The sequence below is a fragment of the Microcaecilia unicolor genome, chromosome 1 (genome assembly GCF_901765095.1).
Source record: "Microcaecilia unicolor chromosome 1, aMicUni1.1, whole genome shotgun sequence".
NCBI lineage: Eukaryota > Metazoa > Chordata > Amphibia > Gymnophiona > Siphonopidae > Microcaecilia > Microcaecilia unicolor.
Window position 1 is genome coordinate 23,232,109 of NC_044031.1, and position 72,089 is coordinate 23,304,197.

General features: G+C 44.1%; 2 protein-coding genes and 1 pseudogene across 2 annotated transcripts; all 3 read left to right on the forward strand.

Annotated features, from left to right (window-relative positions):
- Window positions 1–23,948: 23,948 nt before the first annotated feature.
- LOC115461033 (oocyte zinc finger protein XlCOF6-like) lies at window positions 23,949–24,786 on the forward strand. Its single transcript, XM_030190595.1, has 2 exons — window positions 23,949–24,681; window positions 24,767–24,786. Exons 1-2 carry the CDS (start codon window positions 23,949–23,951, stop codon window positions 24,784–24,786), a joined length of 753 nt encoding a protein of 250 aa, XP_030046455.1.
- Window positions 24,675–27,532, forward strand: LOC115463336 (annotated as a pseudogene).
- Window positions 24,885–39,498, forward strand: LOC115463730 (gastrula zinc finger protein XlCGF26.1-like). Its single transcript, XM_030194466.1, has 2 exons — window positions 24,885–24,912; window positions 37,815–39,498. The coding sequence occupies exon 2, from the start codon at window positions 37,991–37,993 to the stop codon at window positions 39,434–39,436; it is 1,446 nt and encodes a 481-aa protein (XP_030050326.1). The 5' UTR covers window positions 24,885–24,912; window positions 37,815–37,990; the 3' UTR covers window positions 39,437–39,498.
- The last annotated feature ends 32,591 nt before the right edge of the window (window positions 39,499–72,089 follow it).

Consider the following 72,089-nt stretch of genomic DNA (forward strand, 5'->3'; position numbering starts at 1 on the left):
TTTAACTGACATTTTGGAAAATTCAGAAGTTATAGATAGAGTTATTATTAGTGACTTTCGTCTTTGATTTAGATAGGAACAATGTTTTGAAATTGTATTTCCGATACATGGTTGATAGTTTTTTGGGTTCAAAGATGCATATATTTCCTGACACATCAAGGGAATCGCAGACTGAGAGGTGTGAAGTCTTGGCTTTTAAGCCAGGAATCATTGCCCTAGGTGGGACCTTCCTAGCGCGATTGCCTTGTAAGTGTTTTATTTCCTTATTACTTATTTGTTTGAACCTAAGAAATTATAAGAGTTTGTGGAAACAGATGAAGAATCCTCTGCAGCAACTTCCTTCAGTTACCACTGTACCGGCTGCAATAACCGATTAACCTTCCTCCCTCAGAAATGTGAAGTGTAAGATTAACCATTCTGAGTTTTTCTTATTTTCTTTAAGATTGTTTTCCTGATCTTGGATCTTCCAATTGTGGACAACAAATATGTAAATATATATTGTTGACAGAAAATGTTTTCCTTTTTATATTAATTTCTGTATTTCCTTACATTTATGTGATAAATGTGAATGTAATTAAGTAAAATGATAAATAAGGTGAGGTGTCAGGTAATAATAATAATAATAACATTCTTATATTCTGCATATACCAAAAACAATTAGTCCACCACGGATAGCATGTTAAAGAAAAACTGGCACAGTCCGGAATTACAATAGGAATCTATGGGTGTCTCTAACATTTTAGTAAACAGGGCCCTATATCTTCTTGTTGGGCAGACTGGATGGATCGTTTAGGTCTTTATCTGCCGTCATTTACTATGTTACTACGTAATTTCAGTCGGTGTTGTATCACCCAGTCATGGATTAATTGCATTCCATTTTTTATAATCTCTTTAGTTTCATCAAATGATCTCTGATCAGGGACCAATACCGCGATGTCATCAGCATATATAAAAGTTAAAACCCCCACTTTCTCTAAAATAAATCCCAGGGAGACAATAAGCACATGAAAAAGGATAGGGGAAGGTGGTGTCACCTGATGGAATATTCCAACCCTCAGATGTCGCATTGCGCATTTTAACTTTATATCTTCTAGATAGAAAACCATGGAACCAGTTCAAAACTTTGCCTGAAATACCTGTTTCATCCAATAAACTCAATAAAATCCCATGATCCACTAGGTCAAATGCATTATTTATTTATTTATGACATTTTTATCCCACACTAGTAAAAAAGGCCCATTTCTGTATGAAATGAAACGGGCGCTAGCAAGGTTATCCCCCCCCCCCCCCCCCCGCTCTCTCCTTCTGTCCCCTCCAAGTCCCACGGCCCCCTCCCTTCCCTCTCTCACTCTCCTTCTTTCTGTCCGTCCGAGTTCCAGACCCCCTCCCTCTCTCCCTCCATTCCCCCTCCGAGCTCCAGACCCCTCTTTCAGTCTCACACACGTCCTTGCGATGCCTCCACCCACGCCCCTCCCCGGCCCCGCCCATCCCCCTATGTTGCACGTTTCCCCCCCTCCAAAATCACCAACCCCCCTCTGCTACCCTACCCTCCCCCCCCTCTTACCGGGGTCCTGGCGGCAGCAGCAGTGAAGAGCGAAGGCTTGCCGAGTGTGTTGCCTTCCTTTCTCTTCGCTGTCAGCTCTGACTCTGGTCCCGCCCTCATTTCCTGTTTCCGCAAGGGCGGGACCAGAGTCAGAGCTGACAGCGAAGAGAAGGGAAGGCAGCACACTCGGCGAGCCTGCTGGCCCTTAACTGGTGCTGCCAGGACCCCGGTAAGAGGAGGAGGAGTGGGGGTAGGGAGGTTTACGATTTTGGGAGGGCAGCAGTCGGGGGGGGGGGGGGATTGGCGATTTTGGGAGGGCGGCAGTCTGAGGGGGGGGGGGGAGGTTGGCAATTTCTTTTTCTTTTCCGTGAACGTTCCATGACGCTGCCTGGGCCCACACTGCTGTTGCTTGGGCTCTCTGGATTACGTCATCCGAGGCTTCAGTCCCAGGCACAGCCAATCAGAAGCGAGGCACGGACCCAGGCAGCTTCATGGAACGTTCATGGTGCAAATTATTATATAGGATTAGCCCAAGAAAAACTCAGGTTCAGTGTGGCTTACATTACAAACATCAGTAGAACGGTAACACATTTTGAAAAGTATCAGTTCTTATAATACATTATATAATAGTAGGTTGAAAGCTATTTCAACGTGAGTAACAATAATCCTGAAATACACAATTGTGTATTGAGAATTGATAATATAATAAGCAACTAAGTTGAGAACTTCAATACAGAATTGGTAAATAAGGAGACTCAATTAGAATGATACTGAATAAAACTATACTATTAGATAGGGAATCAAACATATAAACGGCGAGTGACCGAACTCACTCGCAAATGCGCAGTAGAGACTTCCCTCTCTGTCCCGCCCCCGCGTCAATACGTGATGATGGGGGCGGGACAGAGAGGGAAACTGTGCTCCCCGCTGAGGTCGCCGCCACCGATAACCCCCCCCCCCCCCCGAGTCGCCGCCGCCACCCCTCCACCCGGCCCGGGCCCTCTGATCACAATGAATTCAACTTACATCACCGCAGCACGCAGATCAGCTGAGCTCCGGTCGGCCTTCCTTGCCTGCCTGTGTCCTGCCCTCGCCGACGGTACGTCACATGAGGGCGGGACACAGGCAGAGAAGGAAGGCCAGGCCGATGGGAGCTCAGCTGATCTGCGTGCTGCGGCGATGTAAGTTGAATTAATAGCGAACAGAGGGCCCGGTGGACGGGTGGCGGCGGCGACTCCGGGGTGGGGAGGGGGGCTTGGAAAACCCCAATTCCAATAGTAGCCCGTTTAAATGGGCTCAACGGCTAGTCTTTAATTATAGAGGGCTCATTTTAAACCCAATGTAGGCTTACCGTTCGCTATACAGGAAGTACAACTGGGTTACTTCCCACACCTAGCGTGCCATGCTTTCCGGCGCTACAAAAATGTATTTATTTTTGTAGCACTGGAGTGTACCCAGCGGTAACGGTTACCGCGGGGTTAACGCAGGAGCCCTTACCGCCACCTCAATGGATGGCGATAAGGGCCCCCCCCCCCCCGAAATGGCCACACGGCAAATGCTTTACTTGCCCCTCGGCCATTTCTTGTAGGAAAGCGAGACTTCCCTTTTATCACTTGCGGTAAAAGGGGGCCTTGGCGCATGTAGAACACGCAGCAACGCCAGCTTGGTAAAAGGGGCCCAGAGTAATCCAGTAAGCATTCGATTATCCAAGAGACAGGAAGTAATTAAGAGACATAGAATGTAATATGGAAGGATCAAATATTGTTCAGTTCAAAACGAGGGGTCCTTTACCGAAAAATGGGCTGCGCTAGTGTAGGCGCGTGTTTTGGGCGCACACAGATCCATTTTATTTATTTATTACTTTTGTATCCCACATTTTCCCGCATAGCAGTAGGGCTCAATGTGGCTTACAGGTTCCGGAGAGGAGAGTACCAACTCCGGGAATATATACAGAGTGGAAAATAGAGTTACAGTAGGTGCAAGGAAGCTGATAAGGTTCCGGAAAAGAGAATACAACTCGTAGCATATAGAGAGAAGTAATCCCAATGAGGCTGATAAGTCTCCGGGGATGGGACTACAGCTTCTAGTGAGCAATACAGAGTAGGATAAGGCTAGAAGTACACTTAATTATAACTGGAGTGGTAAAATTCGTACAGTCTGAAGTAATAGGATTATTTTATTTATTTGTTACGTTCGTATCCCACATTTTCCCACCTTTTTGCAGGCTGAATGTGGCTTACCTATTACCGTAATGGCGTTCACCAGTTCCGGTAAGAACAAATACAAGGTGTTATCGTGGTAGAATAAGGTTCATGAATGGTAGGTATATGGGGGAAATTAGGGAGGAAGCGGGAAGTTGGGGTGTGTCCTTTGCGATCTTTGGTTTGATTGTGTTGCAGGTATTTAGGCTTTTATGTTGGGTCAGTGGGATATGCCTTCCTGAACAGGTTTGTTTTTAGTTCTTTTCAGAAGTTTAGGTGGTTGTACATTGTTTTTACTGTTTTTGGCAGTACGTTCCATAGTTGTGTACTTATATAGGAGAAGCTGGTTGTGTACGTTACATACATAGTAACATAGTAACATAGTAGATGACGGCAGAAAAAGACCTGCACGGTCCATCCAGTCTGCCCAAGAAGATAAATTCATATGTGCTACTTTTTTTATTTGTACTGTCCTCTTCAGGGCACAGACGTATAAGTCTGGCCAGCCCTATCCCCGCCTCCCACCACCAACCCCGCCTCCCACCACCAGCTCTGGCACAGACCGTATAAGTCTGCCCAGCACTATCCCTGCCTCCCACCACCGGCTCTGGCACAGACCGTATAAGTCTGCCCAGCACTAGCCCCGCCTCCCAACCACCAGCTCTGCCACCCATTCTAGGCTAAGCTCCTGAGGATCCCTTCCTTCTGCACAGGATTCCTTTATGTTTATCCCACGCATGTTTGAATTCTGTTACCGTTTTCATCTCCACCACCTCCCGCGGGAGGGCATTCCAAGCATCCACCACCCTCTCCGTGAAAAAATACTTCCTGACATTCTTCTTGAGTCTGCCCCCCTTCAATCTCATTTCATGCCCTCTCGTTCTACCGCCTTCCCATCTCCGGAAAAGGTTCGTTTGCGGATTAATACCTTTCAAATATTTGAACGTCTGTATCATATCACCCCTGTTCCTCCTTTCCTCCAGGGTATACATGTTCAGGTCCGCAAGTCTCTTCTCATACGTCTTGTAACGCAAATCCCATACCATCCTCGTAGCTTTTCTTTGCACTTTGATTTGTATTTGAGTCCTTTGCTGCTTGGGTAGTGAAGATTTAAGTATGTTCATGCTGATCTTATTGTGTTTCTGGTTGGCAGGTCTATTAGGTCTGTCATGTATCCCGGGGCTTCACTGTAGATGATTTTGTGAACCAGGGTGCAGATTTTGAAAGCAATACGTTCTTTGATAGGGAGCCAGTGCAGTTTTTCTCGGAGGGGTTTGGTGCTTTCAAACCGCATTTTTCCAAATATAAGCCTGGCTGCTGTGTTCTGAGCGGTCTGAAGTTTCTTTATAATTTGTTCTTTACAACCCGCATAGATTCCGTTGCAGTAGTCTGCATGGCTTAGTACCATTGATTGGATCAAGTTGCGGAATGTTTCCCTCGGGAAGAATGGTTTCACACGTTTAAGTTTCCACATTGAATATACCCCAGAAACTTTACCTCCAGTCAACAAAATTTACTATATAATGAATAAGATCTCCTTGGAAGCAGGATCCTTAACTGATAAACCTGTAAACTTAATGGAACAAACAAATTTAAATGTATCTGAACTGTTGGAAGCTACTATATCGGATCAATCAGAAAGAATGACTTTAATGGTTCAATTTGTTTTCTTGCAAGATGTTGAAGCTATAAAAAGACTATACTTTCGTCGAATAAATGACTTGTTTTATGGTAAAACAGTTCGTATATTTCAGGATGTAACGAAACAAACGCAGGATATTAGGAAATCTTTTTTGAGCATGAGGAAAGAGACCCAGGAATTGGGAGCCTCTTTCTTCTTGAACTACCCAAGTAAATGTGTGGTGAAACATCAAGGTTTAAAATATATATTCTTCCAGCCAGAGCAGTTAAGAGTATTCATTGACTCTAGGAAGTTATGATTTTTCCACATTCTAACTAATGTTTAAAGCTGCAAGAAATAGGAAGAGTGTCACGTGCAAAGTCTGTTCTTTGTTATATTTACTTATAATTTTTCCCCATTTATTCTTAGTAACGCCTTGCTCTTATTTTGTGATATAAAAAGGGCATTAATGTATCTTCGTAAGATGAATGTGATAATTTTATAATATTATGTCTGATTTACTTAGCAAGTTTGTCTTGTATTGTAAAGTTTGAAAAGTATAAATAAAAAAAAAAAAAAAAGTTTCCACATTGAGTGAAACATTTTGTTTATGGTAGATTTTGCTTGGGTCTCTAGTGAGAGATTCTGGTCGATTTGCTACTCCGAGAATTTTCAGGCTGTCTTCGATAGGAAGGGTATAACCTGAGGTGTTTATATTTATGGGTTTATATGTGTTGTATTGAGATGAGATAATGAGGTAGTTTGTTTTTTCTGTGTTGAGTTTTAATTGGAATGCGTTGCCCATGAGCCCATGATGTTCAAACTGAGCTTGATTTTATTGGTGATTTCTGTCAGATCATGTTTGTAAGGGATATATATTGTGACGTCATCAGCATATATGAATGGGTTAAGGCCTTGGTTGGATAGGGACTTGGCCAGTGGGGTAATCATGAAGTTGAAAAGGATCGGTGATAGTGGTGATCCTTGCGGTAGTCCGCAATCTGGTTTCCAGGCTGATGATAGATATGTTTGTATTGGCTTTCACTTTATATGTTCTTGTGGTTAAGAAACACTTGATCCATTCGAGTGTATTTCCGCTGATTCTGAAGTAGTCTAGGAGTCTTAGTAATATATTATGGTTGACCATGTCGAATGCGCTGGATATGTCAAATTGTAGGAGAAGTATACTTTTACCTATTGCTATTTCCTGCTTGAATTTTGTTAGGAGAGTAAGTAATACTGTTTTGGTGCTGTGTAGGAGGTGGAATCCTGATTGTGATTCGTGTAGTATTGTGAATTTGTCTATGTAATCATTAAGTTGCTTGGTTACGAGGCCTTCCATTAATTTGACTGTCAATGGGATAGATGCTACAGGATGATAATGTCCTTTGTTTTTTTCTTAGTGTCTTTTGGCATTGGGGTGAGTAGGATGTTGCCTTTTTCTTTTGAGAAGGTACCTTGTTGAAGCATGAAGTTTAAATGGGATGTGAGGTCTGTTATGAAGCAGTGGGGGGCGGATTTTATTAGGTAGCTGGGGCAGGTGTCCAATTGGCAGTGACTATTGGAGTACCTCTTAATTGCCTGGGTGACTATCGGTGGTGAGGAGAGCGAAATTTGCCCAGATTCGGTCCGCTGGTGTATTCCCCTGGGGGTGGATCCAGGACATTGATGAAGTTATCGATGTCCGTTTTGTCCTGAGGCTTGCAATTTTTTCATTGGAAGTGTTTAGCAAGGTTGTCTGCAGATGGGATGTCAGGATTTGTTGTGGTGATCGGCGTTATGTCTAGTAATTTGTTTACGATATGATATGGTTTCTTCGTGTCTTTGTAATCCGGCCCTATTTTAGTTTTGTAGTATGATCTTTTGGTCAAATTCTTTATTTGTGATTTTAACATTCATAATATTAACTTACGAGTGATAATACACAAATCAGAAACTTAATATACAGATACAAAAAAAAAAAAGAAGTTGTACAATCACAAAGATATTTCAAACTAACGCCCACTAATTTAGGTAATCGATCCAAGAAATATAAAGAATCAAATCTTAAACATTAAGTTCACAAAATAATTATATCAAAAGAACAGCTTAGTTCCCGAGCGGCCGACTCTGCTCTGCCTTACAGTACTGCATATGTGACTAAACTTGTACATTAACCCCTTCTCTGCTTAATACAAAATCCTCCAACTGTTTTGGGTCAAAAAATTGATATTGCTTAGACTGAAATTTTATTCTACACACACAAGGAAATCTCAAAAGAAAATCTGCACCTATAGCTGTTACTCTTGGACGTAAGGATAAAAACATCTTACATCTTTGTTGAGTTTCTTTAGCCACATCAGGAAAAACTCTAATCTTTGAACCCAAAAACAAGGAATCTAAGTGTCTCAAAGAAAGTTTAAGGATAGCGTCCATATCCATCTCCATCGCAAAAGATACCAATAATGTGGTTCTTTGAGTAATAACCTCAGGAGAAGACTCTAGGAATGCCGTAAGATTCATTGCGCCTTGTTGTACATTTTCCGATGGTTTCCCATCAGTTTGAATATAATAAGCCTGAGTTATAGGCGGCAGCGAATTCTCCGGCATTCCCAGAATTTCCATTAAATATTTCCTAACCATTTGGATTGGGACAACCAAAGGAGACCTGGGAAAATTTATAAACTGCAAAGTCAGTCTTTTGGATTGGTTTTCCAGATACTCCAGGCATTGTAAAGTATAGTTTTTGTCTTTAATTAAAGTTTGTCCCACAAGTTCAAGTTTTTCAGTTTTTTCCGACAACCTCTTAACCTCAGAAGCCTGGAGTGTACTAGTTTGAATCTGATTAAGTGCAGTCTCTGAAAGAACTTTAATGGTCTCCATGTTTTTCTGAATAAAGTTTTGCAAAGCAGAATGGGTGGACGAAGTTAAGTCCCACAGTGACTCCAGTGTCACTACAGCAGGTTTTTCTATCTGTCCCACTAAACAATCCGGAAGGGGGGCCTTAGAAGCTCGATCCAGGATACTCACAGTTTTTTCCAAAACCTGAGCAGCAGTTACCTCCGGACCAGCTTGGGCTCCCATTGTCAGCTCATGCAGGCTCCCTCCCTGTCGACCTGGTTCTCGTCCAGAGGCCATGGCATCAGGGCTCGCATCGAAAGCTTCTCTTCCGGGTTGTGGGGGTGCTGCACGCTCAACGGGGCTCAGGGAAGCCCCGTCTGTACTGCCGTCTAGTGCCGCAGCGCCAGCTCCGACAGAAAGAGTCGACGCCAATTCGGGACTGGAAGAAACTCGGAAATGTTCCAGCGTTGTCTGGCGTGATTGGGTGTTCCGCCCGAGACAAGGGGAGCCTCTCGGACTCTGCCTCTCCTCTTACCCATCTGCACTCGGGTAAGGTTCACGCTAGATTCACCCAGGAGCAAGTCAGAGCACGTCCGTTTGAGCTGTTCAGACTGTCGCCATCTTGGATCCTTTTGGTCTGTCTTATTGCGTGTTTGTATTTCCTTTGTAATTGTTTCCATGCTTTGAGTGTATATTCATCTTTTATTTTTTTCCATGTGCGTTCCAATTTCATGGATTGTGTTTTTAATTTTTTCAATTCTTGGTTGAACCACGGTATCGAGTTGTGTCTGTGTGAGGTTCTTGTTCATAGGGGTGCTATTTCATCTAATATGTGTTTACATCTTTTGTCCCATTTTGAGAGGTAGTATATGGAGTCCATTTGTGTTGTCCAATCATTATTGTATATCTGCTTCCAGAATGTTTCTGGGTCTATTTGGCCTCTCGTGGTGTAGGATGTGTGTGCTCGTATGTGGAGAGAACCTTTTTTCCGCCATTGTAGGGATAGGTTTAGTTTGTAATGATCTGTCCATTCTGTTTCTGTCCATTCAGTTTCTGTTATTGTTAGGTTCTGGTCCATGGACAGTTTATATGAGATAAGGTCAAGTGTGTGCCCTTTCGTATGGGTTGATTGCATGTGTGGCCATTTGAGATCACGTAGATGAAGGAAGTCCTTGCATTCTCGTGCGTTGGTAGTGTTTGGGTCTTCTAGGTGAAGGTTAATGTCCCCTAGTACTAATACATTGGAGTTGGGTATGCAGGTGTTTGAGATGAAGTCCATGAAGTTTGACTGGCTTTCCTTCCAATTGCAAGGTGGTCTGTAAAACAGGACACAGTTTAGGACAAGTGGTCAAGCAGGGTTTTGTGTTGGATTCTGATCGAGACTATTTCGAGTTGGGTTGTTATGGATTCGCCTGTGGTTTCGATGGTGAAATGGGATCTGTATATAAGCGCTATGCCTCCACCTCTCTTTTCCTTTCTGGTCCAGTGAGCAATTTTATATCCTGGAGGGCATAGATTTAGGATGATTGGGTCCTCTTGATTATGGATCCAGGTTTCAGTGATGAAGAGTAGATCAAGTTGTGCTGACATGATCCAGTCTGTTATTATTGTTGTTTTGTTTACTACGGATCTGGCGTTAGCGTAGACTACTTGAATAGTTTGGTATGGGTCTTCTGTGTTCGGTGTTATGTGGACTTTTGTCAATTGTCGATTCATAGTTTGTAAGGGTTTTTTATGATCTTTTTTTCCCCTTCTGTTGGGGGTGTCCGTTTGTTTGTGTTCTTCCTTCATTTGGGTTGTTGTCGTCGTTGTGAGGTTTGGTATATCTGCTTAGTCTTTGGTAGTTGTGCAGTATGGGTATTGTGTTAATGTCTGCGAGTGGGGTGGTATTAGGTAGATTAGCGATAAGGAGTATATAACTAGGAGTGCTTTGACGGTGTTCATTGTGATTTCGATTCGTTTGGAGTAGAGCGTTAGAAAGTTTAGCGTTTTCTGAGTCTTGCTTCAGGTGTCCCTTCAATGTAATTCTGTTCATTGTGGATAGTAATGGGGCTGTTTCTAATGCCTGGGTGTGTGGGAGTGATTTGTTATAGTTGGATCTATCATTTATACCTGGTTACATCCATAGGCTAGTAACTCGGGCCGAGCTGTGTGTGGGGTGATGTGTAATCTTCTACAATCCCTATGTGCTCAAGTTCTCAATTTATTCCTGTATTTTCTCAGTTTTCTTTGCTTTTAGATTCAGTGTCAGCTCAGTTTCCTTAACTCTTAGTTTCAGTTCTTACAAGTGGTTGTTCATTTGATAATACAAATAATTAATCAAGTGTTCTTAATTTTTTGCTTCAGTCTTTTCTCAGTTAATTAGTTATTAGTTTCAGTTCTTACAGTAATTATTCAATCAGTAGAATAAGTACACCTCTATTCAGGAAATCTAGACTGCCAAATTTGACATTTTGTCCTTTAGATTGTAAGCTCCTTTGAGCAGGGACTGTCCTTCTTTGTTAAACTGTACAGCGCTGCGTAACCCTAGTAGCGCTCTAGAAATGTTAAGTAGTAGTAGTAGTACCTCAGTTAAAGTCGGTACGGGAGGCAATTCATCATCAATATTATTCACGGTTTGAATGTTGTTGTCCAAGGTCGGTTTCAGATTCTTTTACCAGCGGTCGTAGGCTGTTCTCGCCCGGCAGCTGATGCGGGCGATGCAGACCAACCACACGTTGCTCCAGGCCCTGCGCCGCTCCCCTTGCGCTCCGACAATCGCCGCCGATATCTGTTCTCTCTCCTGCTCCTCTTAGCCGCTCTCCTCCGTTTCCGTGGTACCAGGTGTGCGGTGCTCCGCTTCCTTCCTCTAGCCGGCGTCTGTCTTGCTCCCGGCACTTATCATTCCCTTCCTCACCCTGCTGAACCCGGATAGTCCCACGCAGCCCGCCCAGGGGTCACCGCCGAGGCTCCCATACTTGCTGACTCCGTGGTTTCTTGCGTGGCACTCACTGTTCTATTCCTTGCCCTGTCGCTCTTGGTGGGTGCTCGGCTGGCCGGCGCTCCGCTCGATGTGCAGCGGGTTCGGGGGCGCCGCTGTCCTGTCGGTGATTTCGGAGGTAGGGACTGGTGCCAAGGTCCAGCAGGGTTGTGCTGTGCTGCTGAGTCTGGGAGGAGACTGCGGTCAGATCATGGCGGCCCTGGATCCAAGCCCTGCTTGGCTTTGTTCCTGCATGCTTTGATTCCAGCCTGGCTTTGTTCCTGTGAGTCTTGTCCTTGAAGGTCTGTTCTGTGTTTCTATGAGTCTTGTACTTGAATGCTTTATTTCTGTGTGTCTTGCTTTTGAATCTTATTCCTGAAAGCCTGGCTCTACAGCCACACCCTGCTCTTGGTGTCTGTAACAGTTTGACTCCTTGCTTCCTGCTTTCAGTCTAGCCCTGCTCGTGACTCTTGCTACAGTTAAACCCTGTTTCTGCTTTCTGCTAAGTTAAGCTGTGTTCCTGCTTTCTGCTAAAGCCAGCCTCTGTTTCTTCTTTCTGTTAAAATCAAGCTCTGTTCCTGCCTTCTGCTAAAGCCAAGCTCTGTTCCTGCCTTCTGCTAAAGCCAAGCTCTGTTCCTGAATCCTGTTCCAGTTGCCAAGCCAAGTCCGTTCCTGAATCCTGTTCCAGCTGCCAATCTAAGTCCTCTCCTGAATTGTGTTACAGCTGCCAAGCCAAATCCGTTCCTGAATCCTGTTCCTGCCTTGTTTATAGTCTTAATCTAGTTCTGTGTCTTGCCTTGTATTGCCTGGCTCCCAGTCCCAGTTTTAATCCAGTTCCAAGTCTGCCTGTCCTGTCTGGGTTCCAGTTCTGCCCCTTTGCCTTTTTCTCCTTGTCTCGCGTGGATCCAGTCGTTGTCCATTGTGCCTTGTTACCTCTGTCCTGCCTTGTTGAGTCTCCTGGTTTATTCTAGTCCTGTCTTGTCTAGTCCAGTCTTGCCTGTTCTTGATTTTGTCTTCAGCCCAGTCTGTTTTGAATCCTGCCTGTGCCAGCCCAGGTGGCTTGACTTTCAAAGCTCCAGTTTTGGTCCAAGGGCTCACCTTACCTGAATCCATGACATCAAGACTCCGATGGCTATTATACCAATGTGGAAAGACCAACAACATAAGTACATAAGTAATGCCATACTGGGAAAAGACCAAGGGTCCATCGAGCCCAGCATCCTGTCCACGACAGCGGCCAATCCAGGCCAAGGGCACCTGGCAAGCTTCCCAAACGTACAAACATTCTATACATGTTATTCCTGGAATTTTGGATTTTTCCAAGTCCGTTTAGTAGCGGTTTATGGACTTGTCGTTTAGGAAACCGTCCAACCCCTTTTTAAACTCTGCTAAGCTAACCGCCTTCACCACTTTCTCCGGCAACGAATTCCAGAGTTTAATTACACGTTGGGTGAAGAAAAATTTTCTCCGATTTGTTTTAAATTTACTACACTGTAGTTTCATCGCATGCCCCCTCGTCCTAGTATTTTTGGAAAGCGTGAACAGACGCTTCACATCCACCTGTTCCACTCCACTCATTATTTTATATACCTCTATCATGTCTCCCCTCAGCCGTCTCTTCTCCAAGCTATATAGCCCTAGCCTCCTTAGTCTTTCTTCATAGGGAAGTCGTCCCATCCCCGCTATCATTTTAGTCGCCCTTCGCTGCACCTTTTCCAATTCTACTATATCTTTCTTGAGATGCGGCGACCAGAATTGAACACAATACTCAAGGTGCGGTCGCACCATGGAGCGATACAACGGCATTATAACATCCTCACACCTGTTTTCCATACCTTTCCTAATAATACCCAACATTCTATTCGCTTTCTTAGCCGCAGCAGCACACTGAGCAGAAGGTTTCAGTGTGTTATCGACGACGACACCTAGATCCCTTTCTTGGTCCGTAACTCCTAACGTGGAACCTTGCATGACGTAGCTATAATTCGGGTTCTTTTTTCCCACATGCATCACCTTGCACTTGCTCACATTAAACATCATCTGCCATTTAGCCGCCCAGTCTCCCAGTCTCGTAATTTTTCACAATCCTGTCGCGATTTAACGACTTTGAATAACTTTGTGTCATCAGCAAATTTAATTACCTCGCTAGTTACTCCCATCTCTAAATCATTTATAAATATATTAAAAAGCAGCGGTCCTAGCACGGACCCCTGAGGAACCCCACTAACTACCCTTCTCCATTGTGAATACTGCCCATTTAACCCCACTCTCTGTTTCCTATCCTTCAACCAGTTTTTAATCCACAATAGGACATTTCCTCCTATCCCATGACCCTCCAATTTCCTCTGTAGCCTTTCATGAGGTACCTTGTCAAACGCCTTTTGAAAATCCAGATACACAATATCAACCGACTCCCCTTTGTCCACATGTTTGTTCACTCCGTCAAAGAATTGAAGTAAATTGGTCAGGCAAGATTTCCCCACACAAAAGCCATGCTGACTTGGTCTCAGTAATCCATGTCCTCGGATGTGCTCTGTAATTTTGTTTTTAATAATAGCCTCTACCATTTTCCCAGGCACCGACGTCAGACTCACCGGTCTATAATTTCTCGGATCTCCCCTGGAGCCTTTTTTAAAAATGGGCGTTACATTGGCCACCCTCCAATCTTCCGGTACCACGCTCGATTTTAAGGATAAGTTGCATATCACTAGCAGTAGCTCCGCAAGCTCGTTTTTCAGTTCTATCAGTACTCTAGGATGAATACCATCCGGTCCAGGAGATTTGCTACTCTTCAGTTTGCCGAACTGCCCCATTACGTCCTCCAGGTTTACCGTGAAGTCAGTAAGTTTCTCCGACTCGTCCGCTTGAAATACCATTTCCGACACCGGTATCCCACCCAAATCTTCCTCGGTGAAGACCAAAGCAAAGAATTCATTCAGTCTCTCCGCTACGTCTTTGTCTTCCTTGATCACCCCTTTTACCCCTCGGTCATCCAGCGGCCCAACCGATTCTTTTGCCGGCTTCCTGCATTTAATATACCGAAAAAATTTTTTACTATGTTTTTTTGCCTCTAATGCTATCTTTTTTTCATACTTCATACAACGAGCTTTTAAATATCAGCTTGAGGGAGATCATGTATTTTATTTGCATCTCTGGTAATCATCAGCGTGGATATGTTGTATTTTCTGCAGCAAGGGGAATGTAAAGGGGTCTGTGTATTACTAAGGGGGCATTTTACAAATGTGAGTGGCGTTCAGTAGTGTGGGCGTGTGGAATTGCCTATTTTTTATTGTTTGAAATCTATTTTATTGACGATCATAATAATACAGCCAATACAAAGGCACATATACATTGTCATCATAATACCATAACAATCTTTAACTCATTCCATAACGTCAAAACCTTTTAATTTCCTCCCCCCCCCTCTCCGAGTATTAACAATTCCTTTTCTTTGGCCCACTGAAAATAACACTCATATATAGTTAACACGTATACATCAACACTTCAATATAAGGCTGGTCTCACCCATACAATTAGCCACCTTACACAAATCGTGCCAACTTGGAGCTCTCTTCCCCCCTCCCCCCCTCCCATTCTTTATACTCCCCCCAAATAATGATCTTATACCCCCTTCCCCCCCTTCCCAAATCCCCAGACTACAACGTGAGAGTATTCATCAGTAAGCTACGAGCTCTGCTAGACAGGGCCTGCACATATGATTCCCATACCTCCCAGAATCGTTGCCTACTTCTAGGACCACGACTCGCTCTATATGCCTCCATCATCACCAACGAGCGAAGCATATTCCTCCACAGCCAATAAGATGGCCCTGTTTCCTGAGTCCAATATTGCAATATACATTGTTTCCCAATGATTAAAGCCTTATATATTAAGAGTCGCTCCCCCTGCCGAATAACTAGCCCACTCTCATCCAGTCCCAACACCATATTCTTGGGTGGCAGACGTATCTTCTTTTTTAGCAATATTTCACAATATTCCATGATTTTACCCCAGAACTACCTAATTACTGGGCATTCCCATAGCATGTGAAATACAGAAGCTCTCTGAAAGTTGCATTTACTACAGTTTGGCTCCTGAATTCTTCCAGCATAATAGGCCTGCACTGGGGAAAAATATGCTCTCAATATGATTCTAAATTGTATCTCCCAATGCCGAGCACTGGTTACTTTATGTGTTATCTCCTTCAGGTATTTAACTATGTCCCCACTTCTTATCTCCACTCGCATGTCAGTAGACCATTTCTGAGCCACTACCTCATAACTTCGGGGTGGAGCAATCATTCTTAACTGTTTATAAAGTATGGAAACCGAAGTCTGTTCCCTACCTTGTGGTAAAAATAAGTTCACCAATAAGTCATAAATTCCTCTATCACACTTGCTTCTAATTAATTGCATAATGTAGCTATGTAGCTGATGATATTCATACCATGTCACATTCTTTGCACCCACCATACCCTCCAGAGTCTCTCTTGATATAACCTTCCCCGGGTCCTGCACAACATCCGCCACCAAGATCACCCCCTCCTGTGCCCAGTTAGCTACCCTCTTTTGCATGTTCCCCGGGCCAAAATCTGCATTCCCCACTATTGGGAGCTGGTCGGTACAATGTGGATTCTTATTCAGTTGCTTTAATATATATTGCCATATACTACGCATCGGGTGTAATAAAATATGTTGCCTCCAACTCTTAGGCAGATTTTTACCCTTAAGATGTAACAAATAATATGGATGGTAGGGCCTGAATATTTCATACTCAGTCTTCCAATCCGTATACTCTTCTGTTTCCAATATCCAGTCTGCTAGGTGTCTCGTCAAACATGCCCAATTATATTGTCTTATATCAGGCATCCCTAAGCCTCCCTCCTCCCCTCTTCCATACATAAATTCCAGTTTGAGTTTTGCCTTCTTCCCACCCCAGCAAAACCTGGACAACATTCCATTAAGTTTCTTAAGATCTTTCGACTGTACAAGAATCGGCAACTGTCTTAGCACATAAAGCCATCTTGGGAAAAGTACCATTGCGAAGAGACCTACTCTCCCGCTCACCGTCAAGGGCAATCCCTCCCATCTGGCCAACTGATATCTCGTATGGTGAAGGAGCTCATCTACATTTCGTCTATATAATCTACTCAAGTCCCCAGTTAACACAATGCCTAGATATCTAAACTCCCTTGCCGACCATCGCAATGGAAATTCACCCTTCCACTGCTCTCTTACTTTATCAGTCATAGGCAATCCCTCAGATTTTTGCATATTCAATTTAAATCCCGAGAATGTACCGTATTCTGCAAATACCTCCATCAGTACTGGTAACGACCTCTCTGGTCTATCCAGATGAACCAGGATATCATCCGCAAAGCCTGAGATTTTAAATTCTCGGGTTCCCAGTTTTATCCCTTCAATCTCAGGATTCCCCAATATGTCACGCACTAAAGGGTCCAATGTCATGGCGAAAAGCAGTGGAGACAAAGGGCACCCCTGCCTAGTACCCCTATTTACCGGGAAGCTTTCAGAGTACGAGCCATTAACCAGCACTCTGGCCGCTGGGTTTTTGTATAATATAGATATTGCTTGTGTAAAGTACCCCTCAAACCCATAAGCCCGCAGCGTTGCAAAAAGAAATTCCCACTCAACCCTATCGAACGCCTTCTGGGCGTCGAAACTGATCAATAGCGAGTCTCCTCCTTCCCTACGCACTCGCTCCATTGTAGCTAATATCATCCTAATATTCTTCACACTCTGTCTCCCTTGAATAAATCCCACTTGAGGAGAGGCCACAATCCCAGGCAGCACCCCAGCCAATCTCACAGCTAAGATCTTAGCCATCAGCTTTGCCTCGTAACTGATGAGTGATATCGGTCTGTAAGAATCTGGTAAAGTCGGATCCTTCTCAGGTTTCAGAAAGACCATTATATCTGCCAATCTCAAGGGTGACGGGAGTTCCCCCAATGCCACAGAATCATTAAATGCATTGACTAATGTGTCCCCAATGTCCTGTACTAAGATTTTATATAGCTCAGCCCGGAATCCATCCGGACCCGCTGCTTTATGCAGTGCACTATCTCTGATTCCTCTATGGACCTCTTCTATTTCTATCGGTTTGTTGAGCTCCTGCCGCTGTTGCTCTGATATCTTAGGCAGTGCTACATTCTCAAGATACATATCTGGATCTAAATCATCTGCGTCATTCTTGGCATACAACCTAGCATAAGGAATTGCCTATTTTTTAAATGGAGGCGTAAATAGCCATCTGCTAAAACAGAAATCTGCGTGCAGCCATTTAATGCCTGAGCAGGTTCACATTTAACACAGTGGTAATTACATAGTAACATAGTAACATAGTAGATGACGGCAGAAAAAGACCTGCATGGTCCATCCAGTCTGCCCAAGACAAACTCATATGTGTATACCTTACCTTGAATTTGTACCTGTCCTTTTCAGGGCACAGACCATATAAGTCTGCCCAGCAGTATTTCCCGCCTCCCAACCACCAGTCCCGCCTCCCATCACCGGCTCTGGTACAGACCGTATAAGTCTGCCCTCCCCTATCCTCGCCTCCCAACCACCACCCCCTCATCCCCCCACCTGCTCCGCCACCCAATTTCAGCTAAGCTTCTGAGGATCCATTCCTTCTGCACAGGATTCCTCTATGCATATCCCACGCATGTTTGAACTCCGTTACCGTTTTCATCTCCACCACCTCCCGCGGGAGGGCATTCCAAGCGTCTACCACCCTCTCCGTGAAAAAATACTTCCTGACATCTTTCCTGAGTCTACCCCCTTCAATCTCATTTCATGTCCTCTCGTTCTACCGCCTTCCCATCTCCGGAAAAGATTCGTTTGCGGATTAATACCTTTCAAATATTTGAACGTCTGTATCATATCACCCCTGTTCCTCCTTTCCTCCAGGGTGTACATGTTCAGGTCAGCAAGCCTCTCTTCATACGTCTTGGAATGTAAATCCCATACCATCCTCGTAGCTTTTCTTTGCACCGCTTCCATTTTTTTAACATCCTTCGCAAGATACGGCCTCCAAAACTGAACACAATACTCCAGGTGGGGCCTCACCAACGTCTTATACAGGGGCATTAAAACCTCCTTTCTTCTGCTGGTCACTCCTCTCTGTATACAGCCTAGCAATCTTCTAGCTATGGCCACCGCCTTGTCGCACTGTTTCGTCGCCTTCAGGTCCTCAGATACTATCACCCCAAGATCCCTCTCCCCGTCCGTGCCTATCAGACTCTCCCCGCCTAACACATACGTCTCCCTTGGATTTCTACTCCCTAAGTGCATCACTTTGCATTTCTTTGCATTGAATTTTAATTGCCAAACGTTAGACCATTCTTCTAGCTTCTTCAGATCTTTTTTCATGTTTTCCACTCCCTCCGGGGTGTCCACTCTGTTGGAAATCTTGGTGTCATCCGCAAAAAGGCAAACTTTACTTTGTAACCCTTCGGCAATGTCACTCACAAATATATTGAACAGAATCGGCCCCAGCACCGATCCCTGAGGCACTCCACTACTCACCTTTCCCTCCTCCGAGCGAACTCCATTCACCACCACCCTCTGGCGTCTGTCCGTCAACCAGTTCCTAATCCAGTTCACCACTTCGGGTCCTATCTTCAGGCCGTGTAGTTTATTTAAGAGCCTCCTGTGGGGAACCGTGTCAAAAGCCTTGCTGAAATCTAAGTAGATGACGTCCATAGCACGTCCTTGATTTAATTCTCCTGTCACCCAGTCAAAGAATTCAATGATATTCGTTTGGCACGATTTCCCTTTGGTGAAACCATGTTGTCTCGGATCTTGCAACTTATTGGCTTCCAGGAAATTCACTATCCTTTCCTTCAGCATGGCTTCCATTACTTTTCCAATAACCGAAGTGAGGCTTACCGGCCTGTAGTTTCCAGCTTCTTCCCTATCCCCACTTTTGTGAAGAGGGACCACCTCCGCCGTTCTCCAATCCCTCGGAACCTCTCCCGTCTCCAAGGATTTATTAAACAAGTCTTTAAGAGGACCCGCCGGATGCGCCTACACCACGGGCCCACGTTACAAAATAGAAAAATGTTTCTGACGTGGAAAATGGCACACGGCAAACTCAGAACTACTCCTGGGTATGCCAGGTGGTAGTTCTGATTTCCCACATGGCAACCCTACTGCCCTTATACTTGTTAAATTGTTCTTATCCTACAATAGCAAAGTGGAGTGGAAAGTGTGGACTTGAAACGTCTGTTTACTCTTTCCAAAAATACTAGGACTAGGGGGCATGCAATGAAGGTGCAAAATAGTAAATTTAAAACAAATCAGATAATGATAGGAGTCCGCCTGGCCAGGATGAACAGACAGATGCAGAAATGTTAAAGGAAATTAGGGACGCAAACAAACTGGGCAATACAATAATAATGGGTGATTTCAATTACCCCGATATTGACTGGGTAAATGTAACATCGGGACACGCTAGGGAGGTAAAATTCTTTGATGAAATCAAGGACAGCTTTATGGAGCAGCTGGTACAGGAACCGACGAGAGAAGGAACAATTCTAGATCTAGTCCTTAGTGGAGCGCATGATCTGGTGCGGGAGGTAATGGTGCTGGGGCCGCTTGATAACAGTGATCATAATATGATCGGATTTGATATTAGCTTTGAAGTAAGTATAAATAGAAAATCAAATACGTTAGCGTTTAACTTTATAAAAGGAGACTATGATAAAATGAGAAGAACGGTGAAAAGAAAACTTAGAGGAGCGACTGTGAGGGTCAAAAATTTACATCAGGCGTGGATGCTGTTCAAAAACACCATCCTGGAAGCCCAGGCCAAATATATTCCGCGTATTAAAAAAGGAGGACGGAAGACCAAACTACAGCCGGCGTGGTTAAAAAGTGAGGTGAAGGAAGCTATTAGAGCTAAAAGAAAATCCTTCAGAAAATGGAAGAAGGACCCGACTGAAAATAATAAGAAACAGCATAAGGAATGTCAAGTCAAATGCAAAGCGCTTGTAAGGAAAGCTAAGAGGGACTTCGAAATAAAGATTGCGTTGGAGGCAAAAACATATAGTAAAAACTTTTTTTAGGTATATTAAAAGCAGGAAGCCGGCAAAAGAATCAGTTGGACCACTAGATGACCGAGGAGTAAAAGGGGCGATCAGGGAAGACAAAGCCGTAGCGGAGAGATTAAATGAATTCTTTGCTTCGGTCTTCACCGAGGAAGATTTGGGTGGGATACCAGTGCCGGAAATGGTATTTGAAGTTGACGAGTCGGAGAAGCTTAATAAATTCTCTGTAAACCTGGAGGATGTAATGGGGCAGTTCTACAAACTGAAGAGTACCAAATCTCCTGGACCGGATGGTAGCAAATCTCCTGGACCGGATGGTATTCATCCCAGAGTACTGATAGAACTGAAAGATGAGCTTGTGGAGCTATTGTTAGAAATATATAATTTATCTTTAAAATCGAGCGTGGTACCGGAAGATTGGAGGGTGGCCAATGTAGCGCCGATTTTTAAAAAAGGTTCCAGAGGAGATCTGGGAAATTATAGACCGGTGAGTCTGGCGTCTGTGCCAGACAAAATGGTAGAGACTATTATTAAGAAGAAAATTACAGAGCATATTCAAAAGCATGGATTAATGAGACAAAGTCAACATGGATTTAGTGAAGGGAAGTCTTGCCTCACCAATCTACTACATTTCTTTGAAGGGGTGAACAAACATGTGGATAAAGGTGAGCCGGTTGATATTGTGTATCTGGATTTTCAGAAGGTGTTTGACAAAGTACCTCATGAAAGACTCCAGAGGAAATTGGAGAGTCATGGGATAGGAGGTAGTGTTCTATTGTGGATTAAAAACTGGTTAAAAGATAGAAAACAGAGAGTAAGGTTAAACGGTCAGTATTCTCAATGGAGAAGGGTAGTTAGTGGGGTTCCCCAGGGCTCTGTGCTGGGACTGCTGCTTTTTAACATATTTATAAATGACCTAGAGATGGGAGTAACTAGTGAGGTAATTAAATTTGCTGATGACAAGTGGAGTGGAGGAGTGGCTTAGTGGTTAGAGTGGTGGACTTTGGTCCTGGGGAACTGGGTTCAATTCCCACTGCAGGCACAGGCAAGTCCTTGTGACTCTGGGCAAGTCACTTAACCCTCCATTGCCCCAGGTACAAATAAGTACCTGTATATCATATGTAAGCCGCATTGAGCCTGCCATGAGTGGGAAAGTGCAGGGTACAAATGTAATTTAAAAAAAAAGTTATTTAAAGTCATTAAATCGCGGGAGGATTGTGAAACATTTCAAGAGGACCTTTCAAGATTGGGAGACTGGGCGTCTAAATGGCAGATGACGTTTAATGTGAGCAAGTGCAAAGTGATGTATGTGGGAGAGAGGAACCCGAATTACAGCTACGTCATGCAAGGTTCCACGTTAGGAGTCGCGGACCAAGAAAAGGATCTAGGTGTAGTCGTTTATGGTACGATGAAACCTTTTGCTCAGTGTGCTGCTGCAGCTAAGAAAGCAAATAGAATGTTAGGTATTATTAGGAAAGGAATGGAAAACAAAAATGAGGATGTTATAATGCCTTTGTATCGCTCCATGGTGCGACCGCACCTCGAATATTATGTTCAATTCTGGTCGCAGCATCTGAAAAAAGATATAGTGGAATTAGAAAAGGTGCAGAGAAGGGCGACGAAAATGATAAAGGGGATGGGACGACTTCCCTATGAGGAAAGGCTAAAGTGGCTAGGGTTCTTCAGCCTGGAGAAAAGGCGGCTGAGGGGAGATATTATAGAGGTCTATAAAATAATGAGTGGAGTTGAACTGGTAGATGTGAAGCTTCTGTTCACGCTTTCCAAAAATACTAGGACTAGGGGGCATGTGATGAAGCTACAATGTAGTAAATTTAAACGAATCGGAGAAAAGTTTTCTTCACTCAACGTGTAATTAAACTCTGGAATTCGTTGCCAGAAAATGTGGTAAAGGCAGTTAGCTTAGCGGAGTTAAAAGGTTTGGACAGCTTCCTAAAGGAAAAGTCCATAGACCGTTATTAAATGGACTTGGGGAAAATCCCCTATTTCTGGGATAAGCAGTATAAAATGTTTGGTACATTTTTGGGATCTTACCAGGTATTTTTGACCTGGATTGGCCACTGTTGGAAACTGGATGCTGGGCTCGATGGACCTTTGGCCTTTTCCAGTATGGCAGTACTTATGTATTCGTTGCCAGAGAATGTGGTAATGGCGGTTAGCTTAGCGGGGATTTAAAAAAGGTTTGGACAGCTTGCTAAAGGAAAAATCCATAGACCATTATTAAAATGGACTTGGGGAAAATCCACTGCTTATTTCTATGATAAGCAGCATAAAATGTATTATAGTTTTTTTGGATCTTGCCAGGTGACCTGGATTAGCCACTGTTGGGAACAGGATGCTGGACTTGATGGACCTTTGGTCTGTCCCAGTATGGCAATACTTATGTACTTATAATACCTTTCAAGTATGATGAGCCAGTAATTGTTTCTTAAAATCCTTTAAGGAATCAAAACAGCCTTATAAGTAGTGGAAACTCTCTAAGTCCAAAGTACTTTTTATATTAGTTCGTCAGCCCAACGTGTTTCGGCTTTCAGGGGTAGAATTGTGAAATGAACAAGGAATCCCCCTAAAGATAACCATAAATAAAGAGATATAAGAATCTTCTTACAAAACCAAAAAACACATAGCACCCCACAGACCCTCCCTTAAAATATATATAAAACTAGACTTTGAGCCCGTAAAAACGGGCTATTATAGGAAGGGGGGTTGAAAGGCCCGCCCCCACCGCTGAGTTCGCCGCTGCCCCTCCCCCTCCGAGTTCGCGTCCCCCCACTGAGCCGTCACCACCCACCTTCCACCCGGCCGGGCCCTCACTCCGCTATTGAAACAGCGAGGGTCCGGGAACGCAGCACTGAGCTCTGCTGAGCTGCCGACGTCAGCCTTCGTTCTTCTTCTCTGCCTGTCCCGCCCTCGTGTGACGTAACGTCGTCGAGGGCGGGACAGAGGCAGAGAAGAAGAACGAAGGCCGACGTCGGCAGAGCTCAGTGCAGCGTTCCCGGACCCTCGCTGTTTCAATAGTGGAGCGAGGGCCTGACCGGGTAGAAGGTGGGTGGCGGTGGTGACTCGGGTGGGGGAAGCGTTAGACGGCAGTGTCCCTCCCTCAGCAATGCGCAGTACAGACCCTCTGTGTTCCGCCCCCCCCCCCCCCCCGTCATCACGTATTGACGGGGCGGGGCAGAGAGGGTCTCTACTGCGCATTTGCGAGTGAGTACGGTCACTTCTCGTTTATATGTTTGATGTATCACAAGCAAAAAGCAGCAATGATAAGCCAGTAATTATTAAATGGTAAAATGGACAAACAGGTTTATCTAGGCGGCTTTAGGTGGATTGTTTGTCCATTTTACCATTTAATAATTACTGGCTTATCATTGCTGCTTTTTGCTTGTGATACATTTTGATGGCAGCATTTTTGACCTCGTGTTTATACTCAATTCTCTTTCTTTTATTTAGAACAAGAGGATCCTAAAAACAGTAATACAGAGACACATCACTGGAAGCTCAGTGAGAAGCCTGAGGAAGAAAAGACGTTATCAGAAAGAGAGAAAGAGCAGATTTATTCCTGTTCTGACCGGGGAGAAAAGGAAAAGAATCAAAATAAACAAAAATCTTCACCAGGAGACTCAGCTCAGTGTGAAAACAGGACCAGTAATATACAGACAGGGGAAGTGGAGAGAAACCAGACGAGAGATCAAAGCTGTTCCTGTGATATTTGTGAGATGTTCCTCGGTGATCAAGTAGTTCTAAAATCACATGACAGATCGGATACTGAAGAGAGACCATCTACGTGTACGGACAGTGGGAAAAATGTCAGTCAAAAGAGAGAACTACAGGGACAACAGAAAACAGACATAAAAGAGAAACATTTTACAAGTTCTGAATGTGGGAAAGGTTTCAGTAGGAAGAAAGAGCTAATGCAACCCAAGAAAACTAATAAAGAAACTAGAATGTGTACAAGTACAGAACATGGGAAAAGCTTTATGAACAAAGCAGACATTTTAAAACATAAGAAAAACATCACTGATGAGAGAATATCTTCATCTCCTGGATGTGAGAAAAGCTCCAACAAGGAAGAAAATTTTACAAAAAATGCAAAATTCCACAAAGGACAGAGATCAGTTTCAAGTGCTGAATGTCAGAAAAGCTTTAGTCAAGAGGAAGCAGTCATAGATCATCAAAAAGCTCAAACTGGTGGGGAATCAGACACTTCTACTAAATCTGAAAAAATATTTTGCAAGAAGGCAACACTCTTAAAATACGAGGAAATTAAGAAAAATGAGAGATTATATACTTCTGCTGACAGTGGTATAAGTGCTTGTTGGAAAGGAAACCTCACAAAGCGCAAGAGACTTCATTCAGTATTGAAACCATTTACATCTACTGAGCTTGGTAAAAGCTTCACTACAGACAGTCTCAGAGACCACCCGAAAACTGGAATGAAACCATTTACCTGTACTGACTGTAATAAAAGCTTCAGTCAGAAAGAACACCTCACAAAACACAAGAGAATCCACACCATTGAGGGATTTCCATGTAGTGAGTGTGGTAAAAGCTTAACTACGAAGGGAAAACTGATGAAACACCAGAAAATCCATACAGGAGAGAAGCCATTTACATGTAGTGAGTGTGGTAAAAGCTTTACTGGGAAGAATACACTGACCAGACACCAGAGAATCCACACAGGTGAGAAGCCATTTACATGTACTGAGTGTGGTAAAAGCTTTAGTAAAAAGGAAACACTGACCATACACCAGAGAATCCACACAGGTGAGAAGCCGTTTACATGTACTGAGTGTGGTAAAAGCTTTAATAAAAAGGAAACACTGACCATACACCAGAGAATCCACACAGGTGAGAAGCCGTTTACATGTACTGAGTGTGGTAAAAGCTTTACTGAGAAGAAAAAACTGACCATACATCATAGAATTCACACAGGAGAAAAGCCATTTAAATGTAATCAGTGTGGTAAAAGCTTTAGCATAATGGGAAGTCTGATCATACACCACAGAATCCACACAGGGGAGAAGCCATTTACATGTAGTGAGTGTGGTAAAAGCTTTACTCAGAAGAATACACTGACCATACATCAGAGAATCCACACAGGAGAGAAGCCATTTATATGTACTGAGTGTGGTAAAAGCTTTAGTAAAAAGGAAACACTGACCATACACCAGAGAATCCACACAGGTGAGAAGCCATTTACATGTAGTCATTGTGGTAAAAGCTTTAGTGTAAAGAGAACAGTGATCACACACCAGAAAGTCCATACAGGAGAGAAGCCATTTATATGTAATCAGTGTGGTAAACGCTTTAGCATAATGGGAAGTCTGATCATACACCAGAGAAGGCACACAGGGGAGAAGCCATTTACATGTACTGAGTGTGGTAAAAGGTTTAGTAAAAAGGGAACACTGATCAAACACCAGAAAATCCATAGAGGGAAGCCATTTATATGTAATCAGTGTGGTAAAAGCTTTAGCGTAATGGGAATTCTGATCATACACCAGAGAAGACACACAGGTGAGAAGCCATTTACATGTACTGAGTGTGGTAAAAGCTTTAGTAAAAAGGAAACATTGACCATACACCAGAGAAGACATACAGGAGAGAAGCCGTTCACATGTAGTGAGTGTTGTAAAAGCTTTACTGAGAAGAAAACACTGACCATACATCAGAGAATCCACACAGGTGAGAAGCCATTTACATGTACTGAGTGTGGTAAAAGCTTTAGTAAAAAGGAAACACTGACCGTACACCAGAGAATCCACACAGGTGAGAAGCCATTTACATGTACTGAGTGTGGTAAAAGCTTTAGTAAAAAGGAAACACTGACCCTACACCTGAGAATTCACACAGGTGAGAAGCCATTTACATGTACTGAGTGTGGTAAAAGCTTTAGTAAAAAGGAAACACTGACCATACACCAGAGAATCCACACAGGTGAGAAGCCGTTTACATGTACTGAGTGTGGTAGAAGCTTTAGTAAAAAGGAAACACTGACCATACACCAGAGAATCCACACAGGTGAGAAGCCGTTTACATGTACTGAATGTGGTAGAAGCTTTACTGAGAAGAAAAAACTGACCAGGCATCAGAAAATCCATACAGGAGACAAGCTATTTATATGTAATTAGTGTGGTAAAAGCTTTAGCATAATGGGAACTCTGATCATACACCTGAGAATTCACACAGGTGAGAAGCCATTTACATGTACTGAGTGTGGTAAAAGCTTTAGTAAAAAGGAAACACTGACCATACACCAGAGAATCCACACAGGTGAGAAGCCATTTACATGTAGTGAGTGTGGTATAGCTTTACTCAGAAGAAAACACTGACCAAACATCAGAGAATCCACACAGGTGAGAAGCCATTTACATGTAGTGAGTGTGGTATAGCTTTACTCAGAAGAAAACACTGACCAAACATCAGAGAATCCACACAGGAGAGAAGCCATTTATATGTACTGAGTGTGGTAAAAGCTTTAGTGTAAAGAGAACACTGATCACACACCAGCAAGTCCATACAGGAGAGAAGCCATTTATATGTAATCAGTGTGGTAAAAGCTTTAGCGTAATGGGAAGTCTGATCATACGCCAGAGAATCCACACAGGGGAGAATCTGTTTACATGTAATGAGTGTGGTAAAAGCTTTAGTGAGAAGAGAACACTGATGATACACCAGAGAAGAAACACAGGAGAGAAGCCATTCACATGTACTGAGTGTGGTAAAAGCTTTAGCTTAAAGGGAACACTGACCATACAGATAATCCACACAGGTGAGAAGCCATTTACATGTACTGAATGTGGTAAAAGCTTTACTGCAAGGAAAATACTGACCATACATCAGAGAATTCACAAAGGAGAAAAGCCATTTATATACAGTAAGTGTGGTAAAAGCTGCATTCTTACAGGAAAACTTAGAAGACACCAAAACAGCCATTTAGGAGTGAAACCATTTTCATGCACTGAGTATGGTAAACGTTTTAATGAGAAGGGAGTACTGTCCGTACACCAGAGAATCCACACAGGCAAAAAGCCATTTCCAAGTATTAAGTGTGGTAAAAGTTTTAATGAGAAGGGAACACTGACCCAACACCAGAGAATCCACATAGGATAGAGGCCATTTTCATGTCCTGAGTGTGGTAAAAGCTTTATTGCGAAGGGAGCACTGACCCAACACCAGAGAATCCACATAGGAGTGAAGTGATTTCTATTTTGTGAGTTGCAAAAGCTTTAGTAGGAATCAAACACTGACCACACACCAGAAAACGGTCCATCCATTGTGCCCAACAAGATAAACTCATATGTGCTACTTTATATGTATACCTGACCATGATTTGTACTTGCCATTTTCAGGGCACAGACCGTAGAAGTCTGCCCAGCAATAGCTCCTCCTCCCAACCAATGGCCCTGCCTCCCACCACCGGTGCTGCCACCCAATCTCCACTAAGCTTCTGAAGATCCATTCCTTCCGAACAGGATTCCTTTATGTTTATCCCACGCTTTTTTGAATTCTGTTACCGTTTTCATCTCCACCTTCTCCCTCAGGAGGGCATTCCAAGTATCCACCACTCTCTCCATGAAAAAATACTTCCTGACATTTTTCTTGACTCTGCCCCCCTTCAACTTCATTTTATGTCCTCTAGTTTTACTGCCTTCCCGTCTCCGGAAAAGGTTTGTTTGCGGATTAATACCTTTCAAATATTTGAACGTCTGTATCATGTCATGCCTGTTTCTCCTTTCCTCCAAGGTATACATGTTTAGGTCAACAAGTCTCTCCTCATACGTCTTGCAACGCAAATCCCAACTACTTTTGTAGCTTTTCTTTGCACCGCTTCAATTCATTTTAGATCCTTAGCTAGATACGGCCTCCAAAACTAAACACAATACTCCAGGTGGGGCCTCACCAATGACTTGTACAGGGGCATCAACACCAGCTTTCTCTATACAGCCTAGCATCCTTCTGGCTACGGCCACCGCTTTGTCACACTGTTTCGTTGCCTTCAGATCCTCAGATACTATCACCCCAAGATCCCTTTCCCCGTCTGTACATATCAGACTCTCACTGCCTAACACATACATCTCCCGTGGATTTCTACTCCGTAAGTGCATCACTTTCATTGAATTTTAATTGCCAAACATTAGACCATTCTTCTAACCTCTGCAGATCCTTTTTCATGTTTTTCACTCCCTCCCGCTCCGTTACAAATCTTGGTATCATCTGCAAAAAGGCAAACTTTACCTTCTAACCCTTCGGCAATGTCACTCACAAATATATTGAACACCAACTCTTTAGCCTTTATTTTCTCAGCCACTTGCTTTAATTTACTCTCTACATAAAGGTTTGTGGCCATATTTATAGCTTCTTTCAGCCTGGACCACTGCCCTTCCACTTCTAGTATGTCCTCCCAGCCATGGATGTGGTTTGTTTCATTGGGGGGGGGGGGGGGCGCAAAGGATGGGGCGGGGCATATTAGCATATTCATTTGTGTGTGTATATATATATATATATATATATATATATATATATATATGCAAATGAATATGCTAATATGGAGGAAGGAAGGAAGAAAGAGCTAGTGTCCCGGGAACAACCACAATGAACATGCATGAGATATCTCATACATATTCATTATGGTTACTCCCAAAAAAGCCAGCTCTCTCTCCCTTCTTTCCTCCTTACCCAGCACTCCTTCTTCCTCTCCAATAGTATTTCCCCACCCCCTTTCCCATACTATACCAGTGTTGACCTTAGAAATGCATAAGCTCTATATGTAGATCCTTCAAGAGGTAGTGTGTCATGATTTAGGCTCTAAAACCCTTTCTGATGTTTTGGTGCCACCTCAGTAAGACCAACACACAATCTCTCCACTGCAAAACACTATACACAAACTTGTGCAAAAACACATTTTAACCTTACCAAACCATAACAAGCACTAATTCCAAGGTCAGGACGAGCTACAACCTTATGCGTGGAAAGGCAGCACTGTAATTACACTGAGCTCAAAAACACCAATACACTACCTAGTGAAAAAACAAACAAACAAAAAGGGCTGCAAATACTACACGCTAGCAGAATACTGCACTTTGATCATGCATGAAAAACACATGACACAACAGACATGACACAAGGAACTAGAAATCAAAACATATGAAGGTGAAATACTGAACTGGAAAGTTACCTCAAGAAGTCAGACTCTGCATGCAGCAATACTAGAGAAATTGAAACTTACATGGAAAACATCACAGATGCACATTTCCAAAAGCTGACATATTCCAGTTAATAAATTCTGAATAAAATACTTTTTTCTACCTTTGTTGTCTGAACATTTAGTTTTTCTATTCGCTTTGGTCCCAGTGTCTTCTGTTTTATGCAGTGTCTTCTTTCCATTTGATATTTTTTCACTCACCATGTCCAACATCCTCCTGTGTCCTTGTGCGTCCTGTCTATCATCTGTAGCCCTGTCCCTATCCTTCCTTGAGTTTCAGTATCTGCCCTGAAAGTGTTCCGATCCAGCCCTTAAATTCAGCAGTTTCCCCTCCATCCATATCCAGCATTTCTCCTTACTCCCCTCCCCTCCACCCAAGTGCATGTACTTCCTCTGTCTTCCCTCCCCTCCATCCATGTCCAGCATTTCTCCACTCTCCCTTCCCCTCCAGCCGTGTGCATCTCCTTCGTCTTTCCTTCCCTCCATCCTTATCCAACATTTCTCCTCTCTTCCCTGCCCTCCACTCATCCATGTTCAGCATCTCCACTCTCCCTTCCCTTCCATCCGTGTGCATCTCCTTCCTGTTTTCCCTCCCCTCCATCCATCCATATCCAGCAATTCTCCATTCTCTCCTGCCCTCTCCTCCATCCTTCCATCCATATCCAGCAAATTTCCTCTCTCCCCTGGCCCCTGCATCCACCATGTCCAGCAATTCTCTCTCCCCTCCCTCTCCAACGATTCTCTGCCCCTCCCATCCATGTCCAGTGATCTCTCTCTCCCATACCCTCCCCTCCATGTCCAGCGATTCTCCTCTTCTCCTCCCCTCCATGTCCAGTGATTGTTTTAAAAATATTTTTATTGTTGAACTTTTACAACAAAACCCGTATTGTTTAATTTTAATATGCAATCCATGTTCAATATGTGATACCATTTGTATATTTTCTCTTTTTTTATCCAACTGTTCATTTAGCATTCATGTTCTATATATATTACCAATTGTATATGTATTCTGAAATGACATAAGTCATGATGGAAAATTGTAAGCCACATTGAGCCTGCAAATAGGTGGGATACAAATGCAATAAATAAATAACAAAATATCCAGCTGGATATTTTCTCCAATACAAATATTAAATTGCGAAATGGTGTTACAGTTATTTTGTCACCCCCTTTCCTTCCCCCCCCCCCCCTCCCACAGTTGAGCAGTACCCTTTATTATCTCAGCTACTTTAACAACACAGAAGGGCCGGGACCAGAAGACCATTGTACATAAGGGTCCCAAACACGATGATAGGGCATTAAGTGTCCAGTGCGTAAGGCTGTTAGTTTAGACATTAAATTAATATAGTCCATCTTATGCAAAATCTGTTGGAGGCCTGGCAGAGTTGGTTGCTTCCAAGCAGCAGCAAGCGTCAATTTACTAGCAACAAACACATAAGCAACCACTGGTGCGTAGAGGATTTCACATCTTGAGGTCTGACATGTAAAAGGCAATACTCCAACTTCAAAGGATACTGGGCTCCTGTTAGAGTGAACACAAAGTTCAATATTGCAGTCCAGAACTTTTGGGCACGTGGGCAAACCCACCAGATATTAACCATATCACCCTCCATACCACATTGACACCAGCACAAGGCTGAACTTGCGGAGAATATTTTGGATAATTGCTTGGGCGTATAATGCCAGTTATATAGAATCTTATTATTTATTTATTTATTTATTACATTTGTATCCCACATTTTCCCACCTATTTGCAGGCTCAATGTGGCTTACAGAGTTTGGTTATGACATAATCATTCCATGATATCAGATACAATTGGTGATGTACAAAGATTGAGTAAGGGAAGAGAGAGAGAAGGTGTTAGGCAGGATAGAAGGCGGACTTTAATGATTGGGTGGATTGGTGAGGTAGTTGTGTAAGGTTATGGGTTCTCTTTGTAGGCCTTGTTGAAGAGATGTGTCTTCAAAGATTTGCGGAAGTCAGTTATTTCATCAATCGCTTTCAGGGCTGTAGGTAATACATTCCACAACTGCGTGCTCATGTAGGAAAAGGTGGTGGCATGTATCAGCTTGTATTTCAGTCCTTTACAGCTAGGGAAGTGCAAATTGAGAAATTTGCGGGATGACCTTTTGGCATTTCTGGGAGGCAAGTCCACAAGGTTTAGCATGTAGATTGGGGCGTCTGCATGAATGATTTTGTGTACAATCGTGCAGACCTTGAATGCAATGCGTTCCTTGAGTGGGAGCCAGTGAAGTTTCTCTCTAAGGGGTTTAGCACTTTCATATTTAGTTTTTCCAAATATGAGTCTGGCGACGGTATTCTGGGCTGTTTGGAGTTTTTTGATGGTCTGTTCTTTGCAGCCAGCATACAATGTGTTACAGTAGTCCAGATGACTTATTACCATTGACTGTACCAGGGTACGGAAGATATATCTCGGGAAGAAAGGTTTTACTCTTTTGAGTTTCCACACGGAGTGGAACATCTTTTTTGTTGTGTTCTTCATGTGAGCATCGAGTGTGAGGTTTCGGTCAATGGTGACTCCAAGAAGTTTTAGTTTTTGTGCGACAGGGAGAGAACAATATGGTGTGGTTATGGTGGAGTAGTTGTTTTTGTTGTGTTGTGAGGTGAGTACAAGACATAGTGTTTTTTCTGCGTTGTTTCAGCTGGAATGCATCCGCCCAGGAGTGCATGATTTGGAGGCTTTGGTTGATCTCGTTGGTTATTTCGTTTAGATCATGTTTGAATGGAATGTAAATCGTAACATCGTCTGCGTATATGTAGGGATTAAGGTTTTGATTGGCTAGAAGTTTGGCTAAAGGTATCATCATTAGGTTGATGAGAGTTGGTGATAGGGGGGATCCTTGGGGAACTCCACATTCAGGTATCCATGGGGGTGATATGTCCATATTCGTTGTTACTTGGTATGATCTTGTGGTCAGGAATCCTTTGAACCATTTGAGAACTGTACCTCCTACTCCGAAGTATTCTAATATATGTAATAGTATTCCATGATTAACCATGTCGAAGGCGCTAGACATGTTGAATTGTAGGAGGAGTATGTTATTACCAGTTGCAATAGCTTGTTTGAATGAGTTCATTGCAGATACTAGTATCGTTTCGGTGCTGTGATTTCACCGAAATCCTGATTGAGACTCATGCAGAATTGAGTGTTTGTTTAAGTATTCAGAGAGTTGTTTCATCACTATGCCCTCCATGAGTTTGGTTATGAGCGGAATAGATGCTACTGGGTGATAGTTGGTTATGTCCATTTTCCATCAAATTACTAGATACCGAAACTTTAAGCAAAGATTTGAATATACGTTCCCACTGCCAGTAATCAAAGGGAGCACCCAATGCAAGTTCCCATTTTGACAGGTAGTATGTAATTGGTTTTTGATAAGCTAAAAGGGCTCTATATATTCTGGAAATACATCCCTTGTTTGCCCCACTCACCATTGCCCACTCCAAAGGTGTCTCAGTTAGACTTAGCTCACCCTTGGCTCATCTGACCACTAGACTTAGCTCACCCTTGGCTCATCTGACCACAAAATCCTGCACCTGCTGATATTGAAATGCATGAAGAACCGGGAGCCCATATTCCGCTTGATTATCCTGAAATGATATGAGTTCACCTTCCTCCCATATTTGGCCCAGTGGACACAGACCCATCTTCTCCCAGGAACGAAAGCAGGGATCTATATTCCCCGGGGCAAATTGCGAAGCAAATCGGATATACATGTGTAAAAAATACTTTCGTCCTGGTTAGAATTTTTTCCGGATTGTAATCCAGATCAACAAGGGCCAGCAGAGAAGTGGAGGGGCTGCACGGGCAATCTTTCTCAAGAGCCGACCTGGCAACTAGGGGATAGCCCTCAGTGGATAGGGGGCAAGTTCTGCTTGTTCAAGGGATTGCCAGATTTTGTCTGACCCATGGAGCCATTCTGCCAAAATGCGGAGATGGGCGGCTTGATGATAATCTACAAAAGAAGGAACACCCATTCCCCCATGCTCACGCCTCCGGAACATCACCTCCGCTCGCTGTCTGGGTGGTCTCTTTTTCCAAATATAGGAAAAGATCTTTCACCTCAGGCCCTGAAAAAACTGATCCGGCAGAAAAATAGGAAGAGCCATAAACAGATAAATCATTTGGGGAGTACTATCATTTTAACCGCATTAATGCGGCCCATCCAAGAGATCATCAATCCCTCCCAGCGGTCCAACTCAGAGAATAGCTCTCATAGTTTTCCCGGAAAATTTGCATCATATAGATCAGTTAACTCACGTGTCAAATTAATCCCCAGATAACAAATAAACTTTTTCGCCCAACGAAAGGGGAAATTGGACTTCAGCCTTACCACCTGATCATCAGGTAAGCTAATATTCTAAGCTTCTGACTTCTCCTTATTAATTCTAAAACCCAAAACCTGCTCATAATGCTGCAGAGTAGGCAACAATGCGGGAAAAGAGACATCCGGATTGGTCAATGTTAATAAGATATCATCTGTGAACAACAGGATTCGTGATTCCAAACCACTTACACATAGCCCCATAATTTCTGGATGCTCCCGAATACAACAAGCCAGGGGCTTCACCACCAATGCAAAAAGCAGAGGCGACAAAGCACACCCCTGCCTAGTGCCCCTGCTCAGAAAAAATGAGGGGGATCTCTGGCCATTGACCTTCACTGAAGCACAGGGCGCCACATATAAGAGATGGAGCCAAGAGAGAAATTGATCACCAATACCCACTTTTTCTAAGACTGCAAACATAAATGGCCAGTGTACTCTAGTAAAAGCTTTTTCTGCATCTAAGGATAGCAAACCCATGGGGACTTTAGCCAATCTAGTATAGTATATGAGGTGAAATACCCGTCTTACATTATCAAAGATTTGTCGACCACTAATAAAGCCCGCCTGATCCTCATGGACCAAAGATGGGAGATAGCTTTGTAGACGGGTGGCTAATATCTTAGTAAAGATTTTATAATCGACCCCTAGCAATGAAATGGGACGATAAGATCCACAGCTAAGGGGGTCCTTACCTGGCTTTAGTATTACTGAGATAGTCGCCAAATTCCAAGTTTTTGGCATCGGCTGGCCTTCACTAAAAGAATTAAACAGACGCAGCAACAGCGGACCCAAGATTTTAGCAAAGGTCTTATAGAACTTATTGGAGAAACCATCTGGTCCTGGGGCTTTGCCTGGAAAAAGAGTATGGATCGCCTGAAGAACTTCGTCTAGCTCAACAGGACGAGATAATTGATGTTGAGCCCCCTTAGAAAGCACCGGCATCGTGACCCGGTCCAAAAACGCCAAGATAGCCTCCATCGAGGGGTCAATATCAAGAGTGTAAAGATTTTCATAAAACTGCTGAAATAGTCTTTGTATATGCGATTGCTCTGATGTTATTGTGCCTTCCTTAGTTTTAAAGCTAGAGACATGATTTTGTGAGGCCTGCTTTTTAAGTTTCTGAGCTAGAAGCTTACTAGATTTATTGCCGAATTCGAACTGGCACTGCCGGACTCGTTGCAGTTGTTCAGCAATGTCAGCCAACTGCAACTCATGATGCAGTTTATGTAAGTGTTCTAGCAGTGATGATGAATGCTGTGGGGCCTTCCGATGCAATGACCTCTCTAATTCTAGCAGTCTTTTCCGCAAAGCATCTTACACATCCCTACGCTCTCGCTGCATATGGGTCTTTAAGGCTATAAGGTGGCCATGTAGAACTGCCTTCAATCCATCCCACAAAACACCCAGCGAAACCTTCTCATTATCATTAAATTGAATGTACTCCTTAATGTGATTTTCTAATAGAAAGACGTATGACATCTCTGATAGGATAGAATAATCCAAACTCCATTCAGGTCGGGCTCTCTGCATCACCGGAAGATTCAGCTTTAGTACTACAGGGCTATGATTTGACCACATGCATCAGACGATTTGATGTTCCAGGATCACGTGAACAAGCTCTACATCTCCCAACCAGAGGTCAATGTGCGAAAATGACTGATGAACTTGCGAGAAGTAGGTGTATTCCCGAGCGACAGGATTAGTTTGTCGCCAAAAATCTGACACCTGCCACCGCGTCAAAAAAGCTTTACATAGCTTGCGATCTCGCTTCGCATACAGCACCGTTTTGGTGGAATTATCCAAATAAGGATTGAGAGATTAAAATCTCCCCCAATCAGCAAGAGGCCTACTTTATGTTTTAGTAATATTTGGTCTAGCTCGTGAAAAAAAATACCTATGATCGGCGTTAGGCCCATAAACATTCAGCAGAGTAGTCAAGGCGAGAGGTAATGAGAGCGTGGACGAGAGTTCGTGTGGTGTGCTCAGAGAGGAAAGGGCGAATTTTGCTGATGTTGAAGAGGAAGAAGCGACAGGTCTTGGCAGTCTGTTGGATATGCGCAGAGAAGGAGAGGGAGGAGTCGAAGATGACTCCGAGGTTGCGGGCAGATGGGACGGGGAGGATGAGGGTGTTATCAACCTACCAACACCCATTCTGTTAGAATATCAATGAAATGCTTTGATGTCCCCATGCATACCCCCACCCTCCCACTCTGTCAGACTGTCAAAGTAATGCTTTGATGTTTCTCTCATATATACTATCTGCTACCACATTTGCTTATTTCCGATCTGAGGAAGAAGGGCAACCTTCGAAAGCTAATCAAGAAATGTATTAAGTTATGTCCAATAAAAAAGGTATCATCTTATTTTCTTTTCCATGTTTTATTTTGTTTGATTTCTATTGATAACCTTTAAGAGTGGACTAACACGGCTACCACACCTCTCTATTTAAGTGTGTGTAGAAAAAACACTTGAAGAAATAGTTTTGCAAATAAGAAATGGAACCATTTTTAAGCCTGTAGGGATAAGACACATGTATAAATAAACACTAACAGAGCTGGGAACAACCTTAACATCAGTTGCTTCAAGTGAAGAAGCAATATAGCATGAACTATTCTCTGATTCTTTTCAAGGTTTTGCCTCAGCAAAAACAGGATTGTTTATGAACTGCTTGCCCAATGCAAACACCTAAGAAATATTCTTGCACCATCATGTACTCCAGGTCAGGCTAAACCAGCCATTTTGACGCCTGGACATGAAGTGAAGGCCACAGTCCTACGTCACTGGACTGGTGGGAGCCTGAGTTCCAGAAACTGCAATTTTGCTGACACATAAGTATGTTAGTATTGCCACACTGGGACAGACTGAAGGTCCATCAAGCCTAGTATCCTGTTTCCAACAGTGGCCAATCCAGGTCACAAGTACCTGGCAAGATCCCAAAACAGTACAATACATTTTCTGCTGCTTATCCCAGAAATAACCAGTGGATATTCCCCAAGTCAGTTTAATAATGGTCTATGGACTTTTCCTTTAGGAAGCCTTCCAAACCTTTTAAAACCCCGCTAAGCTAACTGCTTTTACTGTATTCTCTGGAAATGAATTCCAGAGTTTAATTACACATTGAGTGAATAAATATTTTCTTAGATTCATTTTAAATGTACTACGCTGTAGCCTCATTGCTTACCCCCTAGTCCCTGCATTCTTGGAAAGAGTAAAAGAGCAACTCAAGTCCACCCACTCATTTTTTATATAGACCTTTATCATATCTCCCTTCAGTCGTCTTTTCTCCAAGCTGAGGAGCCCTAGGGAAGCCATCCATCCCTTTTATCATTTCTGTAGCCCCTTTCTACACCTTCTCCAATTCCACTACACCCTCCCCAAGATGCAGCGACCAGAATTGAACACAACACTCAAGGTGCGGCCACACCACGGAGCAACACAAAGGCTTTAAAACGTACTCATTCCCACCAACACTCCAGTACTTTCCCAGGTCAGAGAGTCCAAAAGAAGGGTTGATGTTTATGTTAACCCCAGGACCATGTGCTACAGCCACGAATTGTGTATAGGAAGCACCTCTGCAGTCCTGAAAAGTCCGGTGACCTCACCAGCTCCGAACTAGTGTTCTCTCATGTTTTGTAGCTTGTAAGACTCCACCCACTGCTGGGACTTTTCTGAACTTTTCAGTGCTCTTGCCTGCCTCCTACTGCATCTGTTCAAAGACAAGACTTCATCATCATCATCATCATCAGGTTATATAAACCAGTTCTGTCCTGCTATTGGGTAAGAAGCAGATGGCCCTAGATTCTGGGCCTGGAGTCTGTGCTTGTGTTTCCTTGAACCCTTCTTAATAAGGGCAGGTCATTTTTCTCCACATTTCAAAAATACCATTACACTTCAGGCTGGCCCTGAAGCCACTCAGAGAAAATCCCAGTGTAAAATAACCAGTCTTTCTTATTATAGGTAGGTAATATCTTAAAGACCTCCACTCTCTTCTAACTCATGATTAATACCTTCTGTTTATATCCAACAGATCCTCAGATCACACAAGGAGGGAAGCGACAAAAGAAGCAAAAAGAACCCCTTGTAGAAATAGAAGAGATCAAAAGAAAAACAGAAAAAATCTGTGAGAATATTTCCCAGAAAACTGAGAGGATTAACACAAAGAATTGTAAGCAGAAATCAAAGGAACGGAGAGCTGCAGACTCAATGGATGGAGTCAGTAAGTGTGAGAGAAATGACAGGGAGCTCAGTAACATCCCTGAGGACCAGAGACACCTATCAGAGAGACCCTTCCAAATTAATAGTGATAAGGTGACTTCTAAATTCCACCATGGCAAGAGGAAAGGAAAAAGACACCAGAAAGAATTCACATCTATTGCATATAACAGGAGCATCAACTTTATTTATTCTAAGAGTAGTAAAAGTTCCCCGTTTTCAGAACTCCAAATGCACAAAAGGAATCAGAAAAATGAGAAATCATTTACATCTACTGAGTGTAATAGAAGCATCACTCAGCCTTCAGCTCTAAAAAATCATCAACAGACCCACACAGCAGTCAAACCATTTACATGCAGTGAGTGTAATAAAAGCTTCACTCGGCTTTCATGTTTAAAAATACACCAGAGGACCCACATGGGAGAGAAACCATATAAATGCACTGAGTGTAGTAAAAGTTTCACTCAGCTTTCAACTCTAAAAACTCACCAAAAGACTCACACAGGAGTCAAACCATTTTCATTTATATGTACTGAGTGTAATAAAAGCTACACTGAACTTTCAACTCTAAAAACTCACCAGAGGACCCACACAGGAGAAAAACCATATATATGTACTGAGTGTAATAAAAGTTTCACTTGGCTTTCAAATCTAAAAACTCACCAAATGATCCACAAGGGCCTCAAACCATTTACATGTACTGAATGTAATAAAAAGTTCACTCAACTTTCACATCTTAAAATTCACCAGAGGACCCACACAGGAGAAAAACCATATATATGTACTGAGTGTAATAAAAGCTTCACTGAACTTTCACATCTAAAAATTCACCAGGGGATCCACACGGGAGAGAAACCATATACGTGCTCTGAGTGTAATTCAAGTTTCACTCATGTTTCATATCTCAAAATGCACCAGAGGATCCATACGGGAGACAAACCGTATACATGTACTGAGTGTAATAAAAGCTTTACTCAACTTTCAAATCTGAAAACTCACCAAATGATCCACAAGGGCCACAAGCCATTTCCATGTACTGAGTGCAATAAAAGCTTCACTCAACTTTCATTTCTAAAAATGCACCAGAGGATCCACACAGGAGAGAAACCATATACATGCACTGAGTGTAATAAAAGTTTCACTCACCTTTCAAATCTAAAAACTCACCAAATGATCCACAAGGGCCACAAACCATTTATATGTACTGAGTGTAATAAAAGCTTCACTCGGCTTTCATGTTTAAAAATACACCAGAGGACCCACACGGGAGAGAAACCATATACATGCACTGAGTGTAATAAAAGTTTCACTCACCTTTCAACTCTAAAAAATCACCAAAAGACTCACACAGGAGAGAAACCATATACATGCACTGAGTGCAATAAAAGTTTCACTCAGCTTTCAACTCTAAAAACTCACCAAAAGATTCACACATGAAACAAAACATTTATATATACCGAGTGTAATAAAAGCTTCACTTTGCTTTCATGTCTAAAAATTCACCAAAACATTCACATCACATAATAAGATGTTGGTTATTAATTATCTGGCACTTCCTACACTCATATACCTTTGGAATTGTAGACTGGCTCCTGGCTGTGCTGGCTGAAATCAAACAATGGCTGCCATGACCCTCCAGTGGCAATTGCTGCCACTGAGAGTCATAACAACCATTTTGACTGGAGACATAAGCTGGGCAGGAACGGCTGGGAATTGATCCTGCCCTAATGTGCCACTAGATCACCAGAGCAGTAAGATAAGCCTAAGAGCAGCTGCAGCCTAGGGGTGGGCTTGTGGAGGGGAGCAGCACTAGCAGCCTAAGGGTGGGCTTCTTATATTTGAGGAAGGGTGAAGTGAGGTGGAGACCTATGGGCCAGAAACAAAGTTTTGGTTTCAACAGAAAATGTGATGTTTAGCTGAAACCAGAACAAGGCTGAATGTGGGTTTCGGCTTGGGTTTGGTACCGAAGCCAAAACCAAAATTTGGTCAGTCTCTATTTTGTGTGCATATGAGGCCAGAACCAAACCATCATGGATTCTGCTGCAAAGCATCCCAGACCTAACACTACTGCCAAGGTCATTCTGCCAGAGTATGAAGAATGAATCTGGACATTGTTCTTTGTTTTCTACTATTTATGTGCTGAAATCTTGGTACCAGGGACTTTCTCAGCATCAAGACCTTGAAGGTGACAGTGTTGCTATTATGTACAGTCAATCATGGTACCTCTGCATTCCTCATCTGCCTTCACATAGCAAGTTTGATTGGCTGTACCAATGTCATTGTGCTCTGACTCCTCCAATCAGAGAGGCAGTTTAAAGTGTGCAATTTGCATATTGTCTTCTTGACCAATTGATTTTTGCAGTTCAGATTGGTTGAGTGATGGTAACTAATACAAAAAATGGATCACTCGGAGGCCTGAGTTAATGCTCTTTCAGTTTGGGACTCTTTTTAACCTGCTTCCCATCTTTATTGTTGTTACTTCAGTTCATCCTACTGATCTGATATTTGCTTTATCCAGATTCTCCATATTTCTTAATTGTGCTATACAGGATCTTGAAATCAATTTCTCCAGAATGTTTCTATTTCATGTAGTTGGTGGTGTTTCCGTCATACTAATGTCCTTCCAGACTGTTTTGGTTTCTCTCTAAACAGTTTATTTTGATATTTCTGTTTTCTTCATATCTGCAGTTTTTGTGCTTTAGCTGTCATTTAGAATTAATTATTGGATCCTATGAATTTACGTTCTTCTTCTACTACTGTAGCATGTTCTAGTTTCTTCTTCGTTATCTTTGGTACCTGCTCCCAACTGTGAGCTTCATCCTACTGTGGTTTATTTGGGACTTTGATTCCCACTGTAGCTCCTCCTGACCCTGGGTGTCATTCTCTAGTCTAGGTCTCTAGCTAGAACAGGCCCTTTCAGGCACCTCTGTAAATCCAGCAGAGAGGGAGTATAGGAGAGGAGATGTTAGTGAAGGGGGAGGAGGGAGGCGAGATGGGGGGATTTGTTACATAAGTACATAACGTATTGCCATACTGGGACAGACTGAAAGTCCATCGAGCCCAGCATCCAACAATGGCCAATCCAGGTTACAAGTACCTGGCGAGATCCCAAAAAACTACAATACATTTTATGCTGCTTATCCTAGAAATAAGCAGTGGATTTTCCCCAAGTCCATTTTTAATAATGGTCTATGGACTTTTCCTTTAGGAAGCCATCCAAACCTTTTTTAAACCCCACTAAGCTAACTGCTTTTATTTCATTCTCTGGAAATGAATTACAGAGTTTAATTACACGAGTGAAGAAATGTTTTCTCCAGTTCGTTTTAAATTTACTACTTTGTAGCTTCATTGCATACCCCTAGTCCTAGTATTTTTGGAAAGAGTAAACAGACGCTTCACGTCTACCCATTCCACTCCACTCATTATTTTATAGACCTCTATCATATCTCCCCTCAGCCATCTTTTCTCCAAGCTGAAGAGCCCTAGCTGTCTCAGTCTTTCCTCCTAGGGAGGTCATCCCATCCCCTTTATCATTTTTGTTGCCCTTCTCTTTACCTTTTCTAATTCCGCTATATCTTTTTTGAGATGTGGCAACCAGAACAGAACACAATATTCAAGGTGCGAGCGCACCATGGGGCGATACAAAGGCATTATAACATCCTCATTTTTGTTTTCCATTCCTTTCCTAATAATACCTAACATTCTATTTGTTTTCTTACATAAGTATTGCCACACTGGGACAGACCAAATCAAGCCAAGCATTCTGTTTCCAACAGTGGCCAATCCAGGACACAAGTACCTGGCAAAATCCTGAAAAAGTTCAATACATTTTATGCTGCTTATCCCAGAAATAAGCAGTGGATTTTCTCCAAATCAATTTAATAATGCTCTATGGATTTTTCCTTTAGGAAGCCGTCCAGACCTTTTTTTAACCCAGCTAAGCTAACTGCCTTTACCACATTCTCTGGCAACGAATTCCAGAGTTTAATTACACGTTGAGTGAAGAAAAGTTTTCTCCAATTCATTTTAAATTTACTAGTTTGTAGCTTCATAGCATGCCCCCTAGTCCTAGTATTTTTGGAAAGCGTAATCAAGCTCTACCTATTCCAAGCCACTCATTATTTTATAGACCTCTTCATTTCTCCCCTCAGCTGTCTTTTCTCCAAGCTGAAAAGCCCGAGCTGTTCCAGCCTTTCCTCATAGGGATGTCGTCCCATCCCCTTTACCATTTTCATTGCCCTTCTCTGTACCTTTTCTAATTCCACTATAAATTTTTTGAGATACGGCTGTTGCTATTCTCTCAGGTTTTGCTCCTTTTGGGGGTGGGATAGGGTTATGGATTGACTCTGTTGGGTGGGGTACTGCTGAGAATGTTCCTTTTCTTTCTGTGGGAAGGGGAGAGCTGGAAGAATGAGAACTTTCCCTCTTCAGTTGTTATGGCCTTATTGTTGAATGTTCTGGGGAGAGGGGGTTGGGGGGAATGGTCTTCGGGGAGTGGGATTAGTGCAGCTCAATACTTACAATTGTTGATACATGTATAGCTGTTCTGCTTCGTTTGTTACTCTGTTGTTTTGGTTGTTATCAATAAAAATGATTGAAACTAAAATAAAAGTAACTTAAGTCTTTGTAAAACTGTCATCTTATCTCAGAAATATTCCAGTAACTTCTTAAATGTATTGCTGTTCGGAAGCTACACTGCCCTAACTCCTAACATCCAAGAAATGTAAATTCATAAAAACATATCTGCATTACAAGTAATATTAGGACGTCATGGAATTGGTTATGCGCATTGTCAGGATTGCGGGAGGTCAAAATTATTGCTGGACATACTTATACATAATATTAAACCAGCTTCTGACCTCTGATAAACTCTTCCCCCTCCCCTTCAGGAACCATTGAGGATGGCACCAAATGGTGCTCAGAGAGGCCTGATAGCCCTTTGGTTTCTCAATTACTCCTGATTAACATACCTTTTGTTCCATCTGGGAGCAGGGCTTCAAAGCAACCAAAGCCAGACAGTGAGGCTCCATGACTAGTAACTTCAAACAGGACAACCTGTGAAAGTTGTCACCTTTCCTGACTTCAGAAAGTATCTGGAGTTCTGTAAAGGAAATAACTGGGAAAGAGAGAAGTTTTTGATCTCTCTCTGTTCCTGTTCCCTCTCAGTTCTTATTAGGTATAAAGCAGAGCTCACTAGGGCTCTCCCGCTCTCTGTCTTTCTCTGTGCAGCAGAGCACAGAGCTCAGCTTGGGGTCTACTACCCCCTCCTCTCTCTCTGTCCCGGGCACTTCTCTGTGTCCAGGGCACTAGCCTCCCTCTTTCTTTCTCCCTGCAGCAGAGGGCATGGGACTCTGCTGGGCTGTCTTTGTTTCTTCTTCTTTCTCTGCACACCTCCATCTTTAGCCACCAGAACACCTGGCTCTGCTCCCTCCATTCTCAGACAGCCCTATTCCAAGGTCTCTTTCTCCCTCTGAACAAACACCCTATCCTTTCTTTCTCCCTCCCTCTACCACACCCCCCCAAGACAGCTTGTACCCTTTTTCCTGTACTAAGTGCTGTGAGCCAATACATATATGCAAATATAATATACTTTATATATCCAAATCCGTGTGGATTGCGTATTCTTTGGGAACCCACTGCCTCTGTGAAGTGGACCCCGGGACCAACCCTAGACAATGATAGCTGACATCTTGGGGAGCTCGTCTCGGTTTCAAAAAGAGGATCTCCAGCTGGGTAAGTAAGACATTGTTTTGCTTTCTGCATGTTTGCATATGTAATTCTAGGCTTGAAAAGGGGGGTGGAAAGTTGAAGTAATTTAATGCTGTGTTTGGGGCTGCTCAGAAAAGACTGATAGATCTTCCAACTTTATTGGAAGGTGAACCAAGTGAAACAGTCCCACATTTTTAAACACTACATATCTGTCTTTGGTAATCACTTAATTTCCTGTCACTTTGAACTATTTTTCTATATCCAGCCAGTCTCTGTCTTGGTGAAAAGTCAGCTTTGCCTGACAGGGAACCGACAGTTGGCATATCTAATTTAACACCTGCCTTGCTTAATCTATATTCATTCTAAACTATCCCTCCAGCCCCTCTACTCCATAAAGCGGGCCTTTACAAATCCAAGAGCTACACAGAGCTAGTTCCATATATGTATATCTATTAAGAAACTAGCCAGGCCCCGGTACCAATTTAAGTATTTTTCAGCAGCCTCAACCATGGACGCTTTTGATCTTAAAGAACTAAAAGTTATGGTACAGACTTATTGTAACAAAAAGGGAGGCCCATTTGAAGGAGGATTCCCAGAGGATTCCTGGTATAACATTCAAAAACAAATGGTACACCATTCCCAAGAGTTCAAAAAGAAAACTAATAAACGGAAAGGCCTTTTTATACAAGGCCTGTGTAGGGTACTAATTACTTTGAAACAGCAAAATGCAGACCTGACCACTCAGTGCACTCAGTTAACCAGGGACCTTGAGGACGCACAGGCATGCATCTCGATGCAACGGGCACAGGTTGTGCAAGCAACAAATTCCTTCTTACATGTAAATGAACAATTGGACGAGGCTAAAACAGAATTAAAACATTTAAAAAGTAAATGTGCCTCAAAGGACCAGATTAACTCTGTGCACTGGCAGATCCCAAGTATTTCTCCCTCAGCACCGTCAGCCTATGAAACACCCTACAAGCCAGGTTTTCAATTCATAGAACCACAAAAGCACACAGAAGTGTGTGTAGTGGATTTGAGAAGTGGGGGCAAAACACTGACTTAAGCACTCAGACATGCATAGATGAGGAAACCCCAGACTCAAGCACTAACCTGAGGGACAGGGAGGATTCTGCAGACACAGAAACTGAGTCCAGTACAGACCCCAGAACACCAGTAAACCTGGTACTGTATGACTCATTAAAAGATAGTGACATTGAAAGGATAACACAGAAGGTCGGCCCTATGCCTTTTAATATGAACGAATGGTGCAAATGGGCCACTGATATTCTGATTCACTGGGGCCTAGGAAAGTATAAGAGGAAAACGTCTGACTTTGACAGACTTATGCACGTGGCTTTAGGACCCCACTATTTTAAAATAGGATCTCTCACCCACCCATACCAGTTGGTGAAAAGGGGTCTTGAGCAATTATTTCGCTGTACTCAAATGCAAGCATTTAGAATACTTGCACCCCTGCCAAATGACACACTAGAACAATTTGCGCACAGATTGTGGGTACTGGAAGCAGCATTTCGAGACCAGGAGGGTTGGCCCAAAATAGAAGATTATGGTCAGACACATCATAAAGAATTTTTGTTGGAAATCCTATCCCCCCCCCCCCCCCCCCCCCCCCGAGATTACTAAACATCTCAGATTGTTTGCTGAGGACCCCAGAGAAACTCCTTTTGACACGCTAATGCTTAGGATTGCATCTGTGTGGAAAACTCAGCCATCCCAGGTAATTACTGTGTCAGAAGCAAAGAAATGGCAAGCAGAAGGGCCCTCCCACAGCAATAGGTCAGGAAACACAGGACAGAGGAGGCAGAGGGCATGGAGAGGGCAGAGCAGAGGTAATTTTAGAAATTCCTCAGGCTACATCCCGTTTCATGAACTCAAAGCACAGAGGGACCAGTTGGCACAGCAACAAATTAAATGGGAACAAGATAAATATACCATGCAGCTAGATTTAGACAGAATAAAAAGTGAATTGATAGCTGCCCAGGATAAGCAAGAAAAAAAGGAATAGGGATGTCCTGATCTCCAGTGTCCAAATATCAAACAATCCGAAGTATTTTGTGCCCAGCCTGACTCCTTTCACTTACCTGAGCATGCACTTCCAGCACCTCAGAAGAGGGGAAAGGAGACAGATTCAGAATATAAATTAAAGTTTGTGGCACCATTGATTTTGGACACGTGTGGATGCCCCAATGTGAACAGCAGGATAGGGGGTCAGGATAAATTAGCTTTGATTGACACAGGGGCTGGAATCAGTTTTACAAGCAGGGTTTTTCCCACTTCAGACCAGGAAAATGTGCAAACATATAAAATCCAAGGGGTCAATGACACAGTTACCAACTGTGTGGCTATCCCAGTTAAATGGGGTATCCCGGTGCAGATGCAGAGGGAACATGATGAAATTTTGGAAACCAATGCAGCCACTATAGTAAGCACAGAAAAGGAAATAATTGGAATTGATGTCCTCAACCAGTTAAACCTGGTAGTGGATATGGCTAATCTTACCTTGTGGCAATGTATTGGATCTCCAAAAATGTCTACAGTTTTGGTGCACAAAGCAATTCCCATGCATTTGGCCACACAATGCACAAAAGCTGACCAGCAGTATGATCTGAGTGTAATTCCCACAGAGGTTATAGACATCCCTGTCTGGGCACAAGACAAACTAGAATGTGGCAGAATGTCCACAGAAATCCTGTTAGAAGGGGAGGATCCTCCGCCACAAAAGCAATATCCAGTACCTCATCAGGCGATAGAACCCGTAGCTAAGATTATACAGGTACTGGAAGAGAGGGGCATAATTAGACCGATCTCTTCTACATGCAACTCTCCAGCATGGCCAATAGTTAAACCAGGAGGCTCCTTTAGACTGACCATAGATTTCCGCGCCCTAAATCAAGTATCCAAATCTGTGGTACCGGTTGTAGCCTCATACCCGGAAATGATCTCTAAATTAAACCCCAACTGTTAATTTTTTTCTGTCCTAGACATTTCAAATGGGTTTTGGAGCCTGCCCCTGGCCCCAGAATGCCAGTACAAAACAGCATTCCAGTGGCTAAATAAACAGTACGCATGGACTGTGTTACCCCAGGGTTATAAGGATTCTCCATCCATTTTCCACAAATACATGCAGGAAGCCCTAGCTCAGGTGTCTTGTACAGACAATATAATCCAATATGTTGATGACATTCTAATTCAATCTGAAACTGAATCTGACCACTGGGCCCATGTAAGAGAGATTTTGAAAGCAGGACTTAAAGTAAATCCGGCCAAAGCTCAGCTGTGTAAACCACAGGTTTCCTTTCTAGGAGTCACTATTGGCCAGGAAGGGAAATCCATAGATTCTCAGAGAATAGATCTCATACAGAAATTACCTTTGCCTACAGACCAGAAATCCCTCCAATCATTTCTAGGGCTTACAGGGTTCTGCCGTGATTTTATGCACAATTATGCTGAAGTGGCTGCTCCACTATACTCCCTGCTTAAACGTAAAGAATATGTTTGGGAGGCAGAGCACACAGAGGCAGTGACTAAACTCAAGCAGACTTTGACTTCTGCTCCTGTCCTTGCTCCCCCAGATCACAAGCAGAATTTTTTCCTATACCCAGTGGTTGGTGAGAACAGTATAGGAGCTGCCCTAACACAGCGCTTAGGAGGGACAGACAGGCCAATTGCTTTCTTTTCCAGAGTTCTCACTGCTCCAGAACTTAAAATGGGAACCTGTGAAAAATATGTTCTGGCTGCATGTGCTGCTATGCAAAAGTTTCCATACATTATTGGGGCTCAAACCACTTACATATGTAGCCACCACACCCCCCTTAAATTCATTGTGGAGGGCAAGTTGGCTTGTAGTAGAATTAGGACGGAGAGAATAGTCCATTGGACCCTGATGATGCAGGCACAGAATGTGAAATTTGAATTACTGAAAGAGCCTAAGGTGCAGGTTGCAGGGATCTTACTGGAGGGACAGCCTCATGACTGTCAGTCTTCACCCAGTACCCCCAATCATTTGATATTTAAAGAACTGGTACTGGATAGAATATCCCCTTTTCTTTAGGAGTGGAGGAGTGGCCTAGCGGTTAGGGTGGTGGACTTTGGTCCTGAAGAGCTGAGTTCAACTCCCACTTCAGGCAGCTCCTTGTGACTCTGGGCAAGTCACTTAACCCTCCATTGCCCCATGTAAGCCACATTGAGCCTGCCATGAGTGGGAAAGCGCAGGGTACAAATGTAACAAAAAATAAAAAAAAATTCTCTCTATATATATATTCCCTATTTTATGCAATACAGGTCTCATAAGGGAAAGGGGGATGATATTTGATATCCCACCATTCTGTGGTTATTATCCAAGGGGCCCTTTTACTAAGCCAAAATGAGACTACCGCTAGGCCAGAGCACCCTCCTGGTGGTAATTTCAGATTAGGCGTACGCCCATAACGCCTGGATGAATTATTTCCTCCTACACGCTCCGGTTCTGGCGGTAATCGGCACTTGGCGTGCACCAACCGGTCACCACGTGTGTAGCACGTGAGCATTTACCGCTAGATCAATGGGTGGCGTTAAGGGCTCAGGCCGGTTTTGGGCGTGCGCTGGTTTCATTTTTACCACAGGCCCTTTTTCCATCTCATTAGAAAAAAAACGCCCAGTGTGCGCCGAATATACGCATCTACACTACCGCAGGCCACTTATTTACATATTTATAGGCACCATCTTGTTCCTAAAGCAATTAAGGGTTAAATTAATTTTCCTAAGTTGGGGGGGAGGGAAACACTATTTAATCCAAGGGTCCTTTTACTAAGGTGCTCTGAAAAATAGCCTGCGGTAGTGTAGACACACGTTTTGGGTGCACGCAGAATCATTTTTCAGTGCACCTGCAAAGAATGCCTTTTTATGTGTCAACATTTTTATTGATGATTCCACCTGGTAACACATCCATTAAAGTACATACATAACAAATTGTAAAGCTATCGTTCTTATGTACATTAATCTTGTTGCTATCATCAGTTTTTGTTTTATAACAGTACCCTCTCTTATCCCCCTCCCCCCTTACTACCTTCACTTTTGCCCTGTACACTGAAAGAAACCATAGTCATCTTGTTACATTAAACTCAAATCGTAATTCCAATAGTAACACCTTACATTATTCCGTGATTGAACCCCTTATTACTATTATTCCCCCCTCCCCTCCCACTCATCCCCTCCCCCCCCCCATCTTTTTAAATACTCCATGCTCATTCGTAATCCGTTCATGGTCTAGTCATAGCCAACCTCTTCATTTTCCTATATTTAATGTGTTGGTAAAGGTTCACTGCCTTACTGGTGCTTCTTAAAGCTCTATATACCATTATCCTCTCTCTGTCTATTGTATTCCTTGTCCAGACTCCCCCCCCCCCCCCCCCCCAAAGATACCCTGAGACTCCCTGTCCCTCATGACTCTTCCTTCTCCTTCTTATTGTGTAGAAAATGTATTTAACACTGCACTTCTCGCTTTATGGGAAATACTTTGCAAATATTTATTCCAAATAGAAACAAACCACTTTCTTTTCTTTGGAGAATCCTGAGCTTCCCTGGCCTCCCATAACATCAGCTCATGAAATTTATTCCTCCAATACCAAAAGGAGGGCGATTCCTCTTGCATCCAGTGCCTGAGTATACATTTCTTTTCACTTACACATTTTTAAACATGCTGTCTTGTGCAGCATAGGGATGCACACAGAGGAAGTATTGGTTTCATCAGTTAGAATACTAATTTGTTCTAAATTTTAAATTATTGTGTCATTGGAAGGAGCTGGTTATAGGGACTCCTTGTATTCGTGCAGAAATGTTTATGAAAGGGCAACCAAAATAGACATAACATTATGAGAATCAGGTGCTTAACAATCAGACTTATTATTTATAAGTACAATTTAGAAAAATACATTAATTAGGTTGAAACCTGGGAGTATTTAACATCTTTTTTTTCCCTGTGCCTACATCAAAAGAAAAAGATGGCATGTGGGAACTTGCTCCTTTTGTTTTGTGGATTACAACGACATATTATAAGAATGCACTTGCCTTTTTTTACTACTACTATTTCACAGAGAGGTACTGAATAATGAGGGAAGGGCTTCTCTCATGCAGATGTTCTGTTCAGAGTCAGTCTGAATGTGTCTAAATGTGCCAACATTGTCCAGCTCAGCACACTATTAGCCAAGTTCATACAAAGTTAATTATGTTCAATGGAAAATAAATCTGTTGGCTCAGGCTGCTTGCTATGTGAATATTCTATCACTTTCATTATTGCTACTGATAATTACATATTAAGGGCATTTGCTTTGTTTTAATTCATTTATCCAGTCCTTAGATGCGTATGTGTTATTACCCCGTTCCTGAAGAGCACAGTCCTACTGTACCTGATGGTTGTAGTCGTGGCGGATACCTCAGACTGTGATTCAAGGAAGTGCAACACAATATAAACTAACCTTGTTCCTATACCTCAAAGCTGTAGGAAGGAACGAAACTAAGAATTTAGATATTCCTTTAGATAAAATTGATACCCAAGGTAAGATGTTAAAACAATGACATTTTTTTTTCAATTTGTAAATTTTATTGAATAAACAGTTTAACAATAATCCAGAGCCTTAGGCTCCTCAAACTTTTGTTTCTTTCAAACCGAGGAGTGGCCTAGTGGTTAGGGTGGTGGACTTTGGTCCTGGGGAATTGAGGAACTGAGTTCGATTCCCACTTCAGGCACAGGCAGCTCCTTGTGACTCTGGGCAAGTCACTTAACCCTCCATTGCCCCATGTAAGTGTTGGATTATTTGTAGTAAATAATTAGCAGATTTTATACACACAGCTTCAGCTTTAGAAATGTTAATTTCTTTTCTTCATCTCTCTCACATACACCCCAGAATAATTCACTGCTGAGTCACTTTAAAGTTGAAGTAACAAAACATCTGTTTACTCACAGTTTGTAGTTAGATTTATATTCAGACAGGCTTATATAAACATAATACTATACATTTGGATTATCAGCTCTTTCCATGTGCTTAGATGGTAATGGATGCTCACACCATAGATCCTCAGCTTAGGAGAGACCATGAGCTCCATGTGCTGTGCCTAACCCCCACAGGAAGTTGCATGGGTGTGACCTCTCTAGGAAATTCACATCAGAGGTCACAGAGTAATCACAGAGAAAAAATTGCTGACAGGCAATGCATGTAAAATACAATACATTATTCCAACAGTAAGCCACATTGAGCCTGCCATGAGTGGGAAAGCACAGGGTACAAATGTAACAAAAATAAAATAGATACTATTGGAGATTCTACATGGAATGTTGCTACTATTGGAGATTCTACATGGAATGTTGCTATTCCACTAGCAACATTCCATGTAGAAGGCTGCGCAGGCTTCTGTTTCTGTGAGTCTGACGTCCTGCACGTACGTGCAGGACGTCAGACTCACAGAAGCAGAAGCCTGCGCGGCCACATTGGTGATCTGCAAGGGTCGACTTCTACATGGAATGTTGCTAGTGGAATAGCAACATTCCATGTAGAATCTCAAATAGTAGCAACAGTGGAGGAGTGGCCTAGTGGTTAGGGTGGTGGACTTTGGTCCTGAGGAACTGAGTTCGATTCCCACTTCAGGCACAGGCAGCTCCTTGTGACTCTGGGCAAGTCACTTAACCCTCCATTGCCCCATGTAAGCCGCATTGAGCCTGCCATGAGTGGGAAAGCGCAGGATACAAATGTAACAAAAATAAAATGTACATTCAGTTCACAACTTTCCATATCAACAATTTCTCCCCCCTCCCCTATTAACCCTCCCTCCCCCCTTCTACTTCAGTGGTTCCTTCAGCCCTTACCCCTATGTTGTCTCTTAAAATATCATCCAGATGTATCCACTCCTCCGCTGTAGAGTTATATTTCCCCCTGCGTCGATCTGTCATCTTTTCCATTGCAGCCACCACCTTAAGTTTTACTATCCAATTATGTATAGTTGGACCTGTTTTCATCTTCCAATTCGAAGCTATGATAGTTTTCACCTCTGCAAGTCCTATTCTTTTAAGTCTACATTGTCACCTCTTCCCCTTCTTATTTCCCCACCCCAGTAAGCACCACTTGGGATCACATGGGAACAGGGAACCTATCGCCTTAGTTAATAATTGTGTCACCTCCCCCCCAAATAATTGCAATATCGGGCATTCCCACCATATGTGATAGTATGTGCCCGTGTCCTGTTCACATCTCCAACATTTATCTGTAGCCTCTGGGTACATTGCTTTTACCTTTTCAGGTGTATAGTACCACCTACTTAATATCTTATAAGCATTTTCTTTAATTAATACACATACTGAGGTTTTCTTTTTTTTTTTGATTTGAAAATGTTTTTATTCCGTCACATTGTTCCGAAGTACATACAATTATTCACCTAACAGCTATACAACCAGTACCAATAGAGTGAACTACAATATAAGCATTTGAAAACATGATGATGAAATTTTCTTTTTTCCCCCCCCCTCCCCTCCCTCCCCCCCTCCCTCACTTTATGGCTGAATTCTCTATATATTAGTTGCAGCAGTCCATAAACGCTCTAGATGCGTCCACTCCTCCGCATCAGGGTCAAATCTACCCCTCCGTCTATCCGTCAGTTGTTCAAGTCCCATTATTGTTCGGAGCCTCGTTTTCCACTCTTCCATCGTAGGGCCCACTCTCTGTTTCCAGTGGGCTGCTATTTCTAGCTTCGCAGCTGATAAGCATAGTCTTTTTAGCCGCTTCTGCCATTTCTGGCCCCTTTTATTGCCCCACCCCAGTAAGCACCACTTTGGTTCTGCAGGAAACTGCGCACCCAGAATAGAGGTCAGGCATCCAATAATATCGTCCCAAAAAGAGCGTACAAGAGTGCAAGACCACCACACATGTATAAAACTACCCAGATCATTATCACAGCGCCAACACCTGTCTGAAGCATTAGAATACATTCGTTTTAACCGATCTGGCGTATAGTACCATCTGCTTAAAACTTTGTAGGCATTTTCCTTTATTACATACTGAGGTTTTCTTAACCTCCATGCAAACTCTTTTCCATTCAGGAATACTTAGTTCACTTCGAAGATCCCTTTCCCAAGCCAACATATATGGTAATTTGACAAGGTCTTGTCCTCTAAGGTGTCCATAAAGCCTAGAAATCCCTTTTCCCCCCTGATCTATCACCCCCCATAAATTTTCAAATTTTTCGCATTCCTCTAGGTCTTCCCTTAACCATTTCTCCTTTATTATATAATGTTTAACCTGGAGATAGGCAAACTGGTCTGTATCAGGCAGTGCATATGCTTCTCGAAGCTCTTAAGGGCTCCTTTTTCCAGAAAATCCCTAAAGTGGAACCAAGCTAAGAAAACCCTATTCTCTCTCCCCCCTGGGAGCCCAGGTTCTTGGATAATCCAAGCCTCTGTGAATTTCTTAATTTCTTTTTTAGCTCTCCACATAACGCCAATAGATGTGAAATAAAGGGGTTCAAAGTCAACCTCTTATATGTATGCTCTGGAATAGAGGCCCACAAAAGGCCATCCAACCTTCCTTCCTGAACAAACATTTGCTCTAGCCTTGTCACTGGTGATAAATCCACTTTACTCCGTTTGCCAATCTGCTTTAGTTGCGCTGCTCAATAATACCAAAGCACATTAGGCATATTTCTTCCTCCCTGTTCCACTGCCCCCCCCCCCCCCCCCACATAATCCTCCATGACAATCTAGTTGGGCGTCTTTCCCATACAAATCCCCCCAGCTCAGACTCCCCCCTAGGAACCAGGATCGGCAACGTCTGAAACAGGAACAGCAGCCTGGGCCAAACGTTCATTTTGACTGCGGCAACGCGGCCCCACCACGACAGCCAATTATTTCTCCATCTATTCAAATCTCTCCTTATAGCTTTAAATAGTGGCACATTGTTCAGAGGATATAAATTACTTAACTCCTGTGAAATCCATATTCCTAAATATTTAAATTTGTCCCGTGCCATCTTAAATCCAAACCTCTCCCCCATTCGCTCAAGCTCCCCTTCAGTTGCATTAATCCCCATCAACTCCGATTTGTCCAAATTTACCTTAAACCCTGACACTGATCCTGTCCTAAGTGGATTTGCTACATGAAACAGCGAACAATGCAATTTTTTGTTCCCTCCCTCCCATCCTGACCCCCCCCCCCCCCCCCCCCAATTTCTGCTAGTAGCCTTACTCTCTGCGCTAATGGCTCTACAGATATAGCGAATAGTAGTGGGGACAGCGGGCAACCTTGCCTTGTTCCCCTTTGGATATACAATTTTTCGGACCAGCTCCCATTAACTTTAATCCGTGCCACTGGTGACGCATAGAGCCCTTTCACCCAGCCTACAAAAGCTCTTCCAAAACCCATTTCCATCATGACTTCCCACAGATATTCCCACTCCACCCTGTCGAATGCCTTCTCCGCATCCACCGTAAGTAGCGTCAAAGAATCCCCCGTCTTTGGGCCCCCTCCAAGCTATATTCAGAGTATGCCTAATGTTGTCGGCCACCTGCCTTTGTGCTACAAACCCTGATTGGTCTTCATGTATAAGGTGCGGCAGGATTCTACTCAATCTATTTGCCATGATCTTAGCTAAGATTTTTACATCTGTATTCAGCAGAGAGATTGGTCAGTAAGATCCACACACTGCGGGATCTCGCCCAGGCTTTAACAACACTGTTATCCCTGCTTCGTACATACTTTTGGGTAGTCCCTTCTCTACAACATAGTAACATAGTAGATGATGGCAGAAAAAGACCTGCACGGTCCATCCAGTCTGCCCAACAAGACAAACATACGTGTATACCTTACCTTGATTTGTACCTGCCTTATTCAGGGCACAGACCGTACAAGTCTGCCCAGCAGTACTTCCCGCCTCCCAACCAATCCTCACCAGTAATGGCCCCAATTCTTGACTAAATATTTTATAATACTTGGCAGTAAACCCATCTAATCCGGGAGCTTTTCCTCCTTTTAATCCCTTAATAACCTCATTGACCTCTTCCAATGTAATCGATGCTTCCAGCTCCACCCTTTGCATCTCTGTAACCATCTTTATGCCGAGTTCCCTTAGGAACTCCCTAATCTCTGCTGTGGTAGACCCGGACTCCTTAGTATATAGCTTTGTATAATACTGTACAAATTGGTCACAAGGTGGCCTAGGTTTGCTGAATCTTAAACTGTTGTCGGTGGCAAGTAATATGCGACACCTCTCGGATTGGTTCAGAGCCACAAATTATTTTACCTGTACGGAGATGGAAACGAAGTTAGTGTCTCCTTGCCATTTTCGTTTCTGGCTTCACACGTCAATGCGGGAGCTGCGCACGCCCCCGGATTTTGCACCAATTTTAACGCTGCTGAGAAAGACTTGGCGTTGGTTATGCCACCATTATGGCCTCTCTGCAGTAAGTTCTCCACTACTACCAATACGAGGTAATACTCACTTCCCTCCCGGTACAACTTCCGCAACTTTCATAAATTGGGCCTCTCATGGGGTACAGTATCTACACCAATTGTATTCGGAAGAAGGAAGCTGAAGCCCTTTGTAGACTTAGCATCAGAATTGGGGTGACCAGAGGGGATTTTTTTGCCCTATTTCAGCTACGCCATTACTTGCGCTCCCTCCCCCCCCCCCCCCCACCTCCTTGAGTGTGGAAGTCTGGCAACGGCTTTTGTTGATTTTAGCATTAGATGCTCAGTTGGCAGTCCCCCTGAAATATTTTCATATGGTTCTTAGAGAACATCTTGGGGAATATGATTATGGTAGGTTGGCTCAGCAATGGAATAAGGAGCCTGAGCACTTGAAGGCATGCATTCTGAACATCTCCAAAATATTTGAAAGTGTGACGTTGAGGGAGACTTCCTATAAGTTTTTTTACTCGGGCATTTATTTTCCCACACAGGGCATGGAGAGCAGCTATGAGGGGATGATAAATGTTTGAAGTGTGGCCATGCTCCAGCAGATCTGGGACATATGTTCTGGAGTTGCCCTAGAGTAATAGAATTTTGGAGGCAGATTTGCCACTTCGTGTCTACTCTTTGGGGAATTACTTGGCACAGGCGGCCGATGTTGTTGTTTGACAAATTCCATCTTTCCCAGTTTTCGCCAAAGGGGTTGAAGCCCTTTTTAAGGAAGACAGTCATGCTGGGGAAGAAACTATTCTACATTCATGGATAACCCCTGACGGCCTGGCTCTCTTCCAGTGGCGATCTAGGATGATTTTTCGCTGTTCAATGGAGCGTAGGGAAGTGGGCGATTTGGCCTCACCCAGAGGGGACAAATTTTGCCACATGTGGTCCCCGTTTTGGGACTCTCTGATGGCGGTGGCGCACAGCAGAATATTAAACTCCTAGCGATGCACAGGAGGGGGGAAGGGTGGATTCAGGGGGGGATTTGGGGGCGGTAAAGGGTTTATTGCAGAGGGGTTTGTTTGTTAGACCTTGATCATGGTTTTAGCCTTTTGATGCTGTTGGTTTCCCAATCGAGAGAAGAGGACATTTTGTTGTGTATGTGTCCAACCATTCATCATTAGCTTGTATTGTCAATTAGAAAGTCTATAAACAGGCACGTAAAGATTTGGACAGTGTAAAGTGCCAGATGGGGTGGGTGGACGTAGGGGGGGCATAGGGGGGAGTTAACGTTGGAAAATGTATGATGAAGATGAGGATAATTGTTTCAATGCTATTTGAGTTGTATTTGCTCTTCTCGTCACCAATAAAAATGTTTAAATATACTGTACAAATTGGTCTCTAATTTCTCCATCCTGATGGAACATTGTATCCCCTGGACCCTTTATTTTGGTTATTGTATTTTTTACTCGTCTGTGACGCAGTCCCCTAGCTAGCATCTTCCCCGCCTTATTGCTAAATTCAAAAACTTTTTGCTGCATCATGCTTCTTTGATATTCCATCTGTATTTTTTGCAATTCACCTCTTCATTTTGATAATTCTATGAAACTTTGAGATTTCCCCTCGCGCTGATGTAAAGCCTCATGGTGAGCCAGTTGCTGGCGTACCTCCAACTCATGCTCATTCCTCTTTTTTTTCCTCCTGGCCCCCCTTTGTATTAAATGTCCCCTAACTACCGCCTTCAATGCATCTCAAAGAGTCCCCTCTATTACTTCCCCATTATCATTAAATTCTAAGTATTCTTTTATGGTTGCCTGTATTCCCTGACAATCTCGCTCATCTTCCAGAAGTGACTCATTAAGACGCCAAATTGTTCCTTTGCCCCCCAGTTCCCAATCCCCCCAAAGATAACCATACCGGGGCATGGTCCGAGGCATGTATACTTTCAATCTCAGAGCTTTGTACCTCCCCCCACAATGATCGACTACACCAAATCGCATCAATTCTCGTATATGACTATTGAGCATGTGAATAGTGAGAAAAGGTTTTTTGCCCAGGATGCTGCAATCTCCACACATCTATCAAATCCAGCTCCCTCTTCATCCTTAGGTACTGTCCCCTAATGTACGTCCCCCCCCCTCCCATTTGTCCCTTGGAGTGGTCAATCCCATCCATTGGAAAATTTAAGTCTCCTCCCATAACCACCCTTCCTTCCACAAATGAGGCTAGTTCTGTTCTAATGGAATCATAGTACCCACCTTGTCCTGTATTGGGGGCATATACATTAACAAATGTAATGGATGAATTACATATCTTTCCTTTCAGTGCAATACATCTGCCTTCCCCATCTTTGTATATTGCTTCTTTAACAAATTGTAAATTTTCTTTAACATAAATGATCAGCCCTCCTGTTTTATCCCCCTTAGGATTGGCCAGTGGGAACCCTTCTCCAAATCCCTTATGCAGTATCAGTGATACATCCTGCTGTCTGATATGAGTCTCTTGCAACATGCCTACATCCCACTTCATTTTTCGCAATTCACGAAAGATAATGCTTCTCTTCCCCGGACTGTTTAAACCATTGACATTCCAAGATCTCACCCTCAATCCCCCTACTACCCTTCCCCTCGAACCCTTCCCCCCTCCCTCCTCTCCCCGAGACCCTGCCCCCGCCAGAGGCCCCTATTTTCAACCCTTCATCCCATGTTCCCCCTTTCACCTTCAATCTTCCCCCCCCCCCCCCCACACTGCTTAAATGCACCCAATACCAGCCTGTTATCTCCATTCATTAAGCTGTCCCTGATCATTGGAAAGTCAGCAACTGTCTCTTTTCAGGTTACATTTCCAGGTGCGGTTCCCAATTTCTCCGCCCAAGGGAAAAGGCGACCCTTTCCCCCCACCACTCTTGTCCATCCGTTCTTCTCCCTCTCAGTCGAGCCCCGCTGCTGATGTTGAGCTTCAGGTTCGTCGTTGGGAACATCTGTGCATCCCATTTCTCGCAACACTCTCCAGGCCCCCTGCGGGGATTGAAGCCTTTGAGTTTTACTTCCCACTGTTACTTGTAATCCAAATGGATGAACCATCTGTATCTCAGTCCAGTATTTTGAAAGTATGCTGTAACATCCTTAAAGTCTCTACGCCTTTGAAGCGTTTTCCTGGCCAAGTCCTGGAACACTTTTATTTTGCTATTTTTCCGCTCAATCTCGCCCATGCTTCTGGCTTTTTTCCAAACCTTTTCCTTAACTCTGAAGTCATGGAAGCAGGCAATGATATCTCTGGGCATACCCCCTTTCTGAGGACCCAAGCTGCGGTGTGCTCTTTCAATCACTATTTGCGCTGACGTTTGTGGTTCTTCATCACTGCTACCTTGCTGCTGAATGAAAGTGCAAATTTCCTGCACTACTTTCACCACGTCTTTAAATTGGTCCTCCTCGGGGATTCCCTTGAAGCGTAAGTTATTGCGTCTGCTTCTATCCAAATCTTCCGCCAAGTTTTCTAGTTCCATTCTCTGTTGGCTTTCTTTTTTAATGGCCGTACGGAGGTCCCATACCTCCTCCACTAACGACTCAGTCTTCTCTTCGTTCTCCGCTAATCGATTACCAATCTCTTTGATTTCATCGTGAAGCTCAGCTACCGCCGTTTGGATGCTACGTCTTGTCGCAATGAGTTCTGTCTTTAGCTCCTTGAACCAGCGGACGAAATCTTGTTTATTAAGTTCCGATTCACTTTCCATGGGCTCCTCGGGGACCGGGTCTGATTCAGATTCGCCAGGCGCCATCTTGGTTCCTCGTGTGATCGCCCATAGCCCCGCACTCTTGCCCATACTCGGAGTTTCAGGTGTGTATTTAAATTTTGCTAGCTTTTTCAGAGCCGCCATTATTTCTTATAGCTGTTTCTCTTCGTTTGGAGGAGTTTTTCACAATAATACGGGAGGGGAGTCGTTTTTCAGCCCCGGTGTTCGCAGAGTTCCATTCTCAAGCGGTCTTCTCCGTGCGCTGACGTCACTTCCTCTCAACAATGAAATTTTTATTGAGAACCAAAATTTGGATGCAAAGTTTTTCTCAGAACATATATCAATTTTTCTATTATATTAGTAAATATTTTGTATGAATTAAATATATGAATATAACAACTTGTTGACAAAACTGGTTCAGCAAAATCCTAAAATTCTGCTTAACTTATTTTTCTTTCTGTTTTTCCCTTTTAGTTTTATAGAACAACAAAGACTCTTTCCGTTTTACGACCCTTCACCATACTGATGTGAGCCGCTAGGCAGCCATCTATACTGTGAGCTCTACGCGCACCTAACCCACAAACTCTATGGCCTGCCAGCTAGACAGTTTCTACTACAAGCTCACAGCTACAGCCTATCCTGCCTTCTCAATCAGGGTCATGAGACAGCCCGCTGTAAGCTCTTTACTGCTTGCAGTCTAGTGGCGTAGCCAGAAGGCAATTTTTGGGTGGGCCAACAGGTTGGATGAATGGGCACTAGAGAAATACCTGCCACCTGATATGCCCTGCCCATGCCCCTACTCCTACCGCACACCTACCCCACTCCCAGTAACTTCAATGGGAGTAGCAGTGCTGGCCTCAGTGGCTGCAGGCCACATTGAGAGCTAGGGGAAATATAAAAGCATGCACTCTTCATCCTCCACTGAGCCACGCTGCCAACACACATATGCTTACCCCAAATATTACAGTGGGGCCCTAAAATATCAATACATCTATCAAGAAAACTGAACAAGCCAAAATACTATAGAATACTACATAGAAAATTGATGCTAACAGAATACTTTGGTCACACACACAGAACACAAATGCCAAATACAGAATAAATGACCACAAACCATAAACAAATTAAATCAAAATCGGAGGAAGTGACATCACGAGGCGCGATGGAAGCTTAAGATCAAAGCTCCATCAGGGCGCTGTTTAAAAGAGCGAAATTAAGAGTGGAAAGTGCTGTCCGGAGGGAGGAAAAGTGAGCAGATACCTACCAAATCATGCCCGCGAACAGGGGGCTCGAAAAATTTAAGTTTACGGCCACTCCAGGGCAGAAAATAGCGGAGAAGGTGGCGGGACCGGAGTGGAGAACCGATCAGCTGATGGAGGCTCCGGCGGAGTGGAGAACGGGGAGTGCAGAGAGGCAGCAGCAGCAGCAGCAAGATGAGAGCTCCAGTAAGGAGACAGTGGACTCGGAGCCGAGCGGAACGCTAGAGGTAGAGCGGAATGCGGAGGGACGCATGGCCAAGATGGCGGAGCCTCGGGGCAGCGCGAGAGCAGAGTGTGCAGAGGACCACGATCGGGAGGAAGGAGTAAGCGTGATGGAGGTGCTGGGTTTTGTGGAGGAGGTGCAAAAATCAGTGGAGCGCAGGTTGGAGGAGAGCACAGGTGGAAGGGAGGAGGCGAGGTCCAGCAAAGGAGAGATGCATGTGGTGGAGAGAGAGCCTGTGGGGGAAGTCACGGCAGGCAAGGAAATGGAGAAATAGTTTGAAGACCTAAAGGCAGAATTTGCAGGGGTCTGGAGAGACATTCAGGTTGCTATGAGGGATTTCCGTGCAGAACTGAGGGACTTGGGCTCCAGTGTTGGAGAAATGGAGGAGAAAGTGGAAAGCCTTAAGAAGGATGTAGGAGATGTTAAAAGCAGATTTCAAAAAGAAGAGGAGGACTGGCAAGGGGTGAAAGATCAGTTGGAGGACCTGGAAAATAGGTCCCGAAGGAATAATCTGTGGCCTAGTGGTTAGGGTGGTGGACTTTGGTCCTGGGGAACTGAGGAACCGAGTTCAATTCCCACTTCAGGCACAGGCAGCTCCTTGTGACTCTGGGCAAGTCACTTAACCCTCCATTGCCCCATGTAAGCCGCATTGAGCCTGCCATGATTGGGAAAGCGTGGTGTACAAATGTAACAAAAAAAAATCTGCGATTCAAAGGGATCCCTGAAATAGATCTCTTTGCCAATTGTGCTGGTGTAATACAAGAGCTGTGTGGGTACATACTACACCCTGAGGGCAGGAATTCAATATTCAGAGGGCGCATAGAGCGGCGGGGCCAAGCCGGGATTCTAATCCAAGAGACATTGTGGTATGCTTTGCGGACTTTCCTTTGAAAGAGAGGATACTGGCCAAGGCGAAACAACTGGGGGAGATCAAGTGGAAGAATTGCAAGATTGGAGTGTTTGCAGAAGCGCAGATCCTTCAGAGGTCATGCAGTTTATGAGATCTAAGGGGATAAGATATAGATGGCTTTTCCCCTTTGCCATGTGGTTAACTGTGCAGCGCAAGTTGCAGACCCCAGAGGAAGCATGGTTGGCCATTGGCCATGCGGACACTGGGGTGCAGGGAGGTTCCAGTTCCGGCGGAGGAGCGAGAGAAGACCAAAGAGCATAGAAGGGTTCCAGAGTGATGGAAGGTGGAAGCCCAGGAGATGACAGTGGAAGAGGACAGTGTAACATCTGCCAGTAGATTGGAAAGGATTTGAGGTTTGCAGGCTCTTGCTACAGACAGTGGGATGTTGTATTGACTGAAGGGGACTGAAGGAGGGGAGGTCTTGTTGTGATTTGGGTAGGGAGGGGAAGAGTGGAAAACAGAGGGGAGTTAGTTATGGGAGGGGGAGTGGAGTTAAGGGGGATGGGTAGGGTCTGATTTAGGGAAGGTCTTCTGAGGGGGAAGAGGGAGGGACAGGTGGAGAATATAAGATATAATGGTTGAAAGCAGAGGAAAAGCCCTGGTGGGGTAAGTCACTTTCTTGGATATGGCTGATCTGCGAACGCAGATTGGCGGATGTAGTAGGGAGGGTAGGGGGGTTGGGGAGGGAGTGGTCGAGAGAGGGGGGGGAAAGGTGGGGATCACAGGGGAAGATGGGGCAGTGAGAGGGGGTGGGGGTGAGATGGGGAGGGGGAGGGAAGGGTGGGGGGGAAGGGGAAGTTTTTGGTGTTGGGCACATGGAATGTGAATGGATTGAATAACAGGGGAAACGGAGTAGGGTGTTTAAGGAGCTGGGCAGGTTGCAGTGGGGGATTACATTTTTGCAGGAAACCCACTTGTGAGGGATACACATTTGTTGCAACGCAAACAGTATAGGAGGTGGTGGTACATCAAGGGGTGGGGTCCAAGAAGATGGGTGGGGTGGCCATTTTGATTAGACATAATTGTGGATTTGTTTCAAAGCAAGTGTTCCGAGATAAAGAAGGGCGATGTATAGCTGTTAGAGGGTGGTTGCAGGGCAAGGAAATTACTTTGATTAATGTTTATGCACCGAGTGGGAATCAGAAGGATGCTTTAATAAGCTGGGGGAAGATCTAATAGGATTTGTGGGGGGGGGGCAGGTGATAGTGGGGTGGGATTTCAATCTGGCGCCGGATGCGCAATTGGATCATTCAAAGGGTGGAGGGATGCAGAGCAGGCCTGGGAAATGGGCGTTGAAGCGGTTTATGCAGAGGTTGGGGGTGGTGGACTGTTGGAGGCTTTTTCATGGGACACAGAGGAATTACACTTTTTATTCCCATGCAGCACAGACCTACTCCAGGATCGATGGGATTTGAATATCTCGTAATGATTGGCATGGGGTGGAGGCGGCGGACATAGAAGCAATTAGTGTTTCAGATCATGTGCCAACATGGGTTAAACTGAAGGGGGGAGCGGGGGGGGGGGGGGTTGTAAGGGAAAATGGAGATTGAATGAGACTTTGTTGGGGGACGAGATCATCCGGGAGGACATTAGATGCACCATTCAAGACTATAGGCAATTTAATGATACAGGGGAGGTATCTGATGGTATATTATGGGACGCACTGAAGGTAGTGGTGAGGGGAGTCTTGATGAAATGGGGGGCTCATAGGAAGAGAGAGCAGGTACAACGATCATTTGAGTTGAGACAGCGATTGTTGTATATTGAAAAGCAACATAAATGCAATCAGGGCGCCAGGCTTTGGGAAGAACTTAAACAAGTGAGAGAGGATTTGAAGCAGCTGCAGATGGAGGTTGAATTTATGAGAACTAGACTCAAAAAACAATATTTTGAGTTTGCAAACAAATCCAGTGTGTTGTTGGCTAGATACTTGAAGGCACGAAAGGGGCGCTCTCGTATATAGAAAATAAGGGACGAGGAGGGGGGATGGAAGTATACTGATAAGGATATGGGGGAATATTTTTTGAAATATTATAAAGAGTTATATAAAGCTTCTGAGAGTGTTCCGGAGGAGGCTCTGGTTCAATATTTGGATCATATCCCATTACAGTGGTTAGAGGAGGGGGAGAGGGTTTGCTTAGGGGAGCCTATACGATTAGGAGAGCTACAGGGGGTGATTAGGCGGTTGCCTAATGGGAAAGCACCAGGACTGGATGGATATTCGGCCAGGTTTTATAAAAGCTTTGTTGGAGAAGTGGGGGACTTGCTGGTGAGAGTGGGTAATGGAGTGCTGGAGGGGAATAAGCTTCCAGAGTCTATGTCGGAGGCAGGGGTGGTGGTTCTACCTAAACTAGGGAAGGATTCGGCACTGTGTGGATCTTATAGGCCCATTTCGCTACTAAATGTGGATGCTAAAATAGTGGCTAAGGTACTAGCTAACAGGCTGGCAAGGGTACTTCCGAAAGTGATGCACGTGGATCAGGCAGGATTTATCCCCAGGCGGCAGGTAGGAGATAATGTTAGGTGCACCCTGCATTTGATCTGGGAGGCTCAAAGGAGGGGCGATGATATGGTCTTGCTGGCGATTGATGCGGAGAAGGCCTTTGATAGGGTTAGTTGGCATTTTCTGCGGGCGGTGTTACAACGAATGGGTCTGGGAGATGTCTTTTGTGCATGGCTAGCTGCCTTGTATGATCAGCCTAAGGCGCGTATTAGAATTAATGGGGAGTATACAAATTTTTTCCAATAGGGCGAGGGACCAGGCAGGGGTGCCCGTTGTCCCCTCTTCTGTTTGCTTTGTACATGGAACCCTTAGCAGAGATAACACATCAGCATCCGGAGGTGCAAGGAATAAGGGTTGGAGGGAGGGATCATAGAATTGCATTGTTTGCGGATGATGTGCTGTTGTATGTGACGGATCTGGAACATACGCTCGCTAAAGTAGTGGAGATTTTGAGGGAATTTGAGAGGTTAGCAGGCTTGAAGGTTAATATGGACAAAAGTGAATTATTGGGGGGTTTCATTATCGGGAATGGAGGAACAGAGGTTGGCTGAAAGGTTTGATTTTAAATGGGCAAAGTACAATATCAGGTATCTGGGAATCCAGGTTCCCAGAGATCTGAGTACGGTGTTTAGTGATAATTATGGGAAGCTGGTGGGGCAAATAAGGGGCGAATTATCGAGATGGAAGGGTCTATGGCTTTCTTGGTGGGGTAGGATGGCAGTGGTAAAGATGAATATTTTGCCCATGTTGTTGTTTTTGTTTCAGACACTTCCGGTGGGCATCCCGCGAAAAATGATTAGGCATTTACAAGGGATGGTGACACAATTTATTTGGGAGGGTAAACATCCTAGGCTTGCGAGTAGGGTTTTGTGGGGCGCTCCTGAGAGGGGGGGGGGGTCAAGCGGTCCCTAATATTGAATGGTATTATTTAGCGGCTCAGGTGAGGATGATTTTGGATTGGGAAATAGGGCATAATAAGTCAGTTTGTCAGGTGGAGCAGTCCTATAGTCCTCTTAGATTGTTGAGTACATTTTTGTGGACTACGGAAGGGAGACGAAGGGTGATCGAGGAGTTTCAGAATCCGTTTCTGAGACATTTGTGGGGAGTGTGGGAGGTCATTAGGAGGAGGTGGGGTCAGAAGGATCAGGTCTCTGCTTTAGCTTCATTGAGGTGGGAGCCAAAATTTGGGGCTGGGAGGGAGAATGCCATATTTGGGAGGTGGGAGCGCTTGGGGATGATAAACGTTCGTAGTGTGCTGCATGGGGCTAAGGTGAAGAGTTTCAAAGAATTGAGTTCTATGTAGTCAAGCCATACATAGAACTCAAACATTTTGTGGGGTCTTTGGGATGGAAAGGGGGTAATCCGCAGGAGAGAGAAGACATGGAAAATTTGTGGATAATCTTGAAAAAAGTTCCCAGACCCATTTCGGTGCTTTATAAATTTTTCCGGGGCAGTGATCCTAGGCCCTTTAGTTTTCAGGGGGAGTGGGAATCAGATTTACATTATACATTCTCGGAACATGAGTGGGAGACTATTTGTGGCGAAGTGCATAAAGCTTCAATGTGTGTATTGGTACAGGAGAATGCGTATAAGGTTTTAACAAGATGGTACTACACACCGGAGAGGTTACAGAAAATGTACCTGGCGGGAACAGGGTTGTGTTGGAGGTGTGGGACACAAAAGGGGTCATTTATGCATATTTGGTGGACTTGTCCGAGGGTGGTGGTGTTCTGGCAGGGGGTTATGAAAGCGCTGGTTAAAATAACAGGACAGTCGTTGGTTTGTGGTCCTAAGGAATGTTTGTTGGGCTTGTATAATGAAAGGGGATCCTGGGAGATTAGTAGATGACTCTGATGGGAGTATGCTGCAGCTAAGTGTCTAATAGCCCTGAGGTGGAAAAAATCAGATCCACCGACTTTGGGAGAGTGGAAGAGTAAACTGAGTCAACTTATACATATGGAACGCCTCACAGCATATCGTAGGGGGGGGGGGGGGGTTAAAGCGGCATACTGGGGGATGGGATTATTTGCAGAAAAAAGTAAGGGACATATAAGAGTATGTTTATGATGTAATGTTACTAGTAGTGGGGGGGAGGGGTGGGGAGGGACGGGAGGGTGAAGGCCCCTGTGTGGGCGGATATGAGCAGGTTAGCCATCTATCCCCCCTTCAGTCCGTTCAGAACTCTGCTGCACATCTTATCTTCCGCCTGGACCGATATACTCATGTCACCCCTCTCCTCAAGTCACTTCACTGGCTTCCGATCAGGTACCGCATACAGTTCAAGCTTCTCCTACTAACCTACAAATGCACCCGATCTGCAGCCCCTCCTTTCCTCTCTACCCTCATCTCCCCTTACGTTCCTACCCGTAACCTCCGCTCTCAAGACAAATCCCTCCTTTCAGTACCCTTCTCCACCACTGCCAACTCCAGGCTCCGCCCTTTCTGCCTCGCCTCACCCCATGCTTGGAATAAACTCCCTGAGCCCATTCGCCAGGCCCCCTCCCTGCCCATCTTCAAATCCTTGCTCAAAGCCCACCTCTTCAATGTCGCCTTCAGCACCTAACCACTTTACCTCTATTCAGGAAATCTATACTGCCCCAACTTGACATTTAGTCCTTTAGATTGTAAGCTCCTTTGAGCAGGGACTGTCGTTCTTTGTTAAACTGTACAGCGCTGCGTAACCCTAGTAGTGCTTTAGAAATGTTAAGTAGTAGTAGTAGTAGCAGGTTGTGCTTATGGTTATATTTGCTGTTTGCATATGTGTTTGATGATTATGCTAAATTAATAAAAACATTCAAAGTTAAAAAAAAACATTAAATCAAAATCCCAAAAGGCCAGACCTTGCATTTAGCTCAGCACAGAGAAATACAAAGAGATGCATTTTCTCCTATACTGTGCAAAATATGATAGCACATGCAAGAGACAGTGTTAGGGGAGGTACAACTAGGGCAACTGCGTTTGGCCCCCTAGCCAGAGAGAACGTCAGGCCAGCTGGAAGCTGAAGAAGGTGCAGCCTGTTAGTAAGCTTTGGGGTCCCGTCCTAAATATCTGCCTTGGGCCCCAGCCATATATTCTAACACCAGCTCTGGCAACATGTACATTTCAAATCTGACATATTCTAATCACAAAATAGAAAAATAAAATTCTTTTTTCTACCTTTTGTTGTCTGCTCATTTTATTTTTCCATGTCATGTTGGTCCCAGGCTCTGGTTTCTACATCCTTCTGTCTTCTCTTAACTCACTTACCAAGGTCTCATGTCCATTTGATATTTCTACTCTCTCTCCATGTCCACTATCCATCTTCTTCCATCTCTGTACCTCTTTCTTCCTCCATGTTTAGTATCTCCCTTACTCTGTGTCCCTATATTTCTCTGTCCAGCTTCTCCCCTCTCTTTGTCCCCAGTGCCATTATATCTCTACCCTCTCTGACCCTACCCCATCCAGCTTCTCTCCCTCTCACTCCCTACCCTTTCCAGCATCTGGTTTGGTTACTTGATTCCCTGCCTGCCCGCCCTCCCTTCCTTCCTCCCTCACGCTGTAGGTTTAGTATTTGTTCCCTTTTCCTTCATCTCCTTAGTCTGGTATCTCTGTTTCCCTTCCCTCCCTCTTTGTGCTGTACCAGTTCTCTCCCTTCCCTCCAGTTCTCCTCCCCCTCTTTCTCCCACGTTCAGCAGCTCTCTCCCTTCCATCCAGATCCCCTCCTCTTCCTCCCACATCCAGCAGCTCTTTCTCTCCAGCCCCCTCTTCCTCTTCCCACATCCAGCAGCTCTCTCCCTTCCCTCCAGTCCCTTCTTCCTCCCTTGTCCAGCAGCTCTCCAGCCCCTTTCTCCTCTCCCTCCCATGTCCAGCAGCTCCGTCCCTTCCCTCCAGTCCCTTCTTCCTCCCTTGTCCAGCAGATCTCCAGCCCCTTCCTACTCTCCCTCCCATGTCCAGAAGCTCTCCAGCCCCTTCCTCCTCTCCCTCCCATGTCCAGCAGCTCCTCTGTCCCTTCCCTCCAGTCCCTTCTTCCTCCCTTGTCCAGCAGATCTCCAGCCCCTTCCTACTCTCCCTCCCATCATGTCCAGCAACTCAACCACTTTCCCTTCAGGCCTGCCCGACCACCCAACATCCTTCGCTGCTGTCGCTGCCTTTTCCCGCTGCTCCGGGTACGGCCATCCGGGAGGCAGCGTTCAGCGTTGCCTACCTGCTCTGAAATAATTCTTTTCCCCAGGCTCTGCTGCATCAGTCCCGCATCCATCTGGCCCTCTCTATGCACTTCCTGTTTACGTAGGGCCAGATGGACGCGGCAGGGGGGAGCGGAGCTGCCTGTGAGAATGGCAGTGCTGCGCGATGGGTGAAAAAGAGGATGCAGGGACCGATGCAGCGGAGCCTGGGGGAGAAGAATTATTTCAGAGCAGGTAGGCAACGCTGAACGCTGCCTCCGGGACGGCCGTACCCGGAGCCGCAGGAAAGGCAGCAACAGCAGCGAAGGATGTTAGGTGGGTGGTTGAGTGGGCGGGCCTGGAGGGAAAGTGGCTGGGCCTGGGCCCATCCAGGCCCGCCCGTGGCTACACCCCTGTAATGCAGTCTATACCAATACTGTCTCTCCACGGCTGATGCAGTTCTTTAAGTTTCCCAGAGCCACGTGCAGATAACACTCAGACATTTAATATAGTTAAAATAGTATCTTTTTATTTGCATACTGTAGTTCGATGTATCTCACAGAATTAAGATGAGCAGGTCTAGGGTTACCATATGTCCGGATTTACCCGGACATGTCCTCTTTTTGAGGACACGTCCGGGCGTCCGGACGGATTTGGCCAGCCTGCCCGTTTGTCCGGATTTCTGGACAAACGGGCTGGCTGGCAGGAGTGGAGGCGGGCACGGGACTCCCTTCCCCTACTCTACGCTACTATCCCTGGTGGTCTAGAGGTACCTCTTCGCTCTTCGGGGCAGGAAAGAAAGAGCCCCCTCTTTCCTGCCCGGAGCACTGCTGCTAGCTGCCCTGCTGCATCCTGTGTGAGTCCAGCTCTCGGCGTTTCAAAATGGCCGCAGAGTTGAAGTCTCACGAGGCTGCTTCAACTCTCGGCGGCCATTTTGAAACGCCGAGAGCCGGACTCACACAGGATGCAGCAGGGCAGCTAGCAGCAGCGCTCCGGGCAGGAAAGAGGGGGCTCTTTCTTTCCTGCCCCGAAGAGCGAAGAGGTACCTCTAGACCACCAGGGATAGTAGCTTAAGGGGAGGGGAGGTGACGGGGGGGGGGGGGGAGTGGACATGACAGGGGGGGAGGGAAGGTGATGGGGGGAAGAGGGGGTGACCGGGGGAGGGGAATATGCATCAGGGGCGGGGCAAGGGCGTGAACTGGGGCAGGGCAAGTGTCCTCTTTTTATGAGGACAAAAAATGGTAACCCTAAGCAGGTCTCAAGAATACAGCATACAAGTCAGAAGCCAGGAACCAGAAACATACAGAAACAGCATCCAAAATTCTTACTGTCTGTCTTTGGATCTCTGCCTAGCTGTAGAGCTTCTTTTGCATGAAAAAGGCCAATAGTCCCAACAAAGGAGGTGTAAAGGCAGAGAGCCAAGGAGAAAGGTGGAGGGGAGAAAATGAGCAAAGAGAAAGGGCGCTAAAATAGACCAAAGCACTCAAGGATATACCCCAGCCCTGACCACCCCAGGCTGGCTATCAGCCAATAGGGAAATCCCTGTCTATGTAAGGGAAAACTGGTTTCTGGCTGCAACCCCCCTCCCTTATCAGATGGGAAGGAATGTGAGGAATTTGGCTTTTCATGAGTTTACTCTGACTTAGCTCAGAATGCAGTTTACTAATATTAGCTAAAATAATGAAATATATAGGAATACAATGCCATGCCTAGGCAGCTGCCTGGGCACAAGCTAAACTAAGTTACTGGACTAATAACATTACAAACTAGGATACATATGCATATCTGTGTATATATATATATATATATATATCCAAATACACAGGAGTGTGTCTCCCCATTCTTCGAAATGAAAATCTAGACAATAGGGAGATCTCAAAACATAAGCACCCTAAAGTCTGTATCTATACAGAGGAACGGCCTCAAGAAGCCCCCGGCAAACAGACCAAGGTCAAGGGACTGGACGTCTTCATCATTGGCCAAAAATCCTCTGTGCTGCTGTAGTATTAGTGTCAGTTCAGTTAATTTTACTTATTTTTTAAATTTTTTATTTATTTAACTATGCCTAATACAGCAGAAAAGACATATATATATATATATATATATATATATATATATATATATATATATATATATATATATACTGTATATACAGTGGGGGAAATAAGTATTTGATCCCTTGCTGATTTTGTAAGTTTGCCCACTGACAAAGACATGAGCAGCCCATAATTGAAGGGTAGGTTATTGGTAACAGTGAGAGATAGCACATCACAAATTAAATCCGGAAAATCACATTGTGGAAAGTATATGAATTTATTTGCATTCTGCAGAGGGAAATAAGTATTTAATCCCTCTGGCAAACAAGACCTAATACTTGGTGGCAAAACCCTTGTTGGCAAGCACAGCGGTCAGACGTCTTCTGTAGTTGATGATGAGGTTTGCACACATGTCAGGAGGAATTTTGGTCCACTCCTCTTTGCAGATCATCTCTAAATCATTAAGAGTTCTGGGCTGTCGCTTGGCAACTCGCAGCTTCAGCTCCCTCCATAAGTTTTCAATGGGATTAAGGTCTGGTGACTGGCTAGGCCACTCCATGACCCTAATGTGCTTCTTCCTGAGCCACTCCTTTGTTGCCTTGGCTGTATGTTTTGGGTCATTGTCGTGCTGGAAGACCCAGCCACGACCCATTTTTAAGGCCCTGGCGGAGGGAAGGAGGTTGTCACTCAGAATTGTACGGTACATGGCCCCATCCATTCTCCCATTGATGCGGTGAAGTAGTCCTGTGCCCTTAGCAGAGAAACACCCCCAAAACATAACATTTCCACCTCCATGCTTGACAGTGGGGACGGTGTTCTTTGGGTCATAGGCAGCATTTCTCTTCCTCCAAACACGGCGAGTTGAGTTCATGCCAAAGAGCTCAATTTTTGTCTCATCTGACCACAGCACCTTCTCCCAATCACTCTCGGCATCATCCAGGTGTTCACTGGCAAACTTCAGACGGGCCGTCACATGTGCCTTCCGGAGCAGGGGGACCTTGCGGGCACTGCAGGATTGCAATCCGTTATGTCGTAATGTGTTACCAATGGTTTTCGTGGTGACAGTGGTCCCAGCTGCCTTGAGATCATTGACAAGTTCCCCCCTTGTAGTTGTAGGCTGATTTCTAACCTTCCTCATGATCAAGGATACCCCACGAGGTGAGATTTTGCGTGGAGCCCCAGATCTTTGTCGATTGACAGTCATTTTGTACTTCTTCCATTTTCTTACTATGGCACCAACAGTTGTCTCCTTCTCGCCCAGCGTCTTACTGATGGTTTTGTAGCCCATTCCAGCCTTGTGCAGGTGTATGATCTTGTCCCTGACATCCTTAGACAGCTCCTTGCTCTTGGCCATTTTGTAGAGGTTAGAGTCTGACTGATTCACTGAGTCTGTGGACAGGTGTCTTTCATACAGGTGACCATTGCCGACAGCTGTCTGTCATGCAGGTAACGAGTTGATTTGGAGCATCTACCTGGTCTGTAGGGGCCAGATCTCTTACTGGTTGGTGGGGGATCAAATACTTATTTCCCTCTGCAGAATGCAAATAAATTCATATACTTTCCACAATGTGATTTTCCGGATTTAATTTGTGATGTGCTATCTCTCACTGTTACCAATAACCTACCCTTCAATTATGGGCTGCTCATGTCTTTGTCAGTGGGCAAACTTACAAAATCAGCAAGGGATCAAATACTTATTTCCCCCACTGTATATAGATAGATCAAAAACAGGTAATTTGATATTACTTAGGCGATTGCCTAACTTCCACATAGTTTGATTTGTTTTTCTGCTCGCATCACATACATCAGAAGTATAACCTTTTAAGACCTCAAAACTCTTTTAAATTTAACTCTAATCTTTTTCAACCCACTTTTAACATTAGAATTGATTCTTAGTGTATTATTTTACTCCCTTTGTTTCCTGGTACCAGTGTCTCTCTGTCTATGCTTTCCCAGTTCAAACCGGTAAGTATTGCTAATGTGTCTCTCTTTATTTATATCTGTGTCTTGTGTTGTGATGGAAAACACTTAGCTGAAAGTCTCTTGGCTGGCACTTTGGTCTTTCTTGGACGTTGGGGCCCGTAGTCTGCGACGTGGCTCAGATGTCTTCTTCTGTAGAGCAGGAACTTTACCCTCACCTGACCTTAATAAAATAATTGGAAGGAAAACCCTGTCTTTCCTTAGATAAG

Excerpts from the sequence above, each read along its gene's own strand:
- LOC115461033 (XM_030190595.1), top strand. The coding sequence starts at position 23,949 with ATGTTCCTCGGTGATCAAGTAGTTCTAAAATCACATGACAGATCGGAT. Across the intron at positions 24,682-24,766 it reads TGGAATGAAACCATTTACCT|TGAGTGTGGTAAAAGCTTAA; the intron begins GTACTGACTGTA and ends ATTTCCATGTAG.
- LOC115463730 (XM_030194466.1), top strand. The coding sequence starts at position 37,991 with ATGGATGGAGTCAGTAAGTGTGAGAGAAATGACAGGGAGCTCAGTAAC.